The sequence below is a fragment of the Malania oleifera genome, chromosome 6, assembly GCF_029873635.1.
Source record: "Malania oleifera isolate guangnan ecotype guangnan chromosome 6, ASM2987363v1, whole genome shotgun sequence".
Classification (NCBI taxonomy): domain Eukaryota; kingdom Viridiplantae; phylum Streptophyta; class Magnoliopsida; order Santalales; family Ximeniaceae; genus Malania; species Malania oleifera.
The window spans coordinates 110,421,966-110,494,054 of NC_080422.1; the positions used below are offsets into that span (position 1 = coordinate 110,421,966).

Sequence of the window (72,089 nt, forward strand, 5' to 3'; positions counted from 1 at the left end):
AGATACAGATTTTTATTTTCTTAAATAATCTCCATGGAATCCATGGCGGCAGTCTGTTTAAGGCAATCTCAGATCGATCATAAATAATGTTAATTGTGCTTCAGAATCAATCAAGTAATGAAAAAAGAAAAATATATTTTGAAGATATATACTGGTTTTGTTTGATCTGGGTATGCATTCAAGTAATGAAGAAAGAAAAATATATTTTGAAGATACTAGTTTTGTTTGATCTGGGTATGCATGGGGCAGGTACCTTCACAGTTGAGTCCGTAGAATCGTCGAGAATTTGGATTATGATACGATCAGACGGCCATGAAAGGCCGCATGCAGCTCCTATGGAGAGCTGATAAACCTGAAAGCGAAGAAAAATCAGAACTAATATTCACAACAGAGAGAGAGAGAGAGAGAGAGAGAGAGAGAGAGAGAGAGAGAGAGAGAGAGAGAGAGAGATGAAATTGAGGTAAAGAACCTCTCTTTCGATGTACATTGTGACATTGGGATTTGGACAAGGACCATGGGATACCCATGTACAAATGGGAGCCCATCATTCTGCGTCGTCTTTTATGGGCTCCCATTTGTAACGTTTTTCTGGTTTTCTGCCGAAGAACTTGACCAGAATGATGACAATACCCATGTAAACCCTCTCGACGAAGAGCATCAGAGACATGATCAGGCACAGGACAACTGCGATTCTCATGAGAAGGACGATCAACGGGGCTTTGACCTGACCCCAAATCAATCCCATTTGCATCGCAATGTCATCTCTGGTCCCTTGAAACGCATCTGGTAGAAGAGTCGTCGTCGACAGCCGATCCATTTACGCCCTTTTTACTTTGAAAACAGAGCAGAACACAAAAAAAAAACAGAGCAGAACAGGGAAAAAAGAGCGCTCACAGTCGCAGGCAAATCTCGCAGACCGTCCTGTGAGATTTATTTAAATCTCGTAACTCTGTCTGCGAGATTTGTTTAAATCTGGCTATCTTGCAAGATTACATAAACGACCATTTTTCCTCTTGGCGATATATATTGAAGCCTTTCCCTGGGGGAAAGACCAAGTTAACTTAAGGGAGAGCATGAGACTGCTTTATGGTGGCAGGCTCCATCCCTATAATGTGTTTTCTTTGTTCCTTCTTAAATATTATACTCTTCAAAAAATAGAACTTTTAATGATTACCCTGAGTGATATGTGAATTGATGTTTGATCATGAAAAATCCACGTCTAATTGTTTCACAACTTCTATTTTGCTTTTCTCTCAGGTTTCCAGTTCTATTATCTTTATTGAATCCAATGGGCAGCAGCTCAGGAGAAGAGTCCGATATAAGCGAATCGGAGATGGAAAATTACTTAGAAAGATCATATGAACAACTTAAAAATGGAAAATACAGGGTCAAGAATCCAACAGCTACCTTTAGATGCCCTTTCTGTTTAGGGAAGAGGAAACAGGAATACCGTTTTACTGAGCTTCTTCAGCATGCCTCTGGAGTAGGCACCGGTTCGTCAAACAGAAGCATAAAAGAAAAAGTGAACCACCTTGCACTCGCAAAATATTTGGAAAAGGACATTGCCCATGAATCAGGTGCATTGCAGTCCCAGGATGAAATGAAAAGCATTGGCAAAGTGACCGAACACCCCAAGCAGAATGAACTCTTTGTTTGGCCTTGGAAAGGGATTGTTGCTAATATAAGCAAGCCAAGGCATTTCAATGAAGTCAGCGAATGTGAACATTGGCTAAGGAAGTTCTCTGAACATGAGCCTAGAAATGTGCATTTTATATGGCATGAAAAGGATTTTAGAGGATATGCTATATTTGACTTCAATGACGATTGGATTGGATTCAACAATGCCATAGAGTTTGAAAAATCTTTTGAGGTTTCTCTTCATGGTAAGAAGGACTGGGATGCATGGAGAAGGCATCCTGGCTCAAAGATTTATGGATGGTGTGCAAGGGAAGGTGATTATAATTCAGAAGGGCCAATTGGGGTTTATCTCCGTGAGAAATCAGAATTGAAAACAGTTGTGGATATCATGCAAGAAGCAACAAAGGCAAGAAATACAGTGGTGATGAATCTAGAAAACGAACTTGATATTGCAAATGAAAATCTGGATGAAGTGCAGTACAAGTACAGTCAGAAGACTACGTCTCTGGGCAAGATGATTGAGGATAACAAAAAACTTCACCAGGCTTACAGCGAAGGTATGTCCCTTTCCGATGGCCATTATAATGTTAGTTGTGAAACAATTTTCTTGAGTCACGCACAGTGAACCTTAAGTCCTCAGAAGCACGCACAAGTAGTCACACGTGGGGTAAATACGTCTGGTTGTACACAGAAGATGATGCATCATATACCTGTGCAAATTCATTTGTTTATAAGAACACATACTACACCTTAGCTTCGTGTGTTTTTCTGGTCTCTTTACTAGAAATGGACAGGATGCAGCATGCTGCAAAGGATCATGCTCGCAAAGTTTTAGAGGAGAGTGAAAGAATGAAATATGAGTTGGAATGTAAGAGAAATGAACTTGACAGATGGTCAAAGGAACTGAACGAGCGAGAAGCCTCAACTATATCTGAAAGAAGGAATATTGAGGAGGAGAAGAAAAAGGTGATGCTCTTCATTTTGAAATTTGATTTATAATTTAGATATTCCTAATTAATGCTGATAACTGCTCAACCGGGTCAGTGTAAAAACAAATTTGAACTATAATATCCTTGCGGTTATTGTTGTAGTTAAATGCTCAGTAGTCGAAGTTACATTTATGAATTACAAAGATGCTAACTGCTAATGTTGTTTTTGCCCTTCTGAAACTTTAAGAAAAACAAATCACTCTACTTGGCATCAAAGGAGCAGATGAAAGCCAGAGATAATGTCTTGAGGCTGCTTGAAAAGCAACAGGTATGCCAAGTTTGGACCAGTCATTGCAAAATATTTCTGGTTAGTTTCACTCCTCAATTTAAGTTTATGATGGAGTTGATTACACATATGCAGAGCGAGAAAAAAGAAGCCTTAGAAACAATACTCAAATTAGAAAAAGAACTGGATGCCAAACAGAAACTGGAGTTAGAAATTGAAAGATTGAGAGGGCATTTGAATGTTATGGAGTGTATGGGAGGTGAAAATGATAAGAAATTACAGAAGAATACACAAGAATTAGAAGAAGAATTGAATGACAAGGTTGAGGAGTTGGAAGGTTTGGAAGCGATGAATCAAACTCTTATGGTGAAAGAGCGCGAGAGCAATGATGAACTACAAGCAGCTCGTCGAGAAACGATTGCAGTATAATTATTCTTCACCTTGTTTTTCATGTGTTTCCTTTCGTATCCAAGAAAGTTGCAAGTAAAAGTTTAGGTTTAACATCTTTCTTAAGAAAATATATTATGCTTGTGTTATGTGATGCTTTGGATGCGTGACTGAACTTAACAGTAACTTATTGTGAGAGGCTCATGTTCGCACCTCAGGGTTTAATAGGACAATTGAGTGCTAACGCGGCTATTGGGATCAAGAGAATGGGAGAAGTAAGTGCGAAGCCATTTCAAGTGGCATGCAAAAAAAAGTATCCTGCAGCCGAAGCATCGGAGAAGTCTGCCTTGCTTTGCTCCATGTGGGAAGAGAACATCAAGGATCCCTGTTGGCATCCATTCAAAGTCATTGAAATTGAAGGAGACAGCAAAGTATGTAATCTATCTTCCTTTATTTTGCATCTAGGATGCTTATATTCACAATGGTAATGCATTCTTCTGTTTTTTCAGATTGATCACACCATTTTATTCTTCTTTTTTTTCTTTTTGTGGCGGGAGTTCGTAGCACTTATCACTTGAAAACACAGTTGGAATATGCATATGGAATTAAGCGATGTTATATTTGTTAAATGTTTCATTTGATACCCATTTTTTTCTACGGAAAACAGTAGAAGATTCTCTATAGCTTTTGAATCAAAATGTAGAAGACATGCTTACTAGACTTATAAAAAGGACGTATAAGGTTTCCAACGTGGACACTTCAAAAAGCAGACTTCCTGACAGATCTTTCAAACCTAATGCTAATTTACTCCTGACTTGATCAAACAAAGACACCATGAGTGATTTTCATGTGCTGATTGCTGATTGTGTCTCTGCAGGAAATATTAAATGAAGAAGATGAGAAGTTGACAGAGTTAAGGAAAGATTATGGGGAAGAGGTGTATTCGGCTGTGGTGACAGCTTTGAAGGAGATAAATGAGTACAATCCTAGTGGTAGATATGTAGTGCCTGAGCTGTGGAACTTCAAGGAAAAAAGGAAAGCAACCTTAAAGGAAGTTATATGTTATATAGTCGATAAGATTCCCAAGAAGCGCAGGAGGTGACAAAAGGAGAGGAGCAATGGGTGAAACAAAGATATGTGCAGTTGAGAAATGAAGGAAAGGCTATTTCTAACTTCTTGCTAGTACAATATTTTACCTATCTCTGAATTATTTGAAATACTGTTACTTGGATTCTGCTGAAAAATTCTAGTCTGGTTATGCAAAAGAAGGATGTTTGCTGCACTATCCAGGAGGCAGACTGGTTCTTTGCCTCTCGTGTTCTTGAACCAATTTTGGGGTTAGTGATAAGAAAGCTAAGAAGAAAAATCATAATTCTTACATGATTAAAAGTACCTTAATTTCAGAGGAATGCCTCCAAGCTAGCTTTTGTTTAGGCCAATGTTGAAGAAAAAGTGGAAAAGAATTTCATAGGGAAAGAAATTTTGTACTTTTGTGTTTTGTGTTGTTATGCTGCTCTCTACTAATTCAAGGGTGTTAATTATGTGCATAAGCAGTCTTAACTCTACATAAGTATGCATGACGTCTACCTTCAAAAGCAACGATTAACAGCCAAAACACACCTCTTCTCGAAATTCTTAAATTCTATCAACTTGTCGATATCGATTTTCTTCATTGAAAACTTCCTGCAAATACATAATCAAATTACTCATGCTGTCTTTGGATGATCAAAGTAAGGAGTAAAATAACATTGGGTTACATTAAAACTTGATGTCACTTGCTTCCATGCTTCCACATCTTTATAGTTTATGAACGCAACATCAATCACTGTGAACTTATAATTCATAATTAATCACAGTAATATAATACCAATATCCATTTTTCCATGGTAAAAGATTAAAATTAGATTATAGATGGACATCCACACCAATCATCATCTTGTTCTTGCCCAAAAAAATAAATTAATGAACAACAAAGTAACATCATTAATATTAATTAATTAGTAATTACCATAAGAAAGGAACATACCTTTATTGTAAGCCTTTGTGTATACTGCATGTTAAAGATCACATCTTTCAAAATTAGTGCTTTAGTGTTTAAAAGTAGGAGACTATGGTAGAAATGCTTGATACCCAAGAAGGATGAATGTGTTCAAATGACAGTATTTGCATGGATTGGATGCAAGTTATTTATTCTTTATTGCAAATTGTTATATAATATGTACAAAGTTCTTAAAAAAATTTAAATAAATTTCTGTAGTTTAATAAATAAATAATAAGTCCTCCCATGATCGATTAGGGGTTGATGCTCTCATATATAATGTGCTTTTAATTTTTAATTTTTATAAAATTATTTTGTTAATTATTTATTTTTAATTATAAATTATTATAAATTTTTTTTTCTGCGTGCTGGCAATGATCAGCCCGTGCAAATTTATTCGGGTGCCTGAATAGACTCAGTCAGAAAATCAGTTTTTAAAGATTTGGGTTCCTGAAGTTAGGTTTGGTAGGCTAAACAAAAGTCAGAAATATTATGTCTGCTGTTCGGGTGCCCGGATATAAGTTCGGTTAACTGAACTAGCAAGTTCGGACGCTCGAGGCCCTTTTAAACGCAAAGGTTCAGGTGCCCAAGTTAGTGAAAAGCACTTTGACTTGGGTTCGGTCGCCCGAGGGCGATACGTTCATTACAAGTTCAGTCGCCCGAAACCTGGTCAACCTGCTGACTTCTTAGCGGTTCGAATGCCCAAGGTGTTTTGAACACCTAGGGTTCAGTCACCCGACCTCTCATAATGATTTTCATTTTAAGTCCAATTTTGCTTCAATTAATTCCCCTGATATTTTAAGTGATGCTAGGGACTTTCTTATGTGCAAGTGCTGGGACTTAGAGTCTTTCTAAGGCCTTTTTAAGTACGCCAAAAAACCTAACGTCGATCGACCGGTGATCTCTAAGGCCAATCTACAATCTTGAGCTTATAATCCTACATGTATGATATGCATTAATATTACAGACCTTTTCCTATATTTACTATTACAAACCCGAATAGAGCAAATATTAATTACAATAAAAGAAGTCTTCGGGGTCTTTAGACTTTGAGTATTCATGTGCCATTAGTTGATCAGCTAATTATATACTTGCACACAAACTCGAAAGTCATCAAATATCAAGAGTATTTGTCATTATCTAAACCGTGTATGACCTATAAGGTCAACATTACGAGAGGTCAATATCTTTTATCATAGAAAAAGCTTTTTCTACAAGTTTCATTATTGTCCATGTTTGCATGTAAAATATATAGGAGTCAACTTTTTATTAGTATAAAGTTTAACCTCTCTTAGGGTCTCTCTCGATCAAGAATTTTGCTTGGAAAAAGAAAAGAAAAGAAAAATAAGGAAGAAATTTATTTTCGCTTATATTTTCCTTTTCTATTAATTACTATAAAAAATGAAAGTTCGTTTTAATATGACTAAAAATTAAAAAAAAAAAAACAAAATATTAATGACATGTTATATAAAAAAAAAATTATACATTTGATATATATTTTATTTTATTTCTCATTTTTTTTGATAATCAAACATAAAAATAAGAATTTCTTAATATTTTTCTTTCCTTTTTTTAATATATTATAAGTTTCAAACAAGTTCTGAACACTTCTTAATCATTTGAAACTTTGTTATTTGGACTCTACAACCTCCTACTTCAAATTATTTATAACAAAAAAAAAAAATGCCTTTTTTTCCCTCAAGAACTTGATATGATCATTCAAATGGTGTATTGAGATTTTTTTTAATGGAAAAAAGAAATTTTACAAAGGATGAGAAAAAATATTCTAAACACAAATATAGAAGAAAACAAAATGGATACAAGAGATCAATCAAGCTAATACTTTGTTGTGAATGTGGCTCACATTCTAAGGGAAAAACATGAAGAAAATTTGTGGAATGGCAGCAATTAGTCGATCGATTGGCCAAATCAGTCGACTAATTATTTAGAGTTCAAAACAATTACATTCTGTCAGAAACAGCCAACTGATTGACCTAATTAGTCAACTGATAGGCCCAATTAGTCGACTAATTGGCTCGAAGCAACATGCGCAGATTTTTGAATTTTGAATAATTGGACGTTAATATGGATGGGTTTTGGGGGGAAAACTCTAAGGGAGCTTATATCTACATAGAATATGTTGTATATAAAAAGTCAAAGTGTGGTTGAAGAGAGAATTGAGAGAATTCATGTGTTGTTCATGTAATTTGGACAAGGAGATAGTCAATTCTTGTCGTTTGCTCCCATGGATGTAAGCTTTGTCGAACCACATAATTCCTAGTTTCATCATTCTTGTTATTGCTTTATTTACTTGTTGTGGCTATGGAATTATTTTGTATTCACCATTTAGATTGTTGCGTTGATTGTGTTTGATTCTTTACATAATTATATATTCTGATATGCATTGTTTGAGGGCTTTTTCATAACAATTGATATCAAAGCACCGTTGTAATGGCCTCTAGAAATTCGTCTACGAAATTTGACGTTGTCAAATTTTGATGGAACGGGAAATTTTTTTTGTTTGTGGTAGAAAAGAGTGAAGGATCTCTTGGTGCAGCAAGGGATGGTGAAGACATTGTATGGAGTTCAACCGGAAAGTATGGATGACGCAACTTGGAATGAGTTGGAAGATAAGGCGGTATCAACCATTTGACTGTGTTTGGCTGATGACTTGTTGTATCACGTCATGAATGAGGATACTCCAACAGCAATTTGGTGTAAACTAGAAAGCTGATGTATGTCTAAGTCCTTATCGAACAAACTCTTTTTTAAGCAAAGGTTGTATTGGCTTAAGATGGTGGAGGGTTCGGGTTTGAACCAGCATATTAACACTTTCAGTCAAATTATGAGTGATTTGGTGCGTGTTGATGTAAAGTTCGAGGAGGAAAACAAGGCATTGATGTTATTAAATTCCTTAGATGCGTCTCAAACTTATGAAAACTTGATTACCACTCTTACATGGGGCAAGAAAAGCCTAAATTTGGAAGAGGTGACAAGCACATTGCTCGGTTTTTATATCAAAGAAAAATGGTTAGCAATGAAGTTTCCCATGGTGAAAAACTTGCTGTGAAAAGTAACCAAGAACATGGGAGATGTAAGTCCTAGAACAGATCTCGGTTGCTATCCAAGAAAATGAAGGACATAAAATGTTTTAAGTGCACTAAAATTGGGTACATAAAATCGAAATGTCCAAAGTGGAAGAAAAAAAATTCTAAAAATCAGTAAGGTACGCCAAAATCTGAAAATGTAGTGGAAGAAGATTTAGAATGCAATGATGGGGATATGCTATGTGTTTCATCGGGTTCGGAGTTCCTTAACAATGATTCTTGGATCTTAGATACCAGATGCTCTTATCAAATGACAACAAATAGAAAATGGTTTGACACCTACAGTTCATTTAATACTAGTTGTGTTTTGATGAGAAATGATATTTCATGCAAACTACATGGTGTATTGGAAATGTAAAAATAAAAATATATGATGGTGTTGTGAGAACCATATATGATGTAAGGCATGTACCGGGTTTAAGGAAGAATGTAATTTCATTAGGCACTTTATACTGTAACGGGTATAGTTACAAGTCTGAAAGTGGGAAAATGAAAGTGTGCGAAGGCGACTCGATGGTGATGAAAGGAAAAAAAGTAGCGGGAAATATCTATGCACTACAGGGTGTTATGGTTGTAGGTAGAGCTACAGCTGTAGAATATGAGTCAAATATTCAGTGGCATATGCAGTTAGAGCATATGGGTGGCTACATGTATTCAAATGTTTGGGAACTGGTGAGGATAGCATCATGGGGCAAACATATGCTTTTCGTGGGTGTATCACGAAAGGTCTGAGTTTATCTCATATGGCACAAGGCTGATGTTGATGTGTTTACCAGGTTAAACTTGTGGTTGAGTTGGAGTACTAGACCGGGAGAGAAATCCTCAGGTCAGACATTGGGACTGAGTACGCTGATTTTGTTCAAGAAGGTATTTGCAGGGCTTGCAGGGTACTTCTTGCTGAAGTCAGTGAGTATGACGCGTTTCTCATATAACTAATCGCCAAAGGTATTGCTAGATGGGAGAGTTGCAGGTGAATTGTGAGCAGATTTTGTGATAACTACTCGGTTGTGAGTGGATGTCCACTGGTACACAATTCTAGTGATGGAGGATCTAGGTTTGGTGTTGTGTCCGGACAATACATCTTTCTGAGGTATAAGAAAGGTAGGTGCAAGTTGGGTGATCCTGTGGCAAACAAAGGGGTGATCGAGAACAAGATTTTTGGTGATAAAACCTTGGGATAACATACTCAGATAAAGGAAGAGAAACATGTTAGCCTTGGTGGCAACACCATCATTGTTTTTAGTGTTTTGATGATATTAACCTATATATTGTTTCTAGTGTTTTCCTATCTTTGCAAATCATGTTTAGTACAGGTACTTGTACATGAAGTACTAGATTAAGGGCAAAGATCGGACTGAGTTTACGTGTGAATAGGAAGATCAAAAGAACAAGTACTCAGAAGGACCCAAGCACAACCAGAAGATTAATTGTTAATTTATATGTAATAAGGGTTGTGCGAGTTAGGAACATTTTGTAACTCTTGCGAGTGTGTTTCTTGCATGATTTCTAAGTAAGAGTTGAGCCAATGCATGCATATTAGGAGACTTGAGTTTATAAGATTTCACTAAAAATCACTAACTCAATTCATAGTTTTCAAAGATAAAATACAAGAGTTTGTTAAAAGAATCCTAAACTCAAATATGTTTTTCAAAGGGACAAGTTTTCAATATATTGGTATTTTGAACATCTTCATACTTAGTCCCGATTTTATCTAAATGAGTCTTATGTCCAAAAGCTTCAAGAAGTCAAGCATATTTTCATTAAAGGACATTGACATATAAGATATCAAAACGAGCTTTCAAATGTGTTTTATCAAACAAGATATCTTATATTTAAGAGGAAACTCATTTGAACAATTATTAAACTTTATTAGACTTAATATATTTCATATACTTTTGTCCAAGAATGTTTTAAGTCATTAAAAAGCTTCTTGACAAGGAAAAATCGAGCAATCGTCGTTTAACGTAATGTGGCCTTGACTCTTGAACACCTTTTAGTATTTGGGGCATAACGTTTGCTAAAAAAGTCCAAATCGGACAATCTTGGTGTCTATGGAAAGCTAAGAAAAAATCTCTCAACTTTTGTGTTGATGACTTTTTTTTTTTGGGGTAATCGTCAACGTATGCATGAAATTGTCAACGGTTTCAGAGAGCCCAAAAAAATAGTCGACGATTTGGGACGGTGACAAAACACCAATGGCTAGAAAACAGCTAGTTTTGTTTGGGAATTGCTCTCAACGGCAAGTTAATGGGTATAAGAGGTTTTTGGTTATAAATAAAAGTCTATAGATTTGTTTAGTATGGTTTTTGTGATTTATACAAGCATTTAGTGAAAAATTTCTTTGATTACAAAATCTAGGCACTTTGCATTTAGTTCATTCATTCAAAAATGCTCGAACTCTCTTGTTCTCCAATATTGTTTGATACTATCCTTGAGAGAGTGTGTAAGGATTGATTTGTAATTTATATCAGCTCATTTGTGGAGCATTCTTTGTATTTCCATCATCTTGTAAGGTTGCTTGTGAACCATTTATTGGAACATTCTTTGTGAACCGTTTTGGCGAGGGTTCTTTGTGAGCCGAAAGCTCTTTGTGAGTGTGTAGGGATTTGTTCTTGAGAGTAGGGTTGTGTACACGAGTTGTAAGACTTGCTTCGCTGGGGAAGGAGCGTTTATAGTGGATTGTGGAGTCCTTAGCTTGGTGCTAAGGCGCGGACGTAGGCTTGGTGTCGAACCACGTTAAAACCCAATGTTAAGCTTTTCTCTCCCTACTCTTTATTTTACTATTTGTCTTGTGCATGATTTATATTTTTTATATTGTGATATAATTGCTCGTCATCTTGCCAAAAACTACTGTTTTGTAGATAGAAATTTTTAATATGCGAAAAGAGTCATTCACCCCCCCCCCCTCTGACTCTACATTATATATCCGCTGCGGGGCACGTGTATATACTCCACGATCTACGACGTTTAACAAAACAAATGCCAGAAAACTGTGACAGCAGCAATCATGTTATTTAAGTGGAGTTAGGGACTCAGGGCAGAAATGTGAGGAGTTCTATCTCGAATCAACAGTAGCACGGTATAAATGGGCATGTGATGCACATGTGGAGCAACAGACTTAGGGGAGAGATGACATAGTTCATATTGCAGAGAGTTTCAGCTTAGAAAACCAGCAGAATTACGGTTGGCTCATGTGCACTATTAGACCCCCACTTAGGTATAAATTTGGCATTCTGGAGTTTTATGCATTCATTACTACCAGCAGCAAGGTTTCTTCTATTTTTCAAGTTGTAATGCATGGCCAAGGGAAAAATAGGTGGATGAGTACTATGGTGGAGGAAATGAAAGTATTGCATACGTACCAGATGTGTGAGTTGGTGAGGCTTCCAGTTGGGAAGAGGGTGATAGGATGCAGTGGACTGATGTATCTGTTTTGTGTGAATGACATGTTATTAGCTGAGAATGCTTTAACTTGGGCTTATCAATTAGGAACTCTATTGAAAGTTTTTGACATGAACGTGTTGGGTACGACCAAGATGGGTCTTGGTTTGCAAATTCGTATGGATAGATCTGTAGGGAGATTGGTGTTATCTTAGGGTGGCTTTGTGGACGGAACCGTAAGGAGTTTGTCGTTTCAGGGGGGTTATGTGGAGAATTAATATGGAATGTTTACCGTTCGGTACCCAAGGACGGGCCGTGATGTCCAAGATATGTCAAATGTTCCCCATGATTATGCAGTAGGGTGTTTCAATAGGCAATAGAGTGGATCGTTAGTTGCAGGATTTGTTGAAGACTATGTAGGGGGCTTTGGTGATAGAAAGCTTGCAGTAGCGTTTGTGTTTACAGTTGTGGGAAGGTCTTATTGGAAGCTTACGGTAAAGTCTTAGGGTGTTGCATTTACAACTATATCGGGGTTAATGGTAGAAGTTGAAGTTGTCATCGACAAGTTCAAGCAGCGTTGCTTGGACTTGGTGTTTGTCTCCATGTGCTAAATGGGAGACAGTCCCAACCTAACATCCCAAAGTTCAAGGTAGAGCAGCAAATTCATGTTTTTGACTTCTCCTAAGGGATGTATGTTCACCAAGATGGAGATTGTTGTGAATGTGACCCACATTCTAAGGGGAAAACATGAAGAAAATATATGGAGTAGCAGCAATCAGTCGACTAATTGGCCAAATCAGTCAACTGATTAATCCAGAGTTTAAACCAATTACATTCTATCTGAAACAGTCGATTAATTAGCCCAATTAGTCGACTAATAGGCTCAATTAGTCGACTAATTGGCTCGAAATAGCATGTGCATATTTTTGAATTTTGAATAATAGGACATTAATATGGTTGGGTTTCGGGGGAAAACCTCCGAGCGGACTTGTATATACATAAATATGTTGCATATAAAAAGTCAAGTGTGGTTGAAGAGAGAATTGAGAGAATTCATGTGTTGTTCATGTAATTTGGACAAGGAGATAGTGAATTCTTACCGTTTGCTCCCGTGGATGTAGGTTTTGCCGAACCATATTATTCCTGATGTCATCATTCTTTTTATTGCCTTATTCACTTACTATGGTTGGGAAATTATTCTGTATTCACCATTTAAATTGCTGCGTTGATTGTGTTTGATTCTTTACAAAATTATATATTCCATTGTACATTGTTTGAGGGTTTTTTCATAATATACATCCACCTAATCTCCCTTACCATCCTGAAGGAATGGGAAAACCCCATATCACAAAAAAAAAAAAAAAAAAAAAAAAATTAGTAATGAAAAGATCATGAAAATGTGAAATGAAGAGACAATCAAGTGAAACATTGGAGTATTTCATGTCTATTCTATGTTGGTTGAAACAGAATCAACTTTTTTTTATCTAGGCTATTCCATTTCTAACCTTTTTCTATGGACAGGACCGAAGTACATTATGGCTCAGGCCATAAAAAAATCATTTTTCAAGTACACACATGTGCGCGCCAAAAATAATATTTAGAAGGAAAATTTCATTTGAGTGAACTTCTAATGGTTGAGGCACTTAGGACATAAAGGGGCTGATAGAGGCTTTGTGGGGAAAATGGTGCCAAATGGAGTCATGGTGCACCCGCCAAAGAGAGAAAATATACTTACTCATGCTCAAACAAAATATCAAACGGACTCTAAAAGGGAAAGTGAAGGGTCAGCGAGAGAGATGGACAGAAAGGAGGAATGGGCTTTCACAAAACTTGGAAATGCATAATTCTATTCATGAAGAGTGCATTTACAGAATTCATTTCATCTCTGTTTGTCAATTTTCTCATGATAGCCTCCTTTATTTTCTCATATGAAATCTTCACATGCACTCGGCTCTCATTCTTCCCAAAGTCCAATTTTCCTGCTGCCCAAACAATGATCCGTCTGTCCTTTTTGGCTACCCAAACTGTTTGGTATTTGTTTCTTCCCGTGTTATTTCTTTCTTTCTTTATTTTCTAAAGAAGTAAATAATGTGTTTTTTTTATGCATTCTACTTCTCTTGATGCATGCACTCTGCTTCTATTGATACATTATAGCTCAGGCTTTCAAACATTATAGTACTAATTTTGTCACCAACAAGACAGCCAGAGTGCAATAAGATGAGTATGTCTCCGAATAAGATGGTCCAGGGTAATGAAAAACTTCACCAGGCCTCAAATGAAGGTATGTGCAGCATGCCTTTCTTATGGTCATGATGATGATGTTGATTTGATTTATTAGTTTGTTCTCCAGGGTCAGATGATGAGTTTTTTGACATGGAGAGATGGTCTTATGTTATTGTGAAATGGTCTTTTTCTGCTCTTTCTCCTAGAAATGGCAGGCTTTAGAAACAGGGCTTGGGGAAAAAGAACTGGATGCAACTAAGAAACTTGAGTTAGAAAATGAGGAATTTAAAAGGCAATTAAAAGTGATGGAGTGCAAGGGAGGTGGGATTGATCAGGGAGTAAAGAAGAATACGTGATCGAGGAGTTGGAAGCTTTGAAATCTTTGAATGCAACTCTTATTATTAAAACGCACATGATTAATGATGAACAGCAAGAAGCTCACCACGAACTGATTACAGTGTGATTCTTCTCTTTTTCCTCATGTTGTTTAGTTGCACATTTACCTAATTGAAGTTGCAGAGAAAATTCATGTAAGATATCTTTCTCAAGAAAATATTTGATGCTTGTGTTTGATATTTTACATATGGTAGTGAACTTGACACTTAACAGTAACTTGTGGATGGCTCTTGTTTAAAGCATAGGGTTGGAGAGATAACTTGAGTAGTTACCCTGCTATTGGAATCAAGAGATTAGGAGAATTGAGTGTAAAGCCATTCGAAGAGGCGTGCAGGAAAAAATATCCTGCAGCTGAAGCAACGGAGTAGTCTGCCTTTCTTTTCTCCGCGTGAGAAGAGAACATCAAGGATCCAGGTTGGCATCATCATCTTCTTCTTCTTGGGAAATAATATAAATCATCACTTGAGAACCCAGTGGAATATACATGTATCATTTGATACCTCCTGAGAACAGTGGATTCTCCAAATTTTTGGACAACCCAGAAGGTAGAATCAAAATGCAGGAGACATATTTACTTCAATAAAAGGTTTAAAGAGTATAAAAAAGACACAAGGTGTCCAACATTGAGATTTCAAGCACAGAATGTACTGCAACACAGATTTCCTGACAGATCTTTCAAACCCAGTGTTATTTTAATGTACTGCAACACAGATTTCCTGACAGATCTTTCAAACCCAGTGTTATTTGACTTTGATCATGCGAAAAAGACACTTGCAGCATGAGGGGGTTTCATGTGCTGACTGCTGATTATATCTCTGCAGGAAACATTGAATGAAGAGGATGACAAGTCGATAAATTAAAGAGTTGGGGGGGAAGAGGTGTATTTGACTGTCGTGACGGCTTTGAAGGAGAGGAATGAGTACGGTCCTAGCAGTGGATATGCAGTACCTGAGCTGTGGAAACTTCAGGGAGAAAAGGAAAGCCTCGTTAAGGGAAGCAATTGCGTATATGCTGAATAAGATTTTCGAGAAGAGCAGGAAGTGACGAAAGGAGAGGTACTCCGGCAATGGATTAAAGAAAGATTTGTGCCAGAATTTGACACCCTTGAAAAGCATGTATGGATTAGTTGAAATTTTGTATTTTGGATTCTGCCTCCCCTAATGCTCATTATCCAAATAAATTCCCTTTTCTTTTTCTCAATAACTTGTTATGATCATCCAAAAGCTGGCTTGAGATTTTCAAGATAATACCACAACCCAATCTTATGATCACAGAAAAGCTCCAAAAAGTTACAATATATATATATATATATATATATATAACCGATACAAGAAACCAATATAATACCACTACCCAATCTTTCTTATGATCAGAGAAACCATCCGAAGAAATGCTTAATTGTGTTATAAAAAATCATCTGCATCAAATCATTAGTGGATCATGTCTATTCGATGTTAGTTGAAACAAGATTATTTTCTATACAATCATTTACATTGTGGCTCTTCTGGGGTGAGGTTTTGGTTAAGGAATCTAATTTCACCCATACATTTGACTTTTTACAAATTACAATTAAATAAAAAACCCTCAAAATTTTGTAAAAGAAACATGTTTCATCCCTAAAATAAAATATGAAAAAATATATTATAGTAACTCCATGGAGCACACATGCAGTGTTTCTGTCATAGAAATCAATGTCTTTATCTTAAAAGAAATGAAGCCATCTTTAGATCCACCAACCTTATAGGAATTGGAACCTAGAAATTCTTTTGGGGTTTAAAATCAAGCCAAGCAAATCCTCATGCATAAACTGCATTGCCACCTAAACAAATACATAAATCACAATTGAGTCGGTTAAATTAGATGTAGGTACTCCATTCTCACAGCAGTTTTAACTCCCACTCATTGATGCTATAACCACTTAACCACTGATGCTTGTGTGAAACTTTCCTAGTCACAGCACTGAGCAACACCAGTAGGGAAGAGAGAAATGTTTTACTCATTAAAAGCTGGCCCTGAAAAATGCCGCTATTGTTCGTTAATTAAGGAAATGTAGCTAAAGAGAATGTAGCGCACAAAAAACTCACTAGAGATGTAGAACCTGTTGAAAATTCAAAGCCAAAGCCTCCGAAGGCATGTCATTTACAATGTCAAATTGAGAGCTCCTTCCTGCTACTGGTTGATAACAAAGCAGTTGGAGGTTTTTTTATGATGGATGGAGGGATGAAGCAGCCCACAAGGGCCACAACTCCACAGCTTCACTTTCTTGTCCACTCCAGTGTTCTAGCAAAGACAAGTGTTGTCTATCTCCTGAATAAAGACATTAAAATGTAATGATTACTATGTCCCAGTTAGAATAAATAAACTAAAATTAAATGATCAGGACATGCAAGTGAGAACCACATGGAACCGGTCAAAGTTGCCTATTGAAACAGTCTTCTTTCACCCCAAAATAAAATGGCGCAGTTTGACACAATTGTAGTGGTTTTTAAGGCCCATGTTTTCTAAAATTGGTAGGAAAAATGTTATCTAGCATCTAATTGATGCTCTTGCTTTAAGAACTTAACATATCGACTTTCACACTACTGAGGTTTGGAACAACCCAGTAAAAGCATAATATGCACATATTTCTTTTCTTTTAACGGTGCTGCCACTATGAAAAATAAGAAATAGGAAAATTAATTGACAAAACATAAGCACAGCCCCAATTGTATATAGACAATTAAACATGCACACATACGCAGTTATCTGTACAATGGTGCTATGCATCCAACTCAGAAGACATAATGTTTCAAATGTGGATTGTAACTAAAACCCCAAAACCCAAATATCCTGTCAGCTACATACCTTACACTTGTCTGCATATTTACTTTTATTCATGTACACATTTATTCGTTGATTTTTTGGTAAATATGAATTTATCCACTAATAACAGCAATAACTAACCAAACCTTAAGTCCCATCAGGCGGGTCGGGCCACATGAATTCTTTTCTGCCTAATCCGTAAGAATTCATATTATAGAGATCTAACAAGTTTTATATTGGCTGTCAGCTACCTTACACAATTCTCCTTCACCTGGGCTTCGAGCCGGCTGTGTGTGAAAAGATTTAGGAGATTGTGGCAAGAGTTAAAGATGCATTTATCCAACATACAAAAAAAAAAGCACCAGTATTGCACCATGTTCAATATATTCTGTCAAGCTTTGCACAAACCAAGTCAACCCAAATATACTTCAATAACCACCTAAATTATTGTTAAAATCAAGGATAATAAATTCCAAGGCATAAAAAACATTCCAGCTACAACAGCATAACCAAATTTCTATACAATATCCATATTAAATATCAAAGTCCATGCATTCCTTGGACTGAACACTTCCAAAAATCCCATGTGTTGCCACAACAGTGGTTTCACATGAATATGAACATTATACATTTCACTGCCTCCAACACTAATTATGTAGTATGCTAAAGAAATACATAGAACAAACTACTGTTAAAGCCAAATATTCCAGCAAACAAAAAATTATCATGTGATTCAACAAAAAAAAAAACAACATAGATTGAACATCAAATTACTGTCAAAAAGCAAGTAATTACTTGGTCACTCACCTTCACGTTGACAGCATTAATTGCCCTGTATAGATTAAGAAAGGTTTAGAAAATTCAAGGCAAGCAGATCTTGAGACTCATTTTTTTCTAAGAAAATATGAACCTAAATCTCTTGCATGAATGAGCAATAATCCTCCACCACCCGATCATCCCCGATGACAATTATAAGTGCACACTATTTATTAATGCAAGAAAAACTATGCATGCACCAACACATGCATAATAATTCATAGAAGCAAACAATTCTCAGAATCCAACAATTGAACATTAAATATTCCAGTACCGTTGTAGGTCGAAAGATATGGAAAGGGACACATATGTAGTAGCCCCAGCCCCCATCATTGCAAAAATGTCAAAAATATGAGGAAGAAAATCATTCATTGTCAAGAGGCAGCTCTTCCTTGTATTAAGAGTGAAAATGACACAAGAATTCTGGTTTTGGAAGGTATCCTTCATGTGTAGTTCACTTACAGCCAGCAAGGGGAACACAATTGTTACTGGTGAGAGTTGCTGCAGACTTCCAAAAAGTCAACTTATCAAAAAGAAAACCCAAAAAAAAAAAAACAGGAGAGGCAGAAGAAAGGGACTAATCACAAATGAAACAAATAACAAAGTGTGTGTGTGTGTGCACGCACGCACGTGTGTGTTTGCACTCACACACATACCAAGGCAGAAAATTTCCAAGATGAGATATCACACTACAAAAATACCACATAGATGTTGATCCTATCCTTCAAATATTGCAACCATCTGCTGCCATTAACTAATTTTGTTAAAAGGAATATCTTCTTACTCATGCCAACACTATGTACATGTAAAAGATCTAATAAAGTTCCATACTTTTATGAAGAAAGAGTTGCTTCAGAGAGGAGGGGGAAGCTTTAGTTAAACTGAATTACACCATGACTTGCTCCATGTGCATATACACTGTGTAGGGGCTGCATTTGTCTCCTTGATGCCAGCAGCAGCTAACATAGTAACTAACCTAGAAATTAACTTAAATATTTGCCTAATGATTGTCATGTGAGATCTATGTTCCATACCTGAAAATGCATTGAAAAGCCTAATTGGATTGAAAATCTGACAGTATTTCATCTCTAACTCCTTAAAATGGTTGAATGGTTGAAATGTGGTGAAAAGAAATATTCTTTTTTAAAAGAAGTCTATTGTACAATAAAAAAATTACAATCATGCATCAGATCTTTTCTAGAAGCAACAGAGATCTTGAACTTGCTTCCTTTTCATATAATCCTGTTCCTCAGCATTAAAGCATCGTAGTGGGGAAGTAAAATCAACATCAGTGTTCACTTTACAAGGCAGGTCCCTTCATTAGCATGACAAAAAAGTATTTACTTCAGAATAGTAAGTATTAGAATACCTTCATCGGCTCTGTTGGTGATGTTCAATAAATGTCTAGTTTCAACACAAACAGGGAGAGACAAGGAAATGATTGACATTCTACACAATCCCAACCTCATATCAACACCTAAAATTCACAAAAAAATACTAAAAATAATAATGAAGAAAAGCATCAACAAAAAAAGTTCATACACACATTACAATAATAAAATGATCCAAACCAAAACGAAAAGCAATAGAAAATATGAAAAAAAAAAAAACACACAAACAAAAAAGAAAATAGAGAGCATAAATAAATTAGCACGGAAGAGAATAACATTAAATGATCTAAACCAAAATAACAAGAAAAGGAAAAGATAAAAAAGAAAAAAAATTAAAAAAAAGATAAAGAGCATAAATAAATTAGCAGCAAAGTGTAGTCTCTCTTACCAATGATACGAAAAAAAAAAAAAAAAGGAGCATTGGTTTAAGATCATTGAAAGCCCAGTGATGGCGAAAGAGAAAAAATATAGCAGATACCATATAACCGCTATCAGTAAATACTTGATAACCCAAGCTCGACAACCTCATCAAAACACTTAAACTCGTATAAATATTGGTACAGATTAAAGGTATAGATGGATAGATCTTTATACATCCTGTTTATGAACAGAGCAGAGAGATGGCTCAATGGAATAGATCTTCGAGATGTAGTCAATGTAAATATCTGTTTTTGATTCAGTGCTAGCTTCTATTGATTAAAAAATAGCAGTTCATTTATTTATTTATTTTAGATTAAAAAAATTCACTGAAGAGAAAAAAGTACAAAACAAAAAAACAAAAAACATATGAACTCCTAGAAGATATAAGAAAAAAATATCAAAACACCACTGTCCACCAATCACACTGTAAATATGAAAAGACAGTTCTCAGAAACAACCAACTGCAGAAGCCCACAAAGAGGCCATACACTGAATCCTATCCCAAAGCATGGACAAAAACATCTTCTTTTCTGTGAAAACATGCATTCCACTCCAACAATACAGCAAAAAACCGTGCAGAACCATCCATTCCTCCCAAAAACTGTGAGATAAATCCCTCACAGACTCTGGTCAACCCCAATTCTCTTCAAACAGGCCAAATAATTTATTTCACACCTTCCATGAAAATGAAAAATGAGGGAACAGGTGAGAAACAGATTTTCAACAATCAAAACATAAAGAAAATACATCAGGAGGTAAAGCCTTAAAAGGCCTCTATTGTACATAGTTAGTATTAACTCTATCAAGAACAACTAATGAAATAAAAGCCGGGACATTGGCCTTCCATATAGTAAAATGAAGCAGGAAAACATGCTTTTATGAGTCAAATGCTCACCGAAGGACTTGCAAGAATGATCCCCCAAAGACTCGAGAATCCACAACCAACAGTCCCTCCTAGAGGAGGGTCAACTACCCTCTAACAGGCATAATGGGGAAGTGATCTCCAATACTCCCTATAATTAAGAAACCTACGAAAATGAAAAAACCAAGAGAATTCATCCCCATTTGAAATAAAAAGGAAGAGATAGACCAATTATGCAATGGGAAGCCTATACAAACTAGGAAAAGAGGGGCTACGCACAAAGTCACCCACCAAATATCTTCCCAAAACCAAATGTGGTACCCATACCCACAATATATTTTATGTAAGGAATAAAAAAAGAGGATATATCTGTGAATACATTTCCAAGGACTCTCAAGAGACCAAATTTGCATCCCATCCGTTACCCTAAATGCCAAATTTACTTACAATAATTTTGTGGTGAAGGAAAGACTCCTTTAAGGGAAAACACCAAGCCATTTACCGATTAAAGCAATGTCTCTAAGCAGAAGCTTACCAAGACCCAAACTCTCTCCTTTTTAGAGCAACCTCCCAACTAACTAGATGATTCTTCTTCTTCCCTAACCCAGACCAAAGACAATCTCTCACAACTCTCACTATTTCTAGCCACATCCACTGGAATTCTAAAAATGAATAAGAAATAAAGAGGAATACTTGAAAGACAAGCCTGAATGAGATGCCAAATGGAGGGAATAAAGAATCCTTCAACAAGCCCAATGGCTTGCCACCTTCTCTACCACAAAATCCTAAAACCCAACCCAACCTAAGAGGCCAATCTAGAGTACCACACATAGCTAAAAAGGACAACGCAAATATCTAGGCACACTCAAATTGATACAATTGCACTCTTCCCCCAAATTTATTTTAAACTAGAACCCGCTCAAATAGTTGCAAAATGGTAAGCATATTTTAAAAGGACTCCTCATGATCTTCTAAGAGAAAAATAGTGACACCCAAAAATTGAAGATAAGGCACCACAACCTTTGGCCCCCAGCTCAATCCCTCTCACAAGCCCTCTACCATAGCCCTATGAACCAATATGCTCAAGTCCCCTACAACAAGAATGAACAAAAAAGGAGAGGGTTCCCTTGCCTTACCCCCTCAAAGCCCTAAACCACAATTCAGGCTCTCCACTGATGATGTCTAAGAGAAAGGCATTAGACAAGCACCCTCCTCATTCAAGCCCGCCACCAGTCACCAAAACCCTTCCTCATAAATACTTTATTAAGAAAATGTAGGACAAGAAGCAAGACCTTGGGAAGATAATTGTTGGAGAATAATTAAGAAGAACTAGATCAAAGGATTATTGGGTTTAGTTAATATTTTATTATGTGTTTAGTTCAATCAGTATAAGATTATGTGTATTCAGGAGCTTGTTTGTAATATTTGTGTATTGTAAAGGTGTGTTTGTAATGTAATGTAGTTTTAGGCATATATGTGTAGTTTCATGTGTTAAGGCTTTCTTATAAATAGGGTATGAAAGCCATGTTGTAAGTAGGCTGATGAATTTGAATTTGAATTTGAAGTGAACATCAGTTTTCCCCCACTGTATCTCCTCTCTCCTCTCTTCCCTTTCCTTCTTCTCTTCAATTTCCTCTAAATTCTCCCATGGCTGCAGATCCTTTGATGCTGCCCCTGCATCAATGGTATCAGAGCCCACTGCCTGATCCATCTTCTCCCAAAATTTTATCATTAGAAATTGCTGCCGGTGGCATGTGAAAAAAAAATTTCTAGAAAGATCTACAATTTCCAGTCTCACCAGAAATTCATCCAGCCACAAGATTTTGGGTTTCTTCCATGATATTTTGATCTGTGGTGTGATATTTTGATTGGAGATCTTATATTTTGCAAGCAAGAGTGATAATTTTATCAGGTAAGTGATAATTGTCGCTGCCAGCATAAAAAATCAGGTTTATTGCTGCATTTTATATTTTCTAAGTGAATTTGATTTCATCTCAGCACGACAATTGCGAATATTTGTGAATTGAAGAAGGTTCTTGACAAATTAGGAGTCAGGCTTTTGAGTAAATTGTGTTAAAAACTTTTGGTGACATAGTTGCAGTGGATATATGCATAAATCCAGCAATATGATGACAATTATTGGAAAAAGGAATGTCATTTATCACACCTTGGGCACAACTTCAAGCTTTTCCACACCTTTCTCAAGTGTGGAGGAAATGTTTGCAAAATCATCATTAATGGGCGATGCCCTATGAATATGGTTTCTACAGCTGGAGTTACTCATATGCAACTTCATCTAGAACCTCACCCAAAGCCTTATAAGATATATTGGATTAATAACATTACCTTACATGTTTATGAAAGATGTTTGGTTATATTGGCCGTGTGCTCCTTGGTTGGTGATTTGGGTGTGACTAAAGGACATGAGAACTCATACGTCTTGCACTATAATGGGAAGAAATCATTTTGAAGCCTGCTCTACCAACCAAGCAGGACAAAGAAACATTTGCTTCATAAAAGAACTCCATAGTCAAAGGAACATATATGTCTCTTAGCCTTTTAAAAATAGATGGCTTAGTCATCTAACAAAATGCTTGAGTGGTTTGCTCCTTTTGGACATACATTCAGTTTAAGATTTTGAGGAAATCTTGTGACACAACTGATAATTTTTTTCCTTCTACTTGTAAATGGGTAGCACCGCTTATGGCCCTTTACTGAATTAACCCTCTTAATGATCTAAAAAATAAAAATGAAACATCCTGCCGACCAAGGACATTTGAAATGAAATATAAATAAGTCTACGACACAAAGGCCTTCCTTTTTTGAAACATAATATGCCGCTTTAAAGAAATAATCAATCAAGAAAGTAAATCCTGATCAATCTGCCATAACATGCATCTGATTCTTAACCTCCCTCAGTTAATACTTAATACTTCATTAATACAAAAGGCAATACAAAGAAGCTACACAATCGCCACTAAAACAAAAACCAAGAAGCATATAGTAGGATAAGAATTCAGACCTGTTAACTGCAAGATTAGGGACAAGGAAGAATCAAAACACCTTTAAGAGCTCGAAGAACTGCTACTGCTATGTATAGTGCATTCTGCAAGAAATGGATCAACAGTCCCCTTTTCTATAGACTTAAAATAAGGTGCTACAGGGGAGCACCCAAATCTCAACACAAAATGCTGAATACATTTAAAAAAAAAAAAAAAAACATTGAAAAATGGAGCCTTGTTTGCATTTGAGGTGGCTGAAGCAGTGTTATATATTACACAAGTCAACCTCCAAAAGCCTGAGCAATTGCTCAAAATCCACAATAAAATATATTCCATAAGCAAAAAGCGGGCTTTCAACTTTTTGTTGACTGTCAGCTTGAGAAAAATGTTAGAAACCTGTAATTGCTGCAGATAGAAGTTATGCCAAAACAATGCTTCAGCACTCCCAACAGGAAACATGGAAGACAAGGAGCATTGCTGATACCATCCTTCCCGATTGGGAGTCTGTCAGTCATGGGAGCTCAATTGCATGTATAGAGACCCAAGTGTGTGCTGGATAGGCAGACAATTTTGCTTCCTTTTGTAGTTTTGGAAACTGTTAAGAGATTATTTATGTCTTTTAGTATTATTAAGTTTGTTAATATATTGATTAGAGAGAGTTAGAAAGGGTATTATTGTCATTAGAATGTATTTGATTTGAATTATAAATAGAGAGAGAGACCTATCTTCAAGCTAGGTCATTCATTTTAATCAATATCACAACATGGTATTAAAGCGTGATCGTCGGATCATGCTTTAATATACAGCTATTGCCTGAAAACACCATCCCATCAGCGCCCTTCTCAGATCCACCTTCATCCTTCATTTTTCACAAAACCAACCATATAGCCAAAAACAGAACCCTCCAAAGCCTACCCCTACAAAACCCCGTTGCCGGCAACAGCACCACGTGCCGGCCAACTGCTGGCAGTGCCGACCCCAAGTGCCAGCACATGAGAGAGTTTCTGCCAACTTTTTTCTTTTTTTTTTCCCTCTGCAATGTTGGACTCCTCTAGACCATATCATCAAGCTGTTGGGCCTTTTTTTGCTCAAAGATCGAACCTTTTTTGACCATTCATTCGTGGTAATCAATTAGTTTTTGTTTGGTGTTCGTAAAGGCTTCTTTGTGAGTTTCTTTGAACAGTGACAGCGTTTGTACGTTGAGTTGTGAGGCTGTGACAGAGCTACATCAGTTGGTAATTTGTTTACCTCGTCCGTGGTTATGTCAGTGCTTTGCATCATTTGTGAATGTCTTGATTAGTTTTGATTGTTCTTCTTGTTTGACATTGATGTGGCTGTTTGTTTGTGAGTGTTGGGATGGAGTCTATGAATCCCAAAAACGTGTCTTCTTCATCGCTGCCACAGATAACAACTCAAAAGTTGGATGGATAGAATTATGTTCAATGGTGGAAAATTTGACCACTTGCTCCAATTTGATCCTTCTAACGAGAACAGAAAAGATGTGTGGATTCAAGAAGATGCCTTGATTGTTTCTCTCTTGTGGAATTCAATGGAGCCACAGATGACACAAATGTGTGTTCACCTAGATACGTGCAAGGAGATTTGGGATTATGTCAAGCTTCTATACTCTAGCAACATTACACATATGTATGATTTATCCCAAGAGTACTTCCAGTTACAACAAGGAGATAGGAGCATTGTAGATTATATTGGATAGATGAAATGTATTCATGAGGAGCTTAACATAGTGTAACCTATAACTACTGACGTTCATGAGATGCAAAAGCAGAGGGAGAAGATGACAATTCTTCGAGTTCTAGCAAGCTTGAGACCCAATTTTGAGGTAATTCGCTCCCATATACTTAATAGTGCAAAATTGTCATCATTTACCGATGTTTATTCTCGTGTCCTTCGTGCATCCTTTAGCACACATTCTCTTGCTCTTGCATCTGGCTCTAAAAGGACAGTCGTTGCTACACAAGGCGATTCTAGTTCTCTACCAAACAACCGCAAAAGTTATCGAGGTGGTTCAAGTGGTCGTGTTGGTAAAGATGGACGAGGTAGAGGCACTCCTCGCAAATGCACTCATTGTAGTCGAGGTAATCATACTGTTAAGCAATGTTGGGATCTCTATAGTAGACCTTCACGTGTTGCCAATGCAGCCACCATCGACTTCACACCTTTGGGGGCAGCCAATGCAAACACCACCAAGCTTCTCTTCCCATTGCATCTTTTGCCCAAATAGGTAATCCCATAATATGCTTGTCATCCAGCGCTTCTCATCCTATTCCATGGGTTATAGACTCCGCTACCACTGATAATATCACGGGTATGACTAATTTCTTTTCTACTCTTCAATATTCTGCAAATTTACCTTGTGTTCCTCTTGTTGATGGATCCACCACTACCATCAAGGGAATTAGGACTATAAATCCCACTTCTCTATATTTCTATTCCTTTAGTTTTGTATATTCCCAAGTTTCCTTTCAATCCTATGTTCTTTAGCAAAGATTACTAAATCCATGAATTGTCCAGTAACATTCTTCCCTACTTATGTTGTTATTCCGGATTTGAAAACGAGGAAGAAAATTGATCGAGGGCGTGAAGCTAGAGGACTTTATCACTTTAAGCCGCTATCTCCTTTTACTACTTACACTATTGCTACCACAGCTCTCCAAATTAATTGTCGCCTTAGTCATCCTTTACTGGAAAAGTTGTAACGTCTTGTTCCTAATTTGAGTTTTGTGTCGAATCTTGATTGTAAGTCTTGTCTATTGGGAAAGCATCATCATATCCCTTTTGCTTTCCGAATCAGTAAACGGGCCACAAGCCCTTTCATGTTAGTCCGTTCTGATGTTTGGGGTCCTAGTAGAGTCGTGTCCAAGAAGGGTTTCTAGTACTTGGTAACCTTTGTGGATGATTTATTCAAGAATGACTTGGCAATATTTAATAAAAGATTGTTCAAAGTTATTTCATGTATTTTGTGCCTTTTGCTATGAAATAAAGACTCAATTTGGTTTGCTAGTTTGAATACTTCAAAGTGATAATGCTAAAGGGTATTTCAATTCACAATTCACTACTTATATAACTCATTTTGGTATTGTCCATCAATCATCATGTGCCCACACTCCTCAACAAAATAGGGTTGCAAAGAGGAAAAATAAACATATCCTTGAAATCACTTGCACCTTACCTTATCAAATGCATGTACCTAAAATGTTTTAGAGTGATTGTGTACTTACTGTTTGCTATCTGATCAACAAGATGTCATCCTCTGTTCTTAGTGGTAAAATTCCCTACTCTATCCTCTTTCCTAATTCACCTTTATTCTCTCTTACTCCTCATATATCTAGGTGTGTGTCCTTTGTTCATCAACTAACTCCTTGGGTGGATAATTTGGATCCTTGTGCTATAAAATGTGTCTTTCTGGGCTACTCATATACTCAAAAGGGATAACGTTGTTATAGTCTTGTTCCTGTAGATGTTACCTTCTTTGAGTCTACACCTTACTACACCCAATCCTTGAGTGCTTCTGAGCTAAATAAGTCTCTTCCTCTGCCTAATCTTCCAAATTGTAGTTTGTTGTCTTTGCCAAAACCATTTGAGTCTCCATATAGTTCAAGCCCTTCTCATTGCCTTGATCATCCTAATTTGTAGGTGTATTCACGATGGCAGCTCCAAGGAAGCGAGTCCCCCCTAGCTTCTACTACCACACCTTTGGGTTCCTCATTTGATGATCATATTTCCTATGATGTTAATCCTCCCATTGTTGTTCGGAAAGGTAAAGCACATGTACCCAGCATCCTATTTCCAACTATGTTTGTTATGACTACTTATCACCCTCCTAATATTGTTTTGTTACTGCTTTATCATGATATCATCTATTGTCCTTCCTAAATCTGTTTCGAAAGTCTTAGCCCACTCTGGGTGGAGGAATGCTATGGTTGAAGATATGAATGATTTACAGGACAATGGCACTTGGCACTTAGTATCTCTTCCTCCTGACAAGTCTATGGTAGTTTGTGGTTGGGTATACACTATGAAAGTCAACCCTAATGGTTCTTTAGCTCGTCTGAAGGTCTGTCTTGTTATTGAAGGGTATATTCAAGTGTATGGTTTGGATTATTCTAACACTTTTTCTTTGGTTGCCAAACTTACATTAATACGCCTATTCTTCTCCTTAACTATCACTTGTCACTAGCGTTTGCATTAGTTAGATGTAAAGAATGCTTTCTTGCATGGTGATCCTGAGGAGGAGGTCCATATAGAGCATCCCTGGTTTTGTTGCTCAAGGGGAGTCAAACTCAATGTGTTGGTTCAAGAAGGCCCTATATGGTTAAAACAGTCTCCTAGAGCATGATTTGGTTGTTTCAGTGTTGTCGTACTTGAGTTTGGTCTTTAACAAGGTGCAGTGGATCATTTTCAGTTTTATTGCCATACTTCATCGAGTAGAATCCTTCTTGTTGTGTATGTGTATGATATTGTTATTACAAATGATGATGATAAAGGCATTCAGAGTCTCAAAACTTTTTCTACAAACTAAGTTTCGAACCAAAGATTTGGGACCGCTGAAATAATTCTTGGATATAGAAATATCTAGATCTCGTATGGAACTGTTTTGTCATTGAGGAAGTATGTTATTGATCTATTGGATGAAACTGGATTGTTGGGATCAAAACCGGTTGATACACCCATGGATCCTAACATGAAATTAGTGTCAGATATGGGTGATTTGTTGCCTAATTTTGGACAATACCAGAGACTTGTTGGAAAGTAGAATTATAGTCACTTAGCCAAATATATCTTTTGTAACAATTGTTCTAAGTCAAATCATTGAGATGCAATAATTTGCATCTTGAGATATCTCAAAGGTGCACCTCGGAGAGGTCTTTTACATCGTGATTAGAGTTACACTTATACTCATGGATATATAGACGAAAATTGGGTTGGGTCACCTTTCGATCGAAAATCCACAACTAGGCATTGTATCTTGGTTGGGGGTAATTTGGTTTCTTGGAAGAGTAAAAAACAAACGACAGTGGTCAGGTCAAGTGTTGAATCATAATATAGAGCTATGACTCACACTACTTGTGAACTTGTATGGTTGAAGAACATGTTGGAAGAATTGGGTTTTTCACATTCTCAACCTATGAAGTTTATGTGTGACAATCAAGCAGTTCTTCATATTGCCTCCAACCCAGTCTTTCATGAGCGGACAAAACACATTGAAGTTGATAGCCATTTTGTTCAAGAGAAACTTGTGCAGAAGCTCATTACTATCCGCTTATGTGAAGTTTGATATGTGCTTTGTTGATTTGTTTACCAAAGCTCTGTGGGGTGCTCATGTTAAATTTATTTGTAACAAGCTAGGAGCATAATATATTTATACTCCACCTTGTGGGGGAGCGTTAAAGGTTCTTTATGTCTTTTAGTATTATTATTAAGTTTGTTAGTATGTTAATTAGAGATAGAAGGGTCTTATTGTCATTAGAATGCATTTGATTTGTATTATAAATAGAGGGAGAGACCTATCTTCGAGTTAGGTCATTCATTTTAATCAAATCTCAATAGAAACAATGCTGCTCTTTTGCCTAATGAGTTGCTTTTTGAGAAAGATCTTTTCCAATAGTAATTGCTTTATAAACATATGTTTATAAGTCCAGTTACTCTCATAATAGAAAAAAGTTCCTAGAAGAAGGTAAAGAGATCAGTGTTGATCTAAATATTACAATGAACCTTATAAAGTCTCAGCATCAAAATGTTGTTGTATGGTTGACATGCTGGGTTAAGTGATTGCTCTGTGTGTGTGTGTGTGTGTGTGTGTGTGTGAGAGAGAGAGAGAGAGAGAGAGATATTCCTTTCTTTTTTTTTTCTATTTGAATCATACTAGGTTGAGAAAAATATGTGAAAGAGCAGGTCAAGAGTGGTCGGAGTGAAACCAACCCATCCTTTTATAATTGAATCATACTAGGTCGAGAAAAATCTATGATAGAGCAGGTCAAGAGTGATCAGAGTGAAACCAATCCATCCTTTTATAGCTTTTTCCAACACCAAAGTGCAAGGTTCCCATGCCATACTAGGATACTGGGTTCGTTGAGAGCATAACATGCACAGCCTTACCTCCAATTTGGGGGAGACTCTTTCCATCACTTGAATGGATGATCATTAAGTTTTGAGTGTAACACCCTTGCCATTTGGTCAAGGCTCAACTTCATTTTTGTATCTTATCTAGTTTTCATTTATTAAAAATGAAGACTGACTTCATTTTTTTTTTTTTTTTCATTTGTTAGAAAGGGTAAATTATAAAACAACTCAATTGAGTTTCACACAATTGCACTGAATACCTTGATGCTTTAATTTTAATAATTAGACAATTAAAAGTTTCATATTCGTGTTTATTCAAGCCCCCAGCTTCAGGGATGTCATAAAAACTGGATTAACTGCAATTGCTCAAAATTTCAAGGATTTGCCATGTAGCGTGGCAATAGTATATATATTAACAGAATCAGTTAATCTAAATTAACACAAGAAATAATGAAATAACTCAAATGTGCTTAACAAACACTAAGCTGGCTCGCCAACAGGATATACAAAGATATTAGAAATGCTAAACCTAGGTCACAAGTGAGACTGCAACAAGCTCTGCACAATAATATTAAAGACGGGCAAACAAAAGAGAACATTCATATGATACACACATAAAGATAGCTATACTGCAGCACACATGTAGTTTAACAAATAGATTTCATTTTTATTTTTTATTTTTTATTTTTTATTTTTTATTCTCGTCTTTTTAATGAGTATTTTGTCCATTTTCAACACCAAAACCATACAACACACCAGCATATTTCTCAGTTGAGCCATCAAAGAAAGTTTCTTTCAACTTCATGAATGCACAGGATGTGACAAGACTATCTGAACCAGCTTGATGGCAAGCACCAAACCTCTCCACTTCCAACAGCTCCGCGAGCTTGTTCAACCCACCATGGAGGCTGTTGCAGAACCTCATCAGATGCTTAACATCATAAAGTGTGGGGAAGTACATGTTGATCAAATTGAAAAACTCCACCTGTGTTTCGGGCAAATTTTTGCAAGTAAGAAGCTTGAGCAAGTACCCAAAATCATACCCACTGTGAAATGTAACCCAGTGGACATTATCATTCAACACAATCCCTGATGACATCAGAAGCTCACTGAACCGGTGAGCATCGATACCCCTTTCACTGTTCTTCTTAAAATCAATGCCGCTCTGACACAAAAGCTGAATGGAGTCATTAGCATAAACATCTTCATTAGGATTAAACTCACGAAAGTTGAATTGCCACACACAATACTTATCAGTTCCACATGTGGGAAGGTTCCCCTTGTCATCAGAAAACGTAAGACCCAACTGAATTAACTTCAAAAGATCAACATTGGCCTTCATGGTATGAAATACATAATCAGTACTGCTCTTAAAATTCCCTACTGGCCGAAGAACGATGCCCGGGAACTCTGTATCCATAGCTACGTAAGGGAAATCATCAACGATATTGCGAATCAATGCAAATTCTTCCTCTAGATTATCATTCCAAACTTCTCTGATGTGAATCGACTTGCTCTTCGGAAAAGTCGACATTGTTCGTTGCACAAAGAAATACCCACAAAACCAATAAAACAAGAACTGAATCTGAACCAAACTCAAGACGAACCAACCGAAAATCACTAAACAAGCACGACCCAGTTCTTCCAAAACTTTCAAAACCCTACAACTGAATGAATCAAGGCAGATGCCTGAAACTTTCTCTTAAGAATACCACAGATAAATTCAAGATAAAGACATGAGATCTGACCTCAAAAAGCTAAAAACAAAAAACTGAGATTCTGTGGCCTTCTGGGAATTCCCGAGAAGCTCTCGCGAGTTCTGGGTATCTTGGGAATTTTGGGTGTCAACAAACGAGCCTTTGTTAACAACAAAAGATGGGCTTTTTGCAGAGACCCAGTCAAGAAATATAAAGAGGGTTGCAGAGAAGGAACAGGGGAAGGGTTTAAAGAAAGCCGCTGAACCCTTACCCTGTTCTTGCTCACATGGTGACTGACATGGAGATTGAGATTGGAGGGAGAGGATGAGGTGCAAATCGATGAAGTGAGCTTTTTATAGCTGAGCTCTCCAGGGCAGGTGGATAAGTCATTACATGGATCTTCCATGAAATTGATCTCGGGTGGTCATTGTATATAAACCGGGTCGGGTCGGGTCGGTCAGTGTAGTATATTTTGGCGTTTGGATATCCATCTTGTGAATTTGAACAGATGAATGATGAATGAGTTGTGAGGAGGATGAGTAATTGTAATATTTATTTTATTTAAAAAGGTTCTTGAATGAGAATTTAATAATTTATTTGGATTGTATTTTTTCAAGTCGGGCTAGGGTTGAATGATATCCGGCTTTCGATTGTCAAGAACATTGAATCATTTTAATAGGATTTGAATTAATATAAAAGTGACCAAAAAAGTCATCTTTAATTGTTACAAACACATTCAATTTTCATGCTTAGATCATGTAAATAATAGCCGAATATTTTGAGAGGATATTTTCTAATCACAATTCTTTGTCATATACTATTAAAAATTAACTCGTCATTTGTTTATTCTAATATCTTTTTCCCTAATGATTACCTTAATCCTATTTTTGTATGAGAAAATCTAGAAAAGTCACGCACACTATTCATCTTTCATTATTTTATTTATTTCGTGCATCACACTGAAATTAATGTGTTGATGAATATGAAAAATCAAACTTATTCTCTTTCATTATTTCTCACGTCAATGTGCAAGCATATTTTGATTATAATATTTTTTTGTGCACCGATTGACTATATGACAATAAAATCAAAGTTGTACTAACTTGAGTTTGTATGTTGGATTCAATTTTAAAAATTTAGATTTAAATTTATTTGAAATTAAAGGAAGATTAATATAACGTTCTATTGTGTTTTATTCAAATTTACGTAAATCTAAAATCAATGTAGGAATTTCAAGCTTTCAAAACATAAAATAAATGTTGAAAATTCAAAATTTGAATCCTAACCAAGTGTTTAGGAATTTGAATTTTGAGTTTTGAATTTAAATGTTTAATTATCTACTTGTGATTTGTTCAATGAATTACGAGGGATGTCTAAATTAATTAGTGGCAGTGTTTTCATATTTAATTTGGTGGTACCTGGATGGGCTGAAGGGTTCGTTCAAATTATAATTCCATATCTAAAAAAAAAGGCAAAAACTATTGAACTTCCTTGGAATTTGGCAAAAAGACAATGATCTAGGTTTCAAAAAATTCAAAACCTCTCTCAAACTTATAAAAAATCTCATAAACTTCGTATGAAATTTGTCAAAAATACACAATCCTCTTGTATTTTACAAAATTATAAGTTTTTTTTTTTTTTTAGTTTGAGATATTTTTAAAATCTTATGGGAGGTTTGTGGTATTTTTAAATATCAAGGAAGGTCTTTATCTTTTTGTCAAATCTGAAGAGAGACAAGGGTCTTTTGCTTTAAAAAATAAAAATAAAAATCATATTAAATTCTATCAAAATCCAAGACTTGAAATGTACTCCACTAAAAATATAGAAATAACTAAATAATTAAAAAATATTGAGTGAAAAACAGTCACCTCCATCCCGAGGTTTGGTAAAAAGACAAAGACATCCCCAAAGGTTTTTAAAAAAACACAAACCTCTGCCGAGGTTTGCCAAAAAAACACGAATCTCTCATAAAAATACTTGTCTTTTTGCATAAAACAAAGAGAAGTTTTTGTCTTTTGACAAACCTTACGAGAAATCCCTAAAATTTATAAAACTTCATAAGAGGTCTCTAAATTTTTTAAAACGGAAATCATCTTTTTACCAAATCTAAAAAAAAATTAGTATTTTTTGTCAAAAAAATGTATTTTTACTGTGTGTATATATAAACACAAAAACCACACAAAGCTTAAATTCCAAATTGAAATGGTACTTTTACTTTGTTCTTGATTGGAGAAAAATAGAAAATGAAAATTAATTGGAACCAACATGCTGCTTTTTTTGGGACCAAGCTTTTTTAGTTTGCAGCACACCCAACCCTACATGTCCATTGTCAAAGCTACTCAAAAAAGCAGCTTCATCATTCATCAACTACTTTCTGCAGATTTGAGAGTTAGAATTCCAAGCAAAATCCCATCATTTGTTTCATCTCTGATGGGTCCCTTAGTGAAGACAGGTTAAAAACAAAAATTTACGCCTGCAGGAACAGTTGCTTTCATAGCTCAGTTGGTTAGAGCACCCGTTTAGTAAGCGGGAGGTCTTGAGTTCGACTCTCAATGAAAGCATCTTTCTATGCATATTTTTCTTGTAATTTTGTATTCCAATCAACGTCAGCCCTTGACTTTCCCCACAAGTGTCCTTCTGAGTTGACACCGCTGGTCTCCTTTGCTGCTTTTATCTCTCTCTTTCTCTGTTCCTTTAATTTATTTATTTTTTTTTGAAAATGGAATAATTGAAAATATATAAAATCTATTTGAATATGCTTTTAAAAATCAAATGATCTTGTAATATTGGGAATTTCACTTACGCACCCAATAAATGTTTAAAAAAATTATTACATCAAATTGATAAAATTTCAGTTGTTTCCAGTAACTTAATAAAATAGCACCTGTGATATCTTTTTAGTGATTTAATAATATAAAATAATTTATTTTTTAGAAATGACTACTTTTTTTGTATCAATGGTATGTTGGCCGATGTATTTGTTAATGTCCCGTTTTTTTTTTTTCTAAGTTGTCATTAATGTTCTTTTTTCCTAATTTGTGTTTTGGTTTTATATTTTAAGTGGACGTAATTATCAATGTTGTGCTTATAGTCATAGTTATACTTGTAATATTTGCAATAATCCTTAATGTTAATGCTAACGTAACTTGCTAAGTATCTCGAGTTCTTCACTTTTATTTTGTTTGGTTTATGCTAAGATGTAACGCTCCGATTTTCGTAATTTCTTTTTAGAAATAAATAAATAAATATTCACTTCATCGCCACATCCCTAAATCGGCTACGTCAACAACTCTATTACCATTCATATGACCCGACCCACATTGGGTACCGGGTAAATAGTTATTTCAATTATACAACCTAACAGCGGAAGACAATATATACATACCAGTCAGAATACAATCCCAGAATATCAACATACATGTATATAAAAATCACCATCACAGACTTAAGAACAACTCAACACTAGGGGAATTAAATCTCCCCTAGTCCAAAAACTCATCCTGTGTGTCAGGGTCTCAGCTCCCAATGGTCACAGAGCTCTATCACCTGGGCTATCCCTGTTCCTTAAAAAATTTAGATAATTTGAGTGAGACACATCTTAGTAAGAAAGAATAAATTATTTACAGTGTGTGGTCATACGAGTTCAGTTATAATATGCTTTACTTTTCAAAACAACATTTCATCTGAGAAAAAATACACTGATAAATATATTCTCATAATCATATAGATATACAACACAAGTTTTTATAAGCTTTAAAATCATCTCTCAAATACAATCATTCAAACACATTTTTACTTGCGAAGTTCCTGAGAACAGGGAAGATTACCCGCCCATACAGGTAACTTCTCTCTACCTTAACACGTTATGCAGTCAGGTATGACCATATCTGATACCTATCAGGGCACTCACCTTACTCGGTAAGCCCTCAGGAGAAGAATTTCACTTCGTCTTAGTTATTTATATTATTAACTCACACGGTTCCATTTATCAATATTATCATTCTTTATTTCTCAGTTTCCATTGTTTCTTTCATTTCTCATTTTAGTCAATTTTATCATTCTTTCACTTTTCGTTTTCATTTTACCATCCAGCTCATGAGTATCGTGGGTACCTAGTACCAACATCGCGTCTGTAACTCATGACTGCCATGAGGATCTTTCTTTTTACGTCATGCTTCCCCCCATGGTCAATGTTGTGTGGCTCGAAAGCTGGATCTAACCGCGATTAGCCGACCCGATTAGATCAAAATATAATATTGTGTCTGTAGTACGACTGGCTAGCGTATAACCCTGATCCGGACTCAGGGATTCCAACAACCCTACAAAATGGCACAGTCAACTGTCACGCCACACGCTCCAAGAGTCCGTATGGTTGCACTACACCACTAGCAACGGTACCGTGCTCAATATCATAACCATCCATCAGGGTTCACTACCATATACCCACAATTATTATGCGGTATTGGTATTTCATCAATCATATTTCAGTATATTTCAATTCAGTTCAATATAAATATTCTCATCATTTTCTGTATACATTCCATTATGTCATAATAGTACATATCATATTTCACGTATTTCCACATTTCCTAAAATACTCATATCAGTAATTTGTACAAACTCATTTTTCATACAAATAATTTTTACTCACATATAAATACCACATTTCATTATTTTCCACTAATCACATAAATCATTCTCATTTCAACATTTTCTCAAAAAATACTCATATTTATATTTCACATTTTTCAATATACGTCATATGTCACACAATTTTCATCTAATATTTATAATATATTAATTTCATACCCAAAATACCACAATTTAATATTACTCAAATACCACACAATTTATCTAATATTTATATCATAAGAATTTTCAGACAAAATACCATACGCTCATTTTCACATATTAATTCACATAGTAATTTTAAAAATATTATTATAATTTATTCCGCTTACTTGACTTATTAAGAGTCTCGTTAACACCCAGATCCTACGCCCTTTGCGCCCGAAACTCAACTCCTGCAATTTGCATTTTTCCCATATTAATTAACTTATTTTCCCAAAATAATACTCATCTAACCTTCCCTAGGTTCCATATACCTCAAATTAACATTTAAACTAACATTTAACAGTCCCACTTAAGTTCCTGAATTATGCATGCGGGTCTCAAAATTACACCCGCGAAACTCACCTGGATCCTAAATTTCAGAAATCCTACTTCAACCCCAGATACTCAATATTTTAGCATTTCTAAATTAATATTAATTAATTAAAAATAAGCTCCTTAATAACCCCCATATCCCAAATTTGGGGTTTAACCCACGACGACCCCACGAGAAATCTGTCCCACTAGACTTGTAGAGAATCATCCCTAGATTCTCGTGGTGGTGTCTGATCATCAATCGAGCTTATAATTTGTAAGAAATTGAGAAAAAAATAGAATTTGGCTTACTTCAAATGATACGCCTACGCCGCTCCTACCACCAATCCACTCCGGTAGAAAATGACGGCTGTGACACCTCGAAACCCGGCAAGTGGGGCCCCGGGTGCCATATGTTCCAATCACCTGTATTTGATACCATAATTAACATACACGCAGCGGAACATAAATTAATAACCTCCAATAAATACTAGAGTTCTATATAACAACCCAAAAACGAACACTACAACATCCAGATATCCATATCCACAACCAATATTTAAAACATAACACAGTACAAATACACCTGTATATATATACCAGTATCTCACAATACCCCAAAAAGAAACCACTAAATACAATCCCAGCCTAAGCCTTCAAACCCGGTCTTCAGAAGAACCTGAAAAATTGTTAATCCACTAGGGTGAGACACTTCTCAGTAAGAGTGGAATAAATTATAATTGTGTGTGATAACTGAGTTTTAATATTTACATATCAAAATAAACTGTTTCTCACATAATATCAATAACAACTGAAAAAATGTACCATTAATAACATCCCCGACATCTAATATCATACACACATCCAATATGCACAAGTACATAATTTTTACGTAGACGAAAGTCCCCAAGGATAGGGAAGATTACCCACCTATACAAGTAGCTTCCCTCTGCTCTAGTACTAAAACTACCTACCAGAGCACTCACCTTACTTAGTAAATCCTCAAGTGAAGAATTACCTCGCCACCAGTATACACATCTTTATTATTTTAAAGGCAAAGGTTTCTGAGGATTGGGATGTCTACCCACCCATACAAGTAGCATTCCTTTGCACTATTACCAAGAAGCTACCTAGCAGAGCACTCGCCTTTCTTAGCAAACCGCTAGTGGTATGTTTATCTCACCGCATGCACGCATATGCATTCACAATATGCTATACCATTATTTTTATGTTATAATTAAATTCACAAGCGCACAACACATCCACACAGGAATCATGCATCTCATACTTCATCTTCCAATGTCCTCAGTACGTGACCCATACAGAGCAACTGCGTACATGTCAGTACGTGGCCCACATAGGCATCTACGTACTTTTTATCTACACGTGGCTCACATAGGCACCACTACCCATACAGGGTACATAACATGGCCCACACAGGATATAACGTGGCCCACACAGGAGCCACTCCAACTTCCGCGACACATGGCCCACACAGGCACCACTATTCACCAATGTCAAATCCCCATGACCTACCCGTCGTACATCAGTAGAACAAGCTCCTCGACCTGTCAATGTCCTACCCCATATAAATGACAATATAACGAGCTCCTCGACTTGTCAACGTCATATCATGATTTATATATAGGCAATATAACAACCTCCTCATGCCAACATTATATTGAGATGCATACGAATAACCATACCAATTAATTCACACAGACGCAACAATGCATTTCTACATAGAAATCCAACAGTTCAATTCATTTCTCACATAGTATCCCAACAGATCAATGCATTTCCACACAAGAGTCAAACATAACAATTTATTCATCATGTCATAATCATTCCAAACACCCCCATATTCAAACTCAAATATCACAGTAATTCATATTCAATTTATTAGGAAAAATTACTCTCGTGTCACACGAATTTAATCTCATATGCAATTATCTCAAATATAAACCTTAAACAAATTCATCATTTTATAGTACTTAGACGGCTCTAAAAATCATATAGATAAATAATAAATTTCATACGATCGTAAATAATCGGTTCATCTTAATAAAATATTGATATAATTTTATTCCCCCTTACTTGATTCCCTAAATCACGCCTACAGAGCTCCCAAAATTATACCCGCAGCGCTCACTCAAACCCTGATTCGATCAAATCAACCCTAATAAAATATTATTTTAACCTTTCCTAATTTACAATAATTAAATAACAATTAATTTTTAAATAACCCATTTATCCTAGTTTTTGAGCTATTCCTACAACGATCCCATGAGAAATCTGTTTCACTAGACTTGTAGAGAATCATTCATAGATTCTTGTGGTGGTGTCCAATCGCCCATTTGGCTTAAAATTAAAGAAAAACTGAGACAAGAATGAGAATTTGCCTTACCCCAAGAGATATGCTCATGTTACTCTTACGATAAATCCACTTTGGTAGATATGTCGGTAGCGGATAATGGAGTCCAGTGGTATTTTCGGATTTTCAATTGGGCGAGAATCCGCCGCGAAATCATAGAGAGAGGAGGAGTTGAGAGCGCGAGGTGAGAGAGTTTTTTTTTTTTTTTTTCTTTTCCTTCCTGTCTGCGCGTAAGAAGAAGAAGTTTTTTTTCCTTCTTTCCTCTTTTACTTGCTCCAGGAAACTTAACCATTAAGTTTTCCTTCTTTTTTTTTTCTTTCCTTTATCCCTACTTACACACACACACATATATATATATATATATATATATATATATATATATATATATATATATATATCCAAAATCCTCAAATTTCTTAATTTAATTAATTTTCTTTCTAATAATTAATTAATTAAGAATAATAATTTTTTTAATTAATTTTTTTAATTATTATTATTTTTGGGTTGTTACAATTCTAAAAATACTGTTATAATTTATTCTCTTTACTTGACTTACTGATAATCTCATTAACACTCAGATCCTACGCCCTTGGCGCCCAAAACTCAACTCCTACAATTTGTATTTTTCTCAGATTAATTAACTTATTTCTCCAAAATAATACCCATTTAACCTTTCCTAGGCTCCATATATCTCAAATTAACATTTAAACTAACATTTAACAGTCTCACTTAATTTCCTGAATTATGTTTGCGGGTCTCGAAATTACACCTGCGGAGCTCACCCGAATCCTAAATTTTAGAAATCCTACTTTAACCCCAGATGCTCAATATTTTAATATTTCTTAATTAATATTAATTAATTAAAAATAAGTCCCTTAATAACCCCCATATCCCAAGTTTGGGATTTTGCCCACGACGACCTCACGAGAAATCCGTCCCGCTAGACTTGACGATCGGATATCACCACGAGAATTTAGGGATGATTCTTACCTACCAAGGAGCTAAATTTAATGGCGGGTCATCTTTTAAACTACTATCAAACATATTTCATGCCCCGTTTTTTTTTTATTATTATTAAATAGGAACTCTAGCCACCAACAAGCTTTTCGGACCCCCTATTGCGGCACCAAACCTACGGATTAGCGTCCTCCCCCTAGGTCTTGCTGATCAGGTAAAGTCTGGAATGCGGACATGACTTCCGTGCATCAGTTGGACGTTCGGCCAACCCGACCCCCGAGACAAATCTCCATTACCATCCACGGTCCCCGTTGGCTCACAAAAAACTCTCACCATCCACGATCTCTGCTAGCTCACAGAGCAAATTCTCACAATCCACGGTCCCCGTTTGCTCATAGAGTAAATTCTCACAATCTACACGTATCGCTGGCTCTGTGAGTGTATCTACCTGGAATTGAACTCCCGATACTCTTTCTTACGTGTTGATGCCTTACCACCGCGCCATGCTTGTGGGGGCTTTTCATACCCCTTTCTTTTGGGAACATCTGCTTGTCCTCGTCATCTCCAAATCCAAATTTGACCTTCACTTTAATCTACACTTTTTTTGTTTCGTGAAGACAAAACCTCTTGATCGAAACTTAAATCAACACTTGTACTAAAATTAACTTTTAAAACTATTCAACAAAAAAAAGTCAAGCCAGATTGGGGAATTGCTTGATCCCCTATAAAATGGGTTGTTGAAAAAATAATTGATATGACGCATTTGGTTGATAAATAATTAATTGATATGACGCGTTTGGTTGATAAATTGTACAGTACTTGAAATGTTTAAAATAAACCAAATTGGATGTATCATCTTACGAGAGATAAGTTGAAAAAGTTGCTTATTGAATGAGTTAAACTTAAGTTTTACTTTTAGAACGATAAATTTGACCAAAAAAAAAAAAAAAGACTAAACTCACCTCAACGTATTGTTAGGTGTCAGGAATTGAAATATTGAATAAGGAGATGAACAAGAAACACACGAGTGTCGACTAACTGTAGTGATATATTCTAAAAAATATCGATATAGCCTAAATTACTACTTTGATCGGTTGGCAATAATTTAAAATATAGATAAATAATAGTCAAATGATTGACGATTTAGTGTAAGTGATTTCAATTTATTGAAAATTAATGTTTATGTCTAAATTTAGAAGTTCGAAACAAGTACAAGGCTTGGGCAATTGAATAATTATATTATTTTGAACATTAGATATATATATCCTTTAACTTGAATTAGAATCTCAAATCAGATCTAAAACTCAAGGACGTATACAATTATATTGTTTTGAAATATATACCTTTAAGTTGAATCAGAATCTCAAGTCGAGTCGAACCGTAAAATACTTAGACTCAACTTGACTTGAAAATGTTAAACTCGAAACTCGACTTGAATTCGATCAATTTCATGATATTAAACTTGAACTCGAATAATAAAACTCGAACTCGACTTGATTAAGCTCAACTCGATTATAAATTAATATTAAATGCATATATATATATATATTATGACATATAAAATATATTAAAAAAATTAAAGTTTAGGTAGGCTTGAAACTCGACTCCATGACTATTACCAAGCTTGAACTCGACTCGTTAAAATACTTGAGTAATTCAAACCTGAGTAGAATCGAGTCGAGTATGGGGAGATGTGAGTAAGCTAAGTTCACTTACACCCATACATGAAACTCACCCAAGTGAAAAACAATAACTAAGGAATGTGCATAATTATATTGTCTTATTTTGAATTTGAATCTCAAATCAAATATGAAACTAAGGAAATGGAAAGCAATAAGTAAAGAATGAACAACAACTCTCGACAATCCCTATTTATTTTAAAATCATAAATTCATATTAAATTACTATAATCACTTTTATTTAAAAGACAACACAAGTCATTAAATAAAAATAAATATTAACACAACTCGAGAAAGATCATTGAAAAGAGGTTCAACCTTAAGAAGTGATAATATCTCAAATATTTGAGTTGAAATTAAAGGTCAATATTTTGGCTTCTATTTATTTTTTTAAGAAAGTATGGACAATAGACACGCAATGGATACTTATTTAATATTATAAAAAACAACTAATAGTAAAAATAGTTATAATATATTGCTCATCTCACCTTGCGAAAGAAATATATTTTAACCATATTATACTTTTTCATTAAATTATTTTTTTTCTATAAAAAAAATCTATAACTATGTATTAAATTTAACGCAACAATATTTAAAGACAAATATAACTAAATAATAATAATAAAAATAGTAGTAATAATAATAATAATAAACATAAATAAATAGATATTTGACATGGTAGAAATATGGATGTATTCGAATCGAGTTGAATCGATATGGTAAAATACTCGAACTTGATTTGACTTGAAAATATCAAATTTGAAACTTAAATAGAATTTGATTAATTTCATAATTATTAAACTCGAACTTGACTCGTTCATAAAATTTAAATATGAGTTAATTAAACTAAATTAGATTATAAATTAATATTAAATATGAATATGTATAATATGTGATATATATGATATAAAATTAATAAAATTTTAAAAATACTATTATTAACTCCAAAACTTGACTCGTTAAACTCGAACTCAACTTAACGAGTAACCTTGGACTGAGTTACACCTCCAATGGTAGAAATGCGCACACAGTGCACAAAATCAAAACCCTAAACCCAAACCAGAGAGATACCAATTGAATCTCACGGTCTTACCATAGTTTTCGCCGGCGCTCGCTCATCTCCTCTCTAATCAACTCCTCCGCCGTCATTCGCTAGTCCTCGCCTTCTCGCCGAGTAAGTTTCTCTTTTTCTCTCTCCGACGGTACACGAAGAGACTCCAGAGAAGATTATACATGATAGATGTTCTGAAATGTCATCTAATCCTGACCAAATTCCTCACGCAGGTCTTCTATATTGCTTACAGTTTCAAATACGGTTCCCAATTAATGGCCATTTCAATTAGTTATTGTTTGCCAAATCATGCCCATTTCAATTAGTTTATAGTTATGGTTTGTTCGGGTTTCATTGAAGGTTCTGTTTAAGTGTTTATTGCCCTCTCGCACACAGCGCCACTATTTTTTATTTTTTATTTTATCTTATGTTGCTCTTTCGCGTAGACAGGCACCACCATTAATTTTGTTTGGGCACGAATACTGGTTTTGTTTTAGGTTTATTGTAATATTGATTTAAGGATAATCTTTCTAAAAAAAACTCTCTCTAAAAATAAATAAATAAGGGATACTCTTTTTTTGACATGAAATGGATATATACATATATCTCTGACTCATATTTATGAAATGATAAAATATGGCAAAGCCTATACCAAGAATTGGTTCACTTAGGAACTGGTTTTGTTTTAGGTTTATTATAATATTGATTCGACATTCTGTTTTGTTGGATGTTTTTTTGGTTATGCTTTTCTTGTTCTGCTTGCTGGTATGAGATTTAAGCTGATTTCCAGTTGAATTAAGCAGTTTTAAGATTGAATTAGTTAGAAAGAACCTTTAACTTGGAGTTTAATTTTGTATATCTGAAGGGTTGGTATTTAACACACACTCTCATAAGACCCCTTACGTTGGTCTTTTTGTGGTGGTCATATCAATTGGAGTTAATTGTGTTACAAATCTTTAGATTCTATCAAGTTTTAGGCATTTAGGGGTGAGGGCCTCAGGGCAAGTAGATTTGTAAATGCTCAGTGTGAAATGCATGGCTAACCCAATAACGAAAGTTTCGTGTTTGTATTCTTAAGTTGATTCCCTACTCCCTAGATGTTTGGTTGCCCTCCCTTGAGGTCGAAGCTTGCTGATGCTCAGTGCTATTTTGGATGTAGTTTCACTATCAAAGTCTTTTTGAATACAAATTTTATAATCACAAGCTGTGGATGATAGGAAGTGAAAAATATTGCTACTTCCTCTTGGAATAACAAAAAAATAGTGAATACTTACTGGTTCTGACATTAGGGACTCTATGTTTGTAGTTGGGTAGAGAATGTTACATTGTGTGTTTGAAATCAATATGTATGACTTGGTCACTCTAGAGTCTAGAGGAATGTTAGTACATCCACATGCTCACTATGAACTCCATGATCTGCTTAGGGTTTCAAGAATTGCTAGTCTGCACAAGTGAGACGGTTATGACTAATTTGAGAGTGCTGGCCTACTGGCTGGCGTGCAAACACATAAATTAAATTATGGGCTGCTAGTGAGAAATGAATGCGAGGAATTTGAGATACTTCTAAATGATGTTTGGAGCTAGCAATTTCAGGAATTGCATGCTTTTGTTGCTTTCATAAACCTTGCCTAGTGATATACCTGTAATAAAGTGGGGAAGAACTAAATTGAAGGAATAAAAAAAGGGAATAATTCAGTTGTATCACCAATTAGTATGTGGATATAAGCATTGGTCTTGTGAGACCTTTGTCTTAATAATAATAATAATAATAATAATAATAATAATAATTTAATAATAATAGTTGCAGTAGTAGTAGCAGCAGCATAGCTGTAGTGGTAGTAGCAGCAGCAGCAGCAGCAGTAGTAGTACTTTTAAAAAACAGTGTGTTAGAATTACAGTGTCTCTCTAAATGCTGACAAGATTTAGGCTGCAAAGAAGAAGGACAAATGAAGAATGCTTAGCCTAGAAGAAGACAGTTAAATAACCACCTAGAATACTTTTGGAGGTAGGATTATGAATTTTGAATGACCTAGGTAATGGTTGAAAGTAGGTTTGGGGCTGCTTATAAATAGTGAGACACGGTAAAGTATTCAAACCAATTCAACTCTAATGTGCCATATAGGTGATAGAGGCCCCATTCCCAAATATAGTAATCAGCAAGTGGTTTCTGTTATCAACACGGAATTCCATAATCCATTATTGGTCTATAGTTTTCTTGGGGACCCCCAAAGGGAGCAGAGTGTGAGCTTCTTAAGGAGGTTGTAGGGCTTTAGTGCATTGTAGCAGCTTTTTCATTATCTAGATGCATGGAAAAATATGCTGTATTTTTTCCTTAAATCATGTATTTAAATAAACTTTGCACACTGAGGATTGCAGGGATGGAGTGATGGTGGAGGGGCTTGATTGGAAACCTGTTGGAGAGGAGACTGGTAATTGGTTAGAAAGATCGTTCGACACAGAGGAGATCAGAAGAGCTGTGCTTGATATGAATAGGAAAAAGCACCGGGACCAGGCAGTTTCACTATAGCTTTTTTCTAGGATAGCTGGAAAGTGTCGAAGACGATGTGATGGAATTTTTGGGGGAATTCCATGGAATGGAGTAGTGTGTGAGAGCAGCATTAACTTGTTAGGATTCCCAAATCAATTGCGATTTCTAATTAATATGATTCCAAAATCAAGTAGGATTCTATTTAATATTAGGATTTTTTAATGTTGTTAGGATTCCTGAATCAATTGGGATTTCTAAGTAATGTGTCACGATTCCAAAATCAATTGGGATTCTATTTAATGTCAGGATTATTTAATGTTTGCTAGGATTCCCAAATCAATTAGGATTCAAGGGGATATTTTACAGTCCCAATAGGAGTAAGTTTCTCTACCCTCTATATATGTAACCCCTATGGGGCTTTTGGCATGCAGTCAATGAAGTGATAACATAATTCATAGCTTTTGGCTAATTTAGAGGCAGATCCCTTTGAAGTGATCAAACCCTATTTATCTTATTATTTCCATTCTTTAAATTTCACCTATTTCTCTATGATAAGACCCTAGGGTCATAACTCGACTTTCATCACACTCGTTTCATAGGAAGGTGAAATATTTTAGGCTGATAAGTCTAGTTACCAGCATCTAAAAGTTCATCACCAAGTTCTTGTTGAGGAGATTCAAGGTGGTGTTGGGGGAAACCATTTCTTTTGTCTATGATACAAATTTTAGATGTCGTCTTGGTGGCAAATGAGGTGGTTGAGGACATAAAAAGGAGAGGTAAAATGGATATTATTTTTAAATTGGACTTTGAGAAAACTTATGACATGGTCAAATGGGGTTTTTGGGACAAGATGTTGGTTAAAAACGGTTGGGGCCTTTATAGCATACGTGGATTAGAGGATGCTTTAGTTAGCGTTGTCACAGCCAGCCTGATGATCAGTTTGGGGTTTCTAGGGGTTTAAGATAAGGGGATCTGTTATCTCCTTGTGCACATTGGTGGTGGATGGTTTGAGTAGGCTTGTGCCTTATGCCCAAGGTCTAGGTTTGATTAGGAGCCTAGGTGGTAGGGAGGAGGTGGAGGTGTCTCCTTTGCAATTTGGGGGTGACATTATTTTTTTGGAAAACAATATTGAGAAATTTTGTAAGGTCCTTACCTTGCTTAGCATTTTTGTGAAAAATTTGGAGTTGAACATAAATTTGGCTAATAGTGGCTTAGCAAGAATTAATTTGAGTTATAAGGAGAGAGGATTTTAGATCTCTAACAGGGTGTGATATGGTTGGATGTCCCATCTCTTATATTGGCCTTCATCTTGGGGGTAAACCGTTGTTAGTTGCTATTTGGGACCTGACGATTAAAAGGGTAGGGAAAAGATTAGATGGATGGAAGACGGTTCATCTCTCTTTGGAAGGTAGGATTACTCTCATTAGTGCTTCCCTTTCAAATATTCCCATTTATTTTTTATATTTATTAAAATTCCCATAAAAGTAGCTAGGCACTTGGAGAAGTTTGTGAGAGATTTCTTGTGGTCCCGAATTATTTTTTTTTGGGGGGGGGGGGTGGTGGTGGAGGGCAGCAGTGAGTTAGTTGGGAGGTGGTCAGGAAGCCAAAATTAGAGGAAGGGGGGGAGGGAGATAAGGGCTTAGTAATGTGGTGTCTAAGAACAACATCTTCTTAATAGACAAATTGTTATGGAGATTCCCTTTAGGGTATAATTCCTTATGGCACAAGGTAATTAAGAGCAAGTATGGTTTTCATAGGAATGAGTGGGACACTAGGAGTAGTAGCATTGCTACTTATGCGAGCCCTTGGAAACTTGTTTCATACGTCTTAGGTTATTTTTTCCCCCATTCATTTAATTGTTGGTACTTGCCTATTGAGTGTTCTGAATTCTTCCAATCCTAACAAGAGGGGGATGCTAGGCTTTGGGTTGGGGAACTCTTCGGGCCTTCAAGGTCTTTTTCATCAAGTCTTTTCTTCTCTAAACCCTAGTTCATTCCTCTTGGATAAGTCGTGTGGAAGGCTAAAGTTCTTTTTGAGATTCAAGCTCCCATTTGGACTTTGTTTCTCAATAGGATTAACACAAATGATTTGCTTCTAGCTAGGAGGCCTCACAAGGCTCCTAGGTAGATGCAATGCATGATGTGTCACGAGGTGAACAAGACTAATTCTCATTTATTATTGCATTCTGATATGGTGATTTTTTTTGTGAAACAATGTGTTCTCCCGTATTGGTGAGGTTTGGGTGGCATTGCAGAATGTTCATGAATTTATTGGAAGGAATATAAGAAGGGGAAGTTTTTATAATTGAGCTGTTTTTTCTACTTTGTGGACATTTTAGCGTGGAGGGAATGCTAGAATTTTTACAGATGAGAAGAATCCCCAAATTTGATGCAAGAGAGTTAAATTTTTGGCTTCCTTTTGAGCCCACTCATTTGTGGGATTTTTGAGGGTCTCTCACTGTCCAAAATCCATAGGGACTTGAAGGGAGCAAGAGCATTTATGTAAATATATATATTTTTAACTGTTTATGTTCTGTTCTCTTGGAGGACAATTTATTTTTGGGGAAAATAGACTTACACCCCTAAACTTTATCATTCATTACAAATGCTCCCTTAAAATTTTAAAAACGACACTTGCATCCCTTAAACTATTAAAGGGGGCAATGGAGTTAACATCCGTTAACTACAATATTAAAAATACTACCCTTTAATTTTCATTTTCACTTCGTCTAACTTGGTAGCAACTTATAAACAGTAAGAATCAAACAACGTTTTTGTGCCTTCACATGCTTACCAAAATATTTCTTCGCTTCAATGCCACTTCATTGCATGCTTTAGAAAAGGGTCTCAATTTTTTCTAAAAAAAATTTACGGTTTTTGAAACCTTAACACCAAGGATGCTCTCCTCATTGCGGAGTAAAAGTTCAAGAGAAAGTAATCTTATGGTTGGAAAACACTTGTAAGGTATTGAAAGTAAAATATATGATTTTAAAACTTATGACCAAATGTTATTAATTATGATACTTTTAATAAAACATCTGTTGTGAAGTTTCATGTATCATTTATAAACACTATGTCTAAAACTCATTAATAAAATTTAATAAACAATAAAAAATATTTCTTTTTATTAAGCTTAAATTATTTATTATATTAAGTTTTTTGGGTAATAAAATTACTTCTAATATATATATATTATGTGAATAGGTTAAGATTGCAATAAATAGTATATGCTATTTTATTAAATATACTGTACAATGCATGCAATATTGCAGATATAGTATATTTTTATTTTATAGAATTAATTATTCAATTCCTAGAAATTTTATCTTTTTTCTTATTCGTACAATTCAATTAATTTTTCTATGTTTAACATCTTATTTATTTATTTTTTCATTTTTGCAAAAAATATTTTTTGTCTTTTTTAGCCCTTGGGGCATCTTTGCCATACTCATATAGTAAAATTTATTAACAATAATTTTCCTTAGACTTATAAGGGTAATTTTGTCTAAAAAAAACTACTAACCATTTGCGTGGTTAAATTACAATAATTCTGTAGATTTAACATTGTTTGTTAATAGAAGCGGTCTTTGCAACTATGGTTTTGAAACCCGGACTGGCGATCAACGTAGTGAAGGTATTGGGTCGGTCTAACTGGTTGTATATATAAAGAACCCTTATATTTATGTATAAAGTTTACAATAATAATATTACATTCATTAAAAATATTATTGTAAATATATTGATCATAAGCATTTATTAATTAATTATAATAAGACAATTAATAAAAATAATTTAGATTATATTTATACTTTTTTAGTTTTTTTAAATAGTAAAATATATTTTAAACTCACTGTAATTATTTTTTATAATTAACCAAACAAATATTAGAAGGCAAAGAAGAGTATGATTTTAGTTTCTATTTATTAAAGAGTGAAACAATTAAAAATATATTTAATGTATGAGCACTACTTAGTTGGGAATATTTATTTTTTGCGTGAAGAAAGGTGCAACAGCAAAGCTTGGCCAGGTGGTACTGGATGGGTAGTTTCCAGCCTAGCATCCCAGGTTCAAGTCTTTTGGTGACCGGCCGAACCCGGAAAGGGGTTCGGAGGGTTATATTAAATAAATCTCTGATACCAAATAAATACATAACGGAAGATCTCCATAACAACTACCAGAGTACTAAAAAAATCATCCTTTATTACAATAAAAATCTTAGTATCACAATAAAGTTCTGAACTCATCAAAAACATAAATAAAATAATAAAAAATCTAAACAAGGACCTTCTACCCCACCAACGCTTCCATTGCGCACTCTGATTACTGTTTTACTCCACCGGGCATCTGAAAAATAATTGATCATGATGGGGTGAGACATCTCTCTGTAAGAAGAAGTAAATTGTTATTAGTGTGTGTGCATCATATATAAATAACATTTAATCCTGTGGGTCATGTTTACATATAAAACAATATAACTATCTTCTCATTTCTCGGGTCATGTTTAGGTAAAAAGCAATATAACGACCTTCTCATTTCACTGCCAACGTTATGTTCCAATTTATAGGATAGACAATAAACGAACTCCTCATTTCCTGCCAACGTTATATTGTAATCCCTTTACAACATTTCTCATAAAATTAGTATATCATCAAACATAATCTCTTAGATATGTCATAAATTACAACTCCATATAATCTTACTATAAGTATACCATGAGATCCCAACAGGTTTAATTTATACAATAAAATGAATTAATCTCATGCTACACATTTTAAACAATAATTCATACTTTAATTAATCTCATATACTCAGATTAAAATCAACATAATATTCATATAATTATATTCTTCAATTTAAACGGTTGATCTTTGAAAACAGCTGACATAATTTATTCCCCTTATCTTATCCCATGAGTGGTGCCTACGATGCCCAAACTACGAAATCTCCTCGATTAACGTTGGTGGCTGAAACTGGAACCTAAGGGTATTTTCTGTTCTTCAACTGGCGCATGATTCGCCGAAAAAATTGACAAGAGAGAGAGAGAGAGTTGGATGGAGGAGAGAGAGACGAAGAGAGAGAGAGAGAGAGAGAGTAGAATGGCGTGGGGGGGGATGAGTTGAAATTGGATTTCAATTGAAATCCTGAAGCATCCAGCGGCTTCAGGATTTATATATATATATATATATATTATATTAATTAATTAATTATAATTAAATTAATTAATTTTTTTTCGAGGATCATAACCCTAATTAAGTATAATTATTTTTGGGGTCGTTACACTTTCTGCCTGCTACTCAATGCATTTGTTCATTTTTATCTATTTATTTGTTTATTTTTTTTGTGAAGAAGCGTTAATGTTGTATGGGCAGGTTGACCCGCCGTTGACTCTGGTTCAGGTCGGTTCATATCAGTTCTGGCCAAGTTGACCGGGTCAGTACCAGTTTGATAAAAATATGGTTTCTGTATGCTGATCAGACCAATGGGATTACTGGATCTGGTCGAACCCAGTCAGACAGGCTGGTCCGGTCTGAGTTACCATGTTTGCAACCATAAAGATAGCTTGAAAGGGGGGGGGGGTGTAAGTGTCACTTTTAGGAGTGCAAGAGGGCATTTAGTATATGGTATAGTGTAGGAGGTTTAAGTGTATTTTCCTCAATTTTTTTTTTGTCAATAACAAATGTAAAATTTATTGCCTTTATAAAATAATTATTAAGTTGAACTAAATAATCCAAAATGCACTAAAACTCTTTGTAAGAAGAGTTAATAGCTCAAAACATGTAAATATACCAATGTACATGAGATTGTGTGTGCTTGGAAAAAATTCACGGCTGTTACACCCTCTTCCTATTATATAACAATCGCTACTCCCGTTTCTAGTTACATCCATTGCTGTTATTTTATGCTGCCTGCTACAGCTATTTAAAACCATGCTCTATTTGCATGGTGCTTCATGTGAAGTTGGTGTTACCTTGATGTTCATTGTTTGCTCACCATATAACAGCATAAGCCTTTGGAAGCAACTTGGTTGGCCAACATGATCCTTTGTGTGGTTTAAAGTCACAAGTTTATTTTGCTTATCAATTGTCTAATGTTGATCTTGCAACTTTTCTTGTCCATACAAAGCGTAAGGAATTGGGTGTGTTTGTTGAAGTTTCACTTAGCTTTAATGTTTCACACAATCTGATTGTTGTTGCTGTTTTGTTTCTTGCATCAGGGAAGAGATTTTTACTCTGAAAATTAATCAGAAAAATGTCTGGGTACGTGGTCATTTTGTTATTTCAGTTGTTTAGTGTTATTTGATTTCCGTGGTTGCACAAAAAAAAAAAATGCTGCCGGAGAGGTTTCAGCTTTAGCTAGTCTATTGTTTTTCCCAGTTTATTGATTTGGAGCTTTTAAGAATTGTAATTTCGCTTGTATGTTTTCTGTAGTTTTATAGAGTTGAAAAAATTGCATGTGTTTATATGTATATTTTCTTCCTTTTCTTTAATTTTTCTGTTTGTAAGCATGTTTGATGTCAGTAAAATATCAAAACAAGTGTACTATCAAAATAAAAATAAAATAAAATAAATCACACAAGTGAGTGACCAGTGCTCATGTATTTTCCTCTTGATCAAAGTAGTTAATTTGTGTCTTCACAAAGGCTTCTTGTAAAAGATGTACTTTAGAAACAAGGGATTGCTATTCACTTATGTGGAGTTTTCTTTTTAAGAAGTTGAAATACAAGTTTGCCTTTATGTATACTTGGACAAACTGGCACTGGAATCATATTGTGGGGATGTCCAAGTGTGATTCTGATCGTAAGCTTGTGTGGTTGTAAAAGATGTTTGTTACCAGGGCGTTGATGTTTCTTTTCCCCTTGAAGAATTCTAGTGTTGTGCTACATTTTATAGGAATGTTTTGATTGCATTGTTTGCATCCCTTTGTCTCCGCCTTCACTCCCACTACATCCTGCGCCTCTGCCCAAAAATCAACATTTACCATTTCGGGGTTAGAGGTATGAACTCATTTGCTTGAAGTCGTGGTAATTATGAGCAGCAGGTGTTTCTCATCAGCAAGTTGAAAATCTTTTTGGTGTTCCAAGTTTCAGCATTGTGTTATTTAAAAAGTAGGCTTCTTTTATGCACAGAATTATTTCTTCCTTTCTTTTTTACTGTTTAACTTGTTATCAATACAATTTCGATTCCATGATGAAGATCATAATTCCTATGATGAAGATCCTAATTTTCTATTTGTTAATTCATGTTGAGGTGAGGTTCCTTCATAAGTAGGGCTGTAATTGGTTCTATTTGGTTCGGTTACTAGCAAAACTGACAATCGAACAGAATTTCTCGGTTTTAAAGTATTATAAACCAAAACTGAACCGTAAATCGTCGGTTAATTAAAAACCAAACTGCCTATTTTCTGGTTCAGTTTGGTTAATTCAGTTTTTAATTTTTTTTTTAAACTAATAATGCATAAATTAGACACCCATGGAATCTGCAGGGCGAGGCCAAGCTTTTATGTCTTATATGGGCCACACACTTAGCATTTTAGGTCCATTGTGTTGCTTGAATGAGAGAGATGTAATGGTATTTGTAGGAAGGAAAATGTATTCCCTTCCTAGTTTCAACCGATGTGGGATAGAGTGTGGCAGTCGGGCAGCCGCAGCACTAAGCATATTCCATTGTAAAGGTTCTTGGTCTTGGGCAATTGCATGTGGCAGCATTCATTGTACTGTGGTCCTGGGAGTGTGAAGACAAATAAATGTAAACTCATCCCACATTGAAAAGTTAAAACATGGAGGAGCCTCCCCACTTGTATAAAACACTTTTCCCATTCTAATAACTTATTACTATTATTTTGACTTCTGATTTATAAAGAATTAAAAAAAAAAAAAAAAAAAAAACGGAATAAAGAATTTTTATATTTATAGGGTGGAATCACAAATTATAATTAAATGATTAAATATTTATAAATATAATTATACAATTTTAATAGTAATATTATAAAAAAATAATATGTATAATTATTTTTATAGTAATATTATAAAAAATTAATATGTATAATTATTTTTTGGTTTTTCTATTTTTCGGTTCGGTTCTCAATTAGAAACCGAAACCAAAATCAAAACAGAATTTTTTTATTTTTAAACACCGAAACCGAGAACTGAAAAACCGAACCGGAGAGGATTTCATTCCGGTTTAAAAGTTGTACACCCCTATTGGGAAGGTAGATTGCCTATTGCTACTTTTTTAGTGGAACTCATTATAGTTGCACCAAGACCCTTAATCCTAGTTCATACCAAAATCCTGTGCAGAGCCTATCACAGTGCTGCTTCCACAATGCACCCTCTTGCTTCTTTTACTATTCTCATCTCTCTTCTCTACTCTAGATGTGTGCAAAATTGGAAGCTAAATTGGATGGAAAATGCTGTGTTTTCTTTGGAGCCAAGTGGGTGCAAAATCTACCTGAACTCGAATAAATCAAGAACAGTAATTCAAGATTCAAGAGTTCTGAACAATTTTCAGCATTTTTTAGTTGAAAAATGAATTTTTTATTTTTTGTGTTAATAATAAATTTTCTTGGAAGCTGCTTCGAGCTTGACAATTTACAAGAAATGGGGGAAATCTTTGGCAACAGATCTTTTCCATGTAAAACAGTAGCTGAATTTATTAGTCAAATATTAGTAACCTGTTCTTGGACAAAAAACCTGTGGGATTTGGCTCGTTCTCTGATTGTCTGACATTGGGCTGCAGCTTGGATTTTGGAGAATGAGCTTTGAGTGTTTTTTTTTTGGCTCTTGGAGGCGGGATTCCATACATGTGCAGAAAAGAAAATATCTTTGGCTTTAATCGTTTCTCACCTTTTTTTGGGATGCATGGAGGGAGAAGCCTGTGAAGTAAAAAGATATGCCACTTTCACTCCTCAAATATAGATGATTAATTAGAAAACTATGAGGAAAGTAATTAATGGAGTAAAAACTTGATGGCAAATGCCTATGTAGGTATCTCATGGCTATAAGTTATCTACTTGGCATATTTTAAAAGACATAAGCGATGTATGTTCTTTTTCCATTCATTACTGATATGGTTGTCATATAAGAGATTGATCTGAAACAATTTGCTAACTTCAAGGTCTTAATGTCAAAATTGAAAAGTTTGGTCTGATGTTAAACTAGTCCATACTATATAGGTCTAAACTGTAATTTTCTATTTCTTGAATTTCTGTCGAAGGTAGAAAACTTTAGGCTGTATACATATTGCTTACCTTTGATCTTTTGCTATTACAGTGAAGAAGGTGTAGTTGCAACTGAGACGTCTCCAGTTATGGGCGAGACCATGGACCTCATGACAGCCTTGCAGCTTGTGCTGAGGAAATCACTGGCTCATGACATGCTTGTTCGAGGGCTTCATGAAGCTGCCAAACTGATCGAGAAGCATACTGCGCAGCTGTGTGTACTGGCAGAGGACTGCAACCAGCCAGACTATGTCAAACTAGTCAAAGCACTTTGTGCAGATCATAATGTCCACTTGATGACAGTGTCTAGCGCTAAAACCCTTGGCGAGTGGGCTGGTGTAAGTGAATAAAATTAATTGTTGATTTCAAGCTGCCATTCATTCTTATAATATGGTGATTGAATCAATTAAAAAAAAGGAGACATCTTGATTGAAATTTTCTTTCCTTTTTGCATTTGAGAGTTGTGTTACTTTCTTTGTGTTTTCTGCCTGTGGTTAAAAAATTCAACTAGTTATGGAAGCTAGGAGGTGCAGTCAAACTTTAAATTTTTTTGCATCTTCATGCTTTAAAAAATGTATTAGTTTATTGGAAGACCGTTTTGCATGTATACTGCAAAGTTTATGGGGAATGCAGTGAAATGGATTTGTCTTTTTTCCCCATTTATATGCATGCTTTTCCCCATTTGCCGTACCATTGATTAATAGTTTGGGTGTGATTGTCCTTGGTACACCCCTTTACATGTTCCCATGGAAATTTTTATGCCTGAATCATTGTGGGGAAGTTGATGATAATCTTTTTGATGGTTCCCTTTTGCTCCATAACATGCAGTTATGTAAAATTGATTCTGAAGGCAATGCAAGAAAGGTGGTTGGCTGTTCTTGTGTTGTTGTGAAGGTACACCCTTTTTTGCCCTATGCTATTTTGTCCTCCATAAAAGTAAACTTACCACCATGGCTTTGGATTGTTTACCAGTGGAATTTGAGCCATCTAACACTTTTCTGATCTACCAAATTCATGATCTGATTCACTTGCAGGATTTTGGTGAAGAAACTGAGGCGCTTCATGTGGTTCAGGATTACATCAAGTCCTGTTAAGGAGGCAATTGCGGGAGGATGTTTCCCTTTTTTTTTTTTTTCCTTCTCTTTCATCTTGACTTCGAGGGAGCGTTTCTCTTGGTAGTTTTGAGGCTTTTCTTCTTCCATTGTTCATGATATATGATATCGCAAAAAAGGCCGAGTAGCTCATTCTATTCTTCTTACCATTAATGGAAACGCTTGCTTGCCTATGTTTGCATACCTCTAGCACCCATCATTCATTGTGTTGTATGACAATAAGTGATGTTTGGACAAGTCTAAGGCACTCAAAACAGTTTCGTGCATATGTGGGCTATTCTGTCAAATGAGGAATTTTCTTTTCCTCGTCAATCGGCCAAAATTTCCTCATTTAGATTCATGATCGCCCAAATCATTGTGACTTCACTTTTCCCAAAGCAGGTTTTTTTTTTTTAAAAATTTATTTATTTTTTTTAGAAAAAGAGGACGACACCTCCTAATTTTATTAGAAAATCCCTCACTTATGATGGAGGAAAACTCTGATTACAATTTTGAGATTTTGGGACAATAAAAACAAAATTCCAAGATCCTAAAACTAACTTAACCAACATAAACCAAACCAAAAAATCAAACACCAGCAATCAAAAAATTAAGAAACTAAATCACTAAAAGTGTAAGAACAAAAAACATTATGAGCGCAAAGAAAGAAAATTTAACAAGTCCAATCGAATCATTCCCTTGACTTGCTGAGGAAGATCATCTTGGCAACTATATGATCGAGAAAAACGAGATTCACCTGTTTGACAAAGAAATCTGCACTTTTATTCGCCTTCCTGTAAACATGTTCCACTTTGAACTGTATGTCTTTTAATACTAGCATAAGTTCTTCCCACAATTTCCATAAGTTCCAAACCGAGCACTTCTCAGAATTTTTCCCAAAACCGTTGTATCAATAAACCTCCCCAAAACCATATTGGTTTAATGCAAAAACAGTTGCCACTACAATTAAGTTTTTTGTTACTCATTCAAGTGCATTAACATGTGGCAGCCCCATTAACATTTGTCCTAGGGACGGATTGAAGGATTGGGCAAGTTCTTATCCAATGCCCTTTGTATGCGATTCTTTGAACATTATGCAGTTGGAGGTGGTAGGGTTCCAAGAAGCATGAGAGACAACTTTGCTCTTGATATTCAATGGTTGATACCTGTTAGTGCTGAGTCTATAGTAGGTCTTCTAGATGATCTTCTAATGCTCTTATGCAGAATTATGATACAATCAGGGTGATGCTCATGGAAAAAACAATTCTGTATGGAGGATGATTAAGCTTGTGCAAATCTGACTTGTCTCAAACTTGCTAGCTACTGGAACTCATGCAAATATTGTTTGGCTATAGTGACAGTAGGGTGTGGTCCCTAATCACTACTTCACTAGACATCTTGACGAAAAGCAAGGCCCCCATGTTCACATGCATGTATATTAACGGTTTCAGTCTTGATTAAATCCTGATAAGATAATGCCCGTTCTGGCTCACTGGTCTCACAATTTTGTCTTGTAAAAAGCATCCCATCTAGTTGAGGTCTAAACCATCTCAAATCGTGCTAGTACATGTACCGTGTGGGATCATAACACATGGACAAAAACAATTTAAGAGCATGGCTCGGTCTCATTGCTAACATGGTGGTTCGGACTGCTAGAAATTTTCTCGAGACCCTTCAAATAGATAGATCATTTTGAAAAAAAAATACAAATTGTGTTTGAATTTGCAATCCTGACTTTTCCAAGAAGAAAGAGTGCCTTTACTGTCATGGTACTTTCTTTGTTGTTTAAACACCTGCGAGGGAAACAATTCTGATAGCCCAAAAACGAGTGGCTGGCTGGCAAGCCTCACAAGAAAAGTTTATGGCTTTATGGAACCACAGGCTGGTTTGCTGCTCTTGCTGGACGTGGGCCAAGAGTTTCACCAGTGATCCAAATCACTCCCTGGTGGGCCTTGATGCTTTGATGTGGTCCATCAAACTCAGCGTCTTGATGGGCCATTTGGTGGGCCATGGGCTTTGAAAATGTCAAAAGAATGTGGGCCATGAAACATACGACCACCCATTTGTGGTTCTCACAGCCACAAGATTTCTCTGTCAGCAACCACTTTGAATGACCCTTTGCTTTTCCAACCATCACACTCTCTTTAAGAGGAGCTTTGGCTATTTTTCTCCATTAAATAGACTTACAGCCACAAAATTATGTTGTTATATGATTTTTTCTTTTTTCGGGAGAAGGTAAGATAATATATTAGCTCGAGGTGGGAACACGATAAGAAGGCTAAAAGAAATTATCGAACTTTTTTAGATTAGATCGACGATTCCAAACATAAGAAAGAATTGCTGTGTGTCTCTAATTATAAAAGAAGAATTTCTTTCGTAATGTGAAAAAGTTTGGGATGCTTGATAGCTTTGAGAGTGTTTCGACAATTTTCTTTTCAAAGATCATATTTGAAAAAAATAGATGAACCTTTAAAGAGTGATGATAGAAAAGACAAATAACAATGTTTTTTCTTTTTTGAAAAATTATGAGAATGTATGACCGATCTCCCTCGTAATTGTCCACCTACTCTACAGTGTGATGATAATGGCATAGAAATATCAAATTAAAGAACCATATCGATATCTAGTTTTTGGAGAGTAAGATATCGATATCTAATAAATATAACAAAAATTATGTAACAAGAAAGATTTTGTTATCTAAGAAAATTTGAATTTTAGATGACTCCCTCAACACAAAAGGATTATAATGACGATTGTAATTTTTTTAATGGTTAGAACTTTAAACTTTTGTGAGTTATCTCCTTTTGTGTAGCTCAAGCTTAGTAAGCTTTTAATGAACCTGCCTCCCAAAAAATAGAATGGGATATAACCATCCTAAAATTGGGAAATACATGTGACACCGTCCACGATCTAAACTGACAGAGAAACATTATATTTCCAAAAATCTTTAGGCCCTGTTTGGAACTTGGAAAATCTAAAAAAAAAGAAAGGAAAATATGAAGGAATCCACTTTTTCATGTTTGGTTATCAAGGAAAGTAAGAAAGAAAATAAAAAAAAAATAAACTAAATCAATTTACACACAATTTATATTTGATTTTTCTTAATTTTTAACCATATTAAAATAAAATTTTATTTTTAGTAATATTTAATATAGAGAAAAAATATAGTAAAAAATGCTTATTTTCCTTTCCATTTATTTTCTTAGTCAAAATTCTCGATCCAAGCAGACTCTTCTATGTCAAGAATCATAGCGTTGAATGACATTTTAAATTCCACAAACTAATGCCACGCTGTGTAGAGAAGACTTTGTCAATTCTCGATATGCTGAATTTTTTTTTTTGGGTTTAAATGTTTTGGTTTGGTGAGAAGGAATTGAGCCCAAGTCCTAACCCTCATTTTGGGGAGAGCTGGTAAAAGCTGCGTGCAAATCTCTTGCCTGCAAATTGGGTCCAAATTAAATTCTCACTCACACAATAGAAAAGTTTGATTGAATTAAACATCTTCATAGATAGAAGTAGACAATGCCCTAATCTCTCTCGAACTGAATTTCAACCCTTCAACTCCTAATTGAATTAGGGTTTTAATTAAGAGCAATCACCACCTTCGAACACATCTATAAATGAAAATTTCATCTCCGAATTGAGGTACACATTTTCTAACCAGTCTCTTTTATTTCGCCCTTTTGTACTTTGTTCATGTCTATATGTACATATATAATGCTCAAGCCCTATCGAATCCAACTAATTTATCAGCTGTATTTTGCCTATCCTCTCTCGTTTACATCTTCCTAACCCGAGCTCTCCGATTTTTCTCAATAAGCAGGATTTCGAGTTTTTGGGATCAGCAATTAGTGTCATTGCAATGCATGCAATGTGTTGTACCACTCCTTGTCCGAGTAAAGGTAGGTCATTAAATTTTTTTGAGTTCACGATATGAGTAATGGTTAGAATGTATGTAAATTAGTTGAGTATTCAAACGGTGTTCGACGCCATCGTTTAGGGATTGAAAAATAAGCGTAAATTATTAGGAAGAAAATGGCAAGAAAAGAAAAGAAAAGAAATTTTGAAGGAAAGGAAATGGTCTGCAACAAATTTTCCATTTCAAACCTCCATGCAGCATGGCTTATGGCTAGCTCATCTGCTGAGCCATTAATTAGAAAAATGAGATTTAAAATGCTAATCTACATAATTAATATGTAATTATCACATGGGATTCTTTCCTAATTAACAAATCAAGCTGCTTATTATTAATTTTTTTTAGGGTTAAAATAAGAAAAAAAAAAAGATAAAGCATGGAACCCGTGGTTGGTTGATCCATTGCATATATATTCTTTAAATATTCATTAGCCTAGCTCGCAATCCAATGTCACTAATAAATTTTTTAGGGCTTAGGTTGGAACTCGAAAAATATTAAAGAAAGGAAAGAAAAATACCAGAGAATTCACATTTTTATGTTTGGTTATTGAGAAAACTGAAAAAGAAAATAAAAAATATATCAAATTCATGAACAAAATTTTGATTTTTCAAATCATTAATATATGATTTTTCTTAAATTTTAGGAGTCCATTTGGATCAAAGATTTTACTTGAGAAAAGGAAATAAAAGGAAAATAAGGAAGAAACTCATTTTACATTATCTTTTCCTTCTATATGAAATACTATTAAAAATAAAAGTTTGTTTTAATTTAATTAAAAATTAGGAAAATTCAAATATTAATGATTTGTGCAATCAAATTTTTGTTCATGAATTTGATATATTTTTCATTTTTTTTCTCAGTTTCCTTGACTATCAAACATAAAAATGTGGATTCCTTGATATTTTTCTTTCCTTTCTATAATTTTTTCCGAGTCCCAAACTGGACCTAATTGTATTAAAACAAACTTTCATTTTTAATAATATTTCCTATAGAAAAAAATATAATGGAAAATGAATTTTCCGTTTATTTTCCTTTCCTTTCATTTTCCCAAATAAAGTCCTTGATCCAAACGGACCATAAGTAAGCATAGAGTTCGGATTTTTGATTTTCGGATTTTTGCAAGAATTTAGCATTCATCTGAATTTAAGTGAGTTCACATGAAATTTTTTATTGATCTTTTTCCATTTCACACAAATTCAAATTTTATTGACTGACTGGTTGTCGATTCGCCACTCGTGTAAAGACATACATGTCATGACACAAATTCAAAGGACGATGATCTCAGCATCGGATTCTAACCTTCCAAACACAAAAAAGAAACATCTCAACATAACCTCAATTGGGATTTCGTTCTTATAGATAGAAATATGTTCTCGAAAACTATTTTCAATTATATTTTTTCTTTGTCAAATACCGTTAAAAATAAAAAAAATTATCATATAAAATTAAAAATTAAGAAAATCAATATGCTTAAAATTTAATTTTTTAATTATTTTTTCTATGTATCTATACTTTTTTTGTCATTTTTTTGATAGAGGGTAGTAGGATCCAAATGATTTAAAATTAATATAATAATTGAGTCAAAAGTTTAAAAAAAATTCAAATACAACAATAAATTATTCCAAAATTCTCTCGTAAAGTGATCTTAATTAAATTCAAAATTAATTTTTTAACTCATTTATGTAGTTCTAGAATTTAAAAAAGGAGCACGTGCAGAAGCACGTGGGTCTCGCGGAGAAAACGAGGGCAACTAAATTTTAATTTGCAACCGTTCATCGCTAAACGATAAAACGGCTGCACACTGTCCAGTGGCGTCCACTGTAAATTACGAGAACACGAAGGGTAAAACGGGAAGGAAGTTCAATAGTCGCTGGCACGTTCAGAGCTACCCGCACCACCCATCAACCTTCGTCGCCATTGAATCGTGGCTCTGCTTCTCCGTATATATAAACACACACACACACACACACACACACACACACACACACACCCATACACCTACCACCACTCCCCTTCTCTCTCTCTCTCTCTCTCTCTCTGTATTTCTATCTCTTTTTCTCCCTCTGGTTCTGGGTGATCGAGCAGCAGGGGATTGAAGAATTGAGGCAGGGAAGGAGTGGTTTGATTGTGAATCTAGGGTGGGTTTGATTCTTTTAGTTAATTTTTTTAATTGGGTTTGAGGGTTTTGTGATTAAGAATGGCGGGGGCAGGAGTGTTTGCAGAGATTTTGGAAGGGGATGTGTTCAAGTACTACTCTGAAGGAGAATGGAAGAAGTCCTTGTCTGGGAAATCCGTCGCCATTGTCAACCCCACGACTCGAAAGACCCAGTACAAAGTTCAAGGTATTTATATCTGTTTCTTTGTACATAATATTTTAATTTATTTGGAAGACTTTAATTTGGTTTGCTTGAAGTTGAGGTTTGATCTCATCGAGTAGAGGTTCAAACTGTTTCCCCCCCCCCCCCCCCTTTTTTTTTCTTTTTAATGCTTTCTCTCTAACCTGATTTTGTGGCATTGCTTTTGGATTTTTATTGGTGTTGATTTTGTGTGAATGTAGAAAAAAATATTGCATTTTGTGGTGAAATATAAATGCAAGATTTTCACTGCTAGCAGAACTGTTGCATAGGAACAGAACAACTTAAAAAAAAAAAAAACCAATGGAGGGTCTCAGTTATAATTTAACTGGCTGCTTTCCTAGCGCAGCAAAAGCTGGTGTCTCTTAAATACAAGTTTGATTATATGAAGAATCATACTGGGACATCTGAGTTAACAGCTTGCCCTTTTCTGCTGGGTTATCTGTAAAAATTCTGGGTGATGTGTGTTCTTGTTAGAGGTTTTTCAACTAAATGAAAGTTTAAATTTTGAAATTAACATTTTTTTTTTCGGCTGGGAATGTTCAATTGGTTATCTAAGGTTCTAATGGCAAAAGTAGTTTCATATTTCTAATGTTTAATCAAATATTATACCATATTGGCAAGTCATAAGTAATTGGGGAGAATCCCAAGAAGACCACTGATTTCAACAGATTACTAGCCTATATGAATGTAAGGTAGAGAATATGTCAAGTCTGTGGTGAGTTTCCATTTTTTGTTGAATGCAATTGGTAAATGTAGGAGGGAAACTAAAACAATCCACTAATAGGAAAATAACTATCACATTGAAATTGGGGAACTGAAGGAGAAGCTTTGATGCAATTAAAGATTCTTTTCTGTTCTCATGAGCTCTGTTATGCTTTTCAAACAGCTTGTACACAAGAAGAGGTCAACAAGGTTATGGAAACAGCAAAGACAGCGCAAAAATCGTGGGCGAAGACCCCGCTCTGGAAACGAGCAGAGCTCCTTCACAAGGCAGCTGCCATTCTAAAAGAGCACAAAGCCCCCATTGCTGAGTGCCTGGTAAAGGAGATAGCGAAACCGGCAAAGGATGCTGTCACCGAGGTGGCGAACTTGTTTTACTCTTACTTTTTTCTTTGTTAAAAGTTCTACCAATAATGCTATGATGCTGACTAATCAAGGCTGTTTTTATTTCATGAAGGTTGTAAGGTCTGGGGATCTGGTTTCTTACTGTGCCGAAGAAGGGGTTAGGATTCTTGGAGAAGGAAAGTTCCTGGTGTCTGATAGTTTTCCTGGAAATGAGAGAACCAAGTACTGCCTCACTTCTAAGGTATACCCCAATTCATGCAATTCCTTCACTTAACAATTTTTATATTGTGGGTTTGGATTGACTTAACTTGGTTCATTACGTGGTTAGCAGGGTATGTAAACATGAAAACTATAGCTTATAGACATCTATTGGGCTTGTTTTATAGATCAAGCACATAAAAAACTGAAAATTTACTTGTTTTGATCATGTCAAGTTGTCAACCAAAAGAGTCTTCTATCGAGTTTTTGGAAGGAGGAAATGCTTGTATGTGTCGTAGGAAAAGAATTAAGTGGTGGGAAGGCAAAAACTCATTTAAACATGATTTGACTGCCCATCTAATGCTTGATGTGATTTATGGAATGGTGAGAAATAATTCCCCATCCTGTTAAGTTGGGTGAATAGAAAGTTGAGATTAGCCAGATGGATGAAATCCAAAGCTGTTTCATTCATCAAATCATCCTCCTAATTTTGCGTGTATGCATTCATTGCAAACACTTAAATTTTAAGAGTAAGCACCAGTGAAGATAAGAATGTTACCATCTTTTGTAACATGTTTGTTTGTTTGTTTGTTTTTTCTTTTCTACTTTGTTTTTTTTTTTTTTTCCAACAATACCATTTGTTTTCACTTGATTCTTTTTATTATCATCCATGACTCTCTTGTCACTTTCCACGGGCATGTTGTCATCAATTCTATCAATAACTAGCATTGCCATCTTTGTGACGCCTGCTCTGGTTGTTATCACTTCGCCACATAACTCCCTAAATGATTAAAGTTTTCTTGTTATGCTGCTGTATTTGGTTGCCAGGAGAACTGGGAAATAATGAAAACTGAAAATCTTAATGTATTAGTTAAAGTTTCTCGATGGAAACCTAAGATTATGTGCCATCATTAGGCTATTTTTCCATTATGTAATGGTTCTAACAATCAATCTGAGAACCAAGGGAGCCATAAAGGGAATCGATCTCTGGATTCCAAAATTAAATACTAAACAATATTTCTCTCAAGCTGAAGGGAGATTTGCTTCCTTGTCGTTTCAGCTATTCCTTTTTTCTTTGGCTATAGAGGTATAATATTTGGCTTTCCTGTTATCATGGATGCATAGACATGTCCTCTGATGAACAAAAGCCTGGGGGACACAAGTTGCACTGGAGAGGGTGGTGACAGTGGAATATGTCCACGGGAATTTGCCCATTTGGAGATAAAGAGGTTCTATAGATTTGGTGTACGCATGAGTGGAGATAGACTTGCTTTCTTTTAGTGCAGCTAATTTTTGAAAAATAGATATCTTCCCCATTAACTGTTGTAATCAGATATTTCCCTACAGAAATCCTAATTTGTCAGTTTGATTATTTTGCTCTGATGCTTTCTTTGTTTGTCAAGAAGGTGGGAAAAAAAAAAGGAATTTCATGTTCTACTTTCGCACTTTGATACTTGAGAGAAAAAGCAAGCCTCGTGTGAGCTTCTTATTTTTTTGAAGGAAAGATTTTACAAGCAGAATATACAAAATCTATCCTCATTTCCAATTTGCAGCAACTAAATGGCAATTTAGTGAATTCTATGGTTTTGACTTCACATGGTGTTACTGTATCCTAAATTGCTAGAAAATTATGTTGTGCAATATATCGAATCTATTATTAGAGGCTGGCATATGAAAGTGTTTCTCAGTTTGAGAATTTTGACATGGTGTATAAATTTTTTTTTTTGAAAAATTTAAATACAGATTCCACTCGGGGTTGTTTTAGCCATTCCACCATTTAACTATCCTGTCAACCTTGCTGTCTCAAAAATTGCACCTGCGCTGATTGCTGGAAACTCGCTTGTGCTCAAGCCTCCTACTCAGGTACCATCAAATTAGTTTGCACTGTTTCTTACCTTTTAATTCTTTTCGCTAGGTAAATTTTTCACTATCTGCGATACCATCAATGACATTATATACAATACATTCAGAACTTTCTGTGGGGGCCTACTGAGAAAATGTTTGAAAGTCACTTGACCTGAAATCATTTTAAGGAACACATTCATACTTCAAAAATAGTGCTTAACCAAAATATTGTCAATTTGTCACACTGCATTCTTGGTTGGTACTATTTCTTGAAATTAAATTTAAAAGTAATTTCAAATGCTGTGTGGAATGATGATGGAACTTGGAGGATGAAATGGCTTGTCTAAGAATAATTCAGAACCTATAGGTTTGATCTTCTCGCAGGGTGCTGTATCAGCCCTTCATATGGTGCATTGCTTTCACTTAGCTGGTTTTCCCAAAGGCCTAATCAGCTGTGTCACTGGAAAAGGTTCTGAGATCGGTGACTTCCTTACGATGCATCCGGGTGTAAACTGCATCAGGTAATAACAAACTCATCTTTAATTTCAAAGGACTGCAAAAGAAAAAAAGAACACTCTTCATAAATTCAAAATTAATTCCCTTTTTTCTTTGACATCTTCATTGTTCTTGTTTTGCGAAGCTTCACCGGTGGAGACACTGGAATTGCAATTTCGAAGAAGGCAGGCATGATCCCTCTTCAGATGGAGCTTGGAGGAAAAGATGCCTGCATTGTGCTTGAGGATGCTGATCTAGATTTGGCTGCTGCAAACATAATAAAGGGAGGATTTTCTTACAGGTGAGAGCTAGGAGCTTCCATTACAATGACTAAGGCTGCATTTGGCACAAGGACAAAAGAGAGCCCGAAAATGGCTCCACAAAATTGTCATGACTTTTTTATTTACATGACAAGAAGATTTATAACTAGCAAGCAAGATATATATTCTTTTAAATGAAGAACAAATGCTTTGTGACATTCAGTTTGGCCAGATATATGTGACTAATTCATTTCGTGTAATGCATTGAGGAAGTTTCTGTTTCTCATGATCAAAATTCAGTGTAATTAGTCCGATAAGACTCCGATTACTCATGAACGATATTTTAATTTCTTGACATCCATATCTGTAACAGTGGTCAAAGATGCACGGCTGTTAAGGTTGTCTTGGTGATGGAATCTGTAGCTGACGTTCTTGTTGAGAAAGTGAAAGCCAAAGTAGCGAAATTAACGGTTGGTCCACCAGAAGAAAACTGTGATATTACTCCAGTTGTTTCAGAGTCATCTGCAAATTTCATTGAAGGCTTGGTAATGGATGCTAAAGAGAAAGGAGCCACATTTTGCCAGGAGTATAGGAGGGAAGGCAATCTCATCTGGCCCTTGTTGTTAGATAATGTTCGGCCTGATATGAGAATTGCATGGGAAGAGCCCTTCGGGCCAGTTATGCCATTGCTTCGGATCAGCTCTGTTGAAGAGGGAGTCCACCACTGCAATGCTAGCAATTTTGGCCTCCAGGTATACTTGTTCCTACTTTATACAATGCTAAATTTTCCTTCAACAATCTATGCTCTTTTGAAACAAATGAACATTAATCCTACTTTATACAATGCTAAATTTTCCTTCAACAAGCTATGCTCTTTTGAAACAAATGAACATTAATTTTTCTAATGGATTTTGTAAATCTCCTCATCCAACTAACGTTGTTTTTTATGAATTTAATGTGAGACAGGGCTGCGTCTTCACTAGAGACATCAACAAAGCGATGCTGATTAGCGATGCAATGGAGACAGGAACAGTTCAGATCAACTCAGCACCAGCTAGAGGCCCAGACCATTTCCCTTTCCAGGTGAACTAGATTAAGCAACTAGCCATTTCATTAACAATTGCAGATTGAAATATTCTAACAATGAAGTACTTCAACATTGTCAGGGTTTGAAGGATAGTGGAATTGGGTCACAAGGAATCACCAACAGCGTTAACATGATGACCAAGATCAAGAGCACTGTCATCAACTTACCAACCCCTTCCTACACCATGGGGTAAAATCCAATCCATTAGAAAATGAATTTCCACAAGTCTTCTGTTGTATCCAATCACTGCAATCTGCAAATGTAGTTGTTTTCTCAAGAGTTGGTGTAATTTTTTTTTGTCTTTGGGTATTGGGCATTAGAAGTAAGGAACAACTAATAATGGCTGTTCTTCTGCTTCTTTTTTTTTTTTTTTATAATGAAAATCTACTAAATGTGTTAATTGTTGTACTATTTTGTTACCAATAATGAGACATGCCCTTAAATGTTGCCTCTGCCTCTTATAAAATTTTGATGCAGAATGATCAATTTGGTGAAGCTACCGAGTTGGAGTCGGGGAAGTTGGATCAATGAGTTAAACTTAATGGTCAAATTGGGTTCTCGATGATATAGAAATATTTTTAGCTCTAATGCTCTTTGGACGTTGTTTCATGCCCCACATGATAAAAAATAAAAAACAAGTATACCGATAGTAAGATCTTGGGTTTTACGACATTGGTCCAATTTGTATATTTTTATTGGACCTATAGCAATGCCTTTCAAAATTCACAGATAAAAAAAGAAAAAGAAAAAAAAGTTTCAAAATCAAGCATGCCAAGAGTCAACCCAAAACTCCTAAATGACAAGTCAACACGACAAAACGTAGGATTCATCTATGTCTACCACCTAGGAGGCTATGCCTAATGTTGACGATATCTTCAAACTTTTCTAGTTACAAACCTAATCTGAAATTTTCTGTCATCTAGATGCCTATGCCACATTGTTGAGATGCATGCTATTTTGCTACACTCTTTGTCCCCTTGAAAGGTAATTCTGCTTCATTCAACTATGTCTTAGTTTAAGGTACTATTCACTTGATCACGCAAAACCCTAGCAAGGGTTGCTTGTCCTATAAGAGACCAACCTCTAGCTACCCCAACGTCGATAGGCAAATGTGCTATCACATCTTTGATTTCGAGGTCTCACATGGTGTTTCTGAACACCGAAAATTTAAAGTTGAAGTATAACTTACTGGTCCATAACTTAATAACATATGCATTTTTACTTTTAATCCGACAATGGTTGAGGTCCTGACACTCCTTAATATGTATTATTCGTCTTAACACACCCCTAAATTTGAATGCCTATTAGGCTTGAAGAGTGGATAATGCACAAGGTCCGTGTTCACTTTAGTTTCAACTAGTACAAAAACGAATGCGTTGAAATTTATACTCTAGACCTTTTGGTAATTAACATGCAAAATATGCCATGTTAGAGAATTGATTGAGTTGGAGAATGATTTTAAGCTCTCTTTCACATTTCTCAAACTACGTGTGTGTGCGTGTGCTGTATTGCTAACCCAATACGATAACCTAATGAATTTTTATGCTGTGAAAGAAACAAACTGAGCATATTTTGAATCATGTAGGCTGACTCAGTTTATAATTGTTCTGTATCCATTGGGCTCATGAAAAGCTGCAGTCCACCAAAAGCAGAAGGCAAAAAGAAAAAGGAGACTGTTTGGTTCTAAAGAAAAAGGTAGAGGAAAGCTACGAGATAGGGATCTAACAAAGTATCTAAAATAATGTAATAGCCTTTACTGGGCACATTACAAGCAGCAACACCAGCAGTGGCAGTGCCTTTCCCAAAGCTCTGTTGTTCCACACTTGCCAAACTCTTCTCATGTATAGGGACAGATTGAAGTGGTCTTGGGCCAACTTTAGTGCATAGTTGATTTCTGTCCATCAAGTCTTATGATTTTGTCATATAAACAGAGTTTTATTAGGTTGAAACCTAATTCATTCTTATTTTATGAAAGCTCGAATTGAGATAGTGTTTCAGGTTGTCTTGTCTGATCTTGATACCCTTGCTAGAGTGACTTACATCTCTATCTCATAAGGTTAAAACCTAATTTGTCACTATACGAGCAAATTTTTCGGCACATGTCTACAAGATTGTGACACTTCGTCCCTAACCCTAAAATGCTCCCACCTTGCATGCTTAACTATATTTTTCTTTGCTTATATGTATACCTGTACTGCTTAATGTTGGAAATCTCACTTGCAAGAATTCTTCTTTGTCGGTAAATTAAATGGAGAATGAGTGATTTATACATGTATTGGGCTCATAGTTTAAGTTTTTGGGTTAAGCTGGTGCTCACTCATGTATTTGAGCCCTAACAAGAATTCTCAAATATCTTTATTTTTTGAAAGTATAAATAAAAATTTCTACAAGAACTAAATTTTATATTATATAGAAGTATGAATAGTATAAATCAATTTGTAAACAAAAGTATGCTAAATCTTTTAAAAGCAAGATCAAACACTTAAAATTTGTCTATACCATATATATATATATATATATATATATATATTTATAGAAGTATGAATAGTGTAAATCATTTTGTGACAATTTCAATTTTATTTCTTAGAGCTTAAAATACCCTCACAAAGGACCTTGATGGTCACAAAAAATACAAATTCATATTTATAAGGATTATTCCTTATAATTGTTATCTAAAAATTGATGGATGATTTTTCTTTAATTTAAATTTATATAAAAAACAAAAAATTGTCTTAAAATTATTTAAAATTTTTCTCTCAATGTTTTAAAAATATGAATATTTATGACAATAGAAAATTGAAATTATTAAGTTATAACACTAAAATCAACCATCTTATTATATAGAAGGTTTATATATACCCTAAATGGAAATAGTTAATTATATGTATTAGTTGCATACCTTCTACTAAATTTATATAAATATCAAAATTTCGTGTATCAATACGGTTCTTGTTTCTAATTCGGGAAGAAAAGAGAAATCTATCTCGTGCTACGTTTGATAGTTCATATTTATTCACCAAATCTTCAGCCCCAGATTGACGGGCCCATTTAGGGGTTCAATAGTCAAGAAATTTGGTGGGCGAATAGAGAGAAATACAAAACTTAATAGGGTTCGACAGTCGAGAAATTTGGTTGGCGAATAAAGAGAAATACAAAACTTTTAAATTTAACTGAAAAGTTTATAAATCTAAAACTCTCACGCACAACTCATCCCGATGTTTGGTAGGTAACAAATTTGGTTGGTAAATAGAGAGATTTAGCACTTTTGAATTTTAGCTGACAAAATTATAATTTTTTCTTAAAAGTCAAACCCAATTATCAAAAACCTATGTTTTTTACAATAAAAAAATTGGCTAAGTTTGGGTTTGAAAAGGTTTGTCCAAAATTTTCATCAATTTGGTCGAATCGGAATAAGAATACTAGACATAGGACACGTATAATTTACGTTAACTCATTTTTATATAATTAATTATTTATGCTTTACTATTTTTATGGTTTATTAAATTCATTTTCTATCTTTACTAGTCAACTATTTACCCTCTATTCTATTATCAATTATTGTATGTTATTTGACACAATATGTTTTAATAAATAGTCTGATTAATTTAAAAATTTGCATATGTATATTTTAAAATGTTAAGAGAATGGTCACTAAAGAAAAAATTGTAATTACGAATAATTAATTTTGTGAGATAGTTATAAAATATTCGTACTAGCTTGTTCTAAAATACTCGTTTTAATTAGTTCTAACTAGTCAAATTGATTTTATATAATTAGACATTATACTCAATTCGAAAAATTTAGCTTGAAACTTGAAGTGAATTTAGTTAATAATCTTTAAACTTAAGATCGATTCAACAAGAAGTTCTTTAAGCTCGAGCTTGATTTAGTTATAGAATAATATTGAATATAATTAAAATTTATATGGTATAATAGATATATGATAAAATATATAATGCATGATTAATGAATGTAAAATAAATAGACAATGAAAAATCAACTAAGCTTAAAAACAATAGATGAGCTCTGCTTATAATCGACAGATGGACTCTAATTCTGAACAAAAAATAATGTAAAAAATGAATATTCCTAAGCTTGAAGGTAATTTTCAAAAGCTTAGACCGAAGTAGGGGTGTGGGGAGGAGACTAATGAAAAATAAAATAATATTTTCAACCTGAAAGAGAAAGAGACACATTGATATTAAAAATGTAACTTAAGACAGTTAAGTAGGGGAAATGAAGGGATTGAAATTCCTAAATAAAAGAGGAAAAGTAAAAGGGCATGACCCTTTAAGACCTTATAACTTCTCTCTCGTGGCGGAGTTAGAAGAAGCGAAACTTCATGATGATCCATCAATATAGGGAAGGCAATAGTACAATTAATTTTTTCGCTAGAGAAGGAGAAATGAGAAACAATATCATCTACGAAGAATAACATCTTTTACCATGTTCTTTGAAAGGTATCCTTTAGATGGATAGGTTGGGTCTTACTTCCTTTCGTCATTAGTTCAACCTCCTGATTTTTGTTTGGTAGGTTTAGATTTTTTGATTTGATTTGATTTTATTATTTTTGTTTTTGATAAGTCTGTTTTGATTTGTTTCTTATTTAACTTTGTATGGATTTATAATCTTGTTTTGGTTGGTTGTTGGTATTATTTTTGGAAAAACTTTAATTTCTTTGTCTGTAATTTCCCAATGCTTATCTTGTAACCACGGTATTCCTTGGCCAAAATTGAGGGCATATTAATAAAGTTTGCATTTTTTTTTTAATTTAAAAAAAAGACCTTATAACTTCTTATAAATTAAAGGCACTCAATATCAAGTGTCAAAAAAGAAGTTCCATATTTTAAAAAAATTTCTTGGAAAAGTAAAAATGACGATTGATTTTTTTGAATACTATTACTCTGTCTTTACTTCTTTCATCTCTAACTTCAGTATCGAGAAGGCATCTATGGACCACTGGGGTCTTCTACTCTACCTTCTTTGTCCTTGGTTCAAGCAATTGCCACGACTATCTGCGAACATAGACACATTTCGGTTCGATTTTTGGCATCAATTGCAAAAGCTAAACTTAATTCATAAAGCTACTCGAACATCTTGAACTTGAACATAATGGAATCAAGTTAACTGAGTGATTTGATCGCGAACAACTTGCAACCCACGACACCCCTAAGTGTAACATGCGAAAAGAAATCTTTTGCAAGTATACTATCCATGAAACAGATCGAGTAATAATGAAATAAAATGAATGAAAAACTAAATAAAAATATATAAAATTAATCTATAAATTGTCAAATTCAATGTCATTCCGTCTTACCTCGTTTTATTTTTACTCCTACAAAATATGTAACAAATATGAGTCAAACCACGACCTACTCTATATCAGGCAATTAGGCAATTTCCCACA

At 35.1% G+C, this 72,089-nt stretch overlaps 4 protein-coding genes, 1 long non-coding RNA gene and 1 other non-coding gene across 11 annotated transcripts; 4 read left to right on the plus strand and 2 right to left on the minus strand.

The window, feature by feature from the left end:
• The first annotated feature begins 514 nt into the window (after nt 1–514).
• On the plus strand, nt 515–7,931 carry LOC131158767 (factor of DNA methylation 1-like). The gene is made up of 9 exons (XM_058113620.1): nt 515–786; nt 1,258–2,195; nt 2,423–2,604; nt 2,815–2,895; nt 2,989–3,276; nt 3,459–3,671; nt 4,118–4,338; nt 4,491–4,557; nt 7,809–7,931. Exons 1-9 carry the CDS (start codon nt 515–517, stop codon nt 7,929–7,931), a joined length of 2,385 nt encoding a protein of 794 aa, XP_057969603.1.
• An 8,044-nt stretch (nt 7,932–15,975) lies between these two features.
• LOC131157608 (uncharacterized) lies at nt 15,976–28,193 on the minus strand. Of its 5 annotated transcripts, XR_009137301.1 has the most exons (4): nt 18,278–28,193; nt 17,995–18,019; nt 16,484–16,692; nt 15,976–16,397 (listed from the first exon to the last, which is right to left on the minus strand). It is a non-coding gene; the product is annotated as an uncharacterized LOC131157608 (long non-coding RNA). The 5 variants fall into 5 exon arrangements; XR_009137299.1 differs by lacking the exon at nt 17,995–18,019; XR_009137300.1 differs by having other exon boundaries at nt 17,995–28,193.
• A 2,017-nt stretch (nt 28,194–30,210) lies between these two features.
• On the minus strand, nt 30,211–31,782 carry LOC131157607 (probable CCR4-associated factor 1 homolog 6). The gene is made up of 2 exons (XM_058111892.1): nt 31,511–31,782; nt 30,211–31,429 (listed from the first exon to the last, which is right to left on the minus strand). The coding sequence occupies exon 2, from the start codon at nt 31,294–31,296 to the stop codon at nt 30,472–30,474; it is 825 nt and encodes a 274-aa protein (XP_057967875.1). The 5' UTR covers nt 31,297–31,429; nt 31,511–31,782; the 3' UTR covers nt 30,211–30,471.
• Nucleotides 31,783–33,946: 2,164 nt separating this feature from the next.
• On the plus strand, nt 33,947–34,020 carry TRNAT-AGU (transfer RNA threonine (anticodon AGU)). The gene has a single exon. It is a non-coding gene; the product is annotated as a tRNA-Thr (tRNA).
• Nucleotides 34,021–42,567: 8,547 nt separating this feature from the next.
• Nucleotides 42,568–55,663, plus strand: LOC131158002 (small ribosomal subunit protein eS12-like). 2 transcript variants are annotated; one of them, XM_058112539.1, is made up of 5 exons: nt 42,568–42,788; nt 51,367–51,409; nt 54,421–54,706; nt 55,197–55,262; nt 55,403–55,663. In XM_058112539.1, exons 2-5 carry the CDS (start codon nt 51,402–51,404, stop codon nt 55,460–55,462), a joined length of 420 nt encoding a protein of 139 aa, XP_057968522.1. In that variant the 5' UTR covers nt 42,568–42,788; nt 51,367–51,401; the 3' UTR covers nt 55,463–55,663. The 2 variants fall into 2 exon arrangements, with proteins under 2 accessions (XP_057968522.1, XP_057968523.1); XM_058112540.1 differs by having other exon boundaries at nt 42,582–42,898.
• Nucleotides 55,664–61,193: 5,530 nt separating this feature from the next.
• LOC131158865 (NADP-dependent glyceraldehyde-3-phosphate dehydrogenase) lies at nt 61,194–67,129 on the plus strand. The gene is made up of 9 exons (XM_058113786.1): nt 61,194–61,717; nt 62,619–62,812; nt 62,910–63,038; nt 64,739–64,858; nt 65,225–65,361; nt 65,481–65,636; nt 65,969–66,347; nt 66,562–66,678; nt 66,762–67,129. The coding sequence occupies exons 1-9, from the start codon at nt 61,573–61,575 to the stop codon at nt 66,873–66,875; spliced, it is 1,491 nt and encodes a 496-aa protein (XP_057969769.1). The 5' UTR covers nt 61,194–61,572; the 3' UTR covers nt 66,876–67,129.
• Nucleotides 67,130–72,089: the final 4,960 nt, after the last annotated feature.

Bases quoted from the DNA above. Each gene is read 5' to 3' on its own strand.
- LOC131158767 (XM_058113620.1), top strand. From the start codon at position 515: ATGGGATACCCATGTACAAATGGGAGCCCATCATTCTGCGTCGTCTTT. The intron at 787-1,257 runs GTAGAAGAGTCG...CTTTTCTCTCAG, and splicing joins GGTCCCTTGAAACGCATCTG to GTTTCCAGTTCTATTATCTT. The intron at 2,196-2,422 runs GTATGTCCCTTT...TCTCTTTACTAG, and splicing joins TCACCAGGCTTACAGCGAAG to AAATGGACAGGATGCAGCAT.
- LOC131158865 (XM_058113786.1), top strand. From the start codon at position 61,573: ATGGCGGGGGCAGGAGTGTTTGCAGAGATTTTGGAAGGGGATGTGTTC. The intron at 64,859-65,224 runs GTACCATCAAAT...ATCTTCTCGCAG, and splicing joins TGCTCAAGCCTCCTACTCAG to GGTGCTGTATCAGCCCTTCA. The intron at 65,362-65,480 runs GTAATAACAAAC...TGTTTTGCGAAG, and splicing joins CCGGGTGTAAACTGCATCAG to CTTCACCGGTGGAGACACTG.
- LOC131157607 (XM_058111892.1), bottom strand. From the start codon at position 31,296: ATGTCGACTTTTCCGAAGAGCAAGTCGATTCACATCAGAGAAGTTTGG.
- LOC131158002 (XM_058112539.1), top strand. The intron at 54,707-55,196 runs GTAAGTGAATAA...CATAACATGCAG, and splicing joins CCCTTGGCGAGTGGGCTGGT to TTATGTAAAATTGATTCTGA. The intron at 55,263-55,402 runs GTACACCCTTTT...ATTCACTTGCAG, and splicing joins GTTCTTGTGTTGTTGTGAAG to GATTTTGGTGAAGAAACTGA.